Genomic DNA, 72,089 nt, shown 5'->3' with positions numbered 1-72,089 from the left:
ACTGTAACCAGTAGAAAGAGACAATAAAGATGGCAAACACAACTAAGTTTGATTAGGATGCACTTATACTAAGCGTTACTGAAGCACCATTGGAGTCATGGATCATAGACTCTGGAGCGTCATTTCACTCAACTTCACAACAAGAGCTCATGGTGAATTACCGACGTGGTAATTTTGGCAAAGTGTTTCTTGCTGATGGTGGAGCCTTGGAGATTGTGGGAAGGGGTGATGTGAATATTTCACTGACAAATGGTGGAACATGGACCTTGACCAATGTTAGACACATACCGCAGTTGAAGAGGAATTTGATCTCTGTGGGTCAGTTGGATGATGAAGGATGTCACACTACCTTTGATCAGAAAGGTACGTGGAAGATGTGTAAAGGAGCTATGGTGTTAGCTCGTGGAATCAAGATAGGGACACTTTATACGACCTTGAATATTGTTGCTATTGTTGAGAACAATGAAGGCACTACAATCATTGAGAAAAATGAAGATGCATACTTATGGCATCGTAGACTTGGGCACATTAGTGAGAAAGGTATGGGCGTACTTCAGTCGAAGGGTAAACTACATGGTGTGTACTCTGTGAAGATTGGGCTTTGTGAAGACTGCATATTTGGGAAGCAAAAGGTTGTTAGTTTCTTAAAGGGTGGCAAGGCACCAAAAGATACAAAACTAGAGTTGGTTCATATTGACGTGTGGGGACCTACACCAGAGCTTTCGTTAGGTGGCTTAAAGTACTGTGTGACTTATATTGATGACTCCATAAGGAAAGTATGGGTTTATTTCTTGAAAAATAAATGGGAAGTATTTGGTACTTTCAAGAAATGGAAGGCGATCGTAGAGAATGAGACCGGGTTGAAGATCAAATGTCTGAGGTCGGATAATGGAGGTGAATACTGTGGTAATTATTTCAAAGAGTATTGTGCAGAGAATGGGATTAGGATGGAGAAGACAATTCCCGGAACTCCACAGCAGAATGGAGTAGCTGAATGCATGAATAGGACTCTGAATGAGCGCGCAAGGAGTATGAGGATACACGCAGGATTGCCAGACATGTTTTGGGCTGATGCGGTTAATATTGCTGCTTATTTAATTAACCTTGGATCATCAGTACCATTGAATCATCTCCTACCTGAGGAAAAATGGAGTGGAAAAGAGATAGGCCTATCACATTTAAGAGTGTTTGGTTGTGTGGCATATGTTCACATTGAGTCCGGTGCGAGAAGCAAGTTGGATCCCAAGTCTCAAAAATGCATATTCATAGGCTATGGCGGTGACGAGCTTGGCTATAGGTTTTAGGATATGCAGAATAAGAAAGTTGTAAGGCGCAGGAATGTCATCTTTAATGAAGAGGTGATGTACAAGAATAGGCAAGCAGCACAGCCTAAAATTCCTGTAAGAAAAGATCGACAGTTTGCAAGGTTGGAAGAATTGTCCAATGAAGATGTGCCTAAGGGAAATCATGGGGAGGAACGACAACAACAAGAAGCTCCTGAGATCGCACAACCTGAAGAACAAGTTCCTAGTGATGAGCCAGTGACACCTCCTTTAGTGCCAAGAGTATCGTCAAGAAGTACTAAAGGAATACCAGCTGATAAATACTCACCTTGTGCTAACTATTTGCTGTTAACTGACTGTGGTGAACCCGTGAGTTATGATAAGGCAATGCAACATAAAGATTCTGCTAAGTGGAAGGGTGCCATGCAAGATGAGATGGGCTCTCTCATATCCAACAATACTTGGGAGTTAGCTAAGTTACCAACAGGCAAGAAAGCATTGCATAACAAATGGATTTACAAGATTAAGTAAGAAGTTGATGGGAGCAAATGTTACAAGGCAAGGTTGGTTATGAAAGGTTTTCAGCAAAGGGAGGGAATTGATTTTGATGAGATCTTTTCGCCGGTTGTGAAACATAGCACAATCCGGGTGGTGCTTGGTTTAGTGGAAACTGAAGGTCTGTATTTAGAGCAGCTAGACATCAAGACTGCTTTTCTTCATAGTGATTTGAAGGAGGTCATATACATGAAGCAACCACAAGGTTTTATAGCACTTGGTAAGGAGGACTTGGTATGCAAACTGCAAAAGAGCCTTTATGGCTTGAAACAAGCCCCAAGACAGTGGTATAAGAAGTTTGATGCTTTCATGTATGGGAGTGGCTACACAAAATGTCAATCCGATCACCGTTGTTACTTCAAGAGGTTTGACAAATCTTATATCATTCTTTTACTGTATGTGGATGACATGTTGATAGCTGGGGAAGACTTCAATGAGATTGAGAAGTTGAAGAGAGAGATGTCAAACCAGTTCGCGATGAAGGATTTGGGTGAGGCGAAGAAAATCTTAGGTATAAAAATTATCCGTGATAAAGTGGCTGGTACTCTGAAGCTTTCACAAGCGGAGTATGTTGAGAAGGTGCTTAAGCAATTCAATATGGATGAATCGAAGGCTGTAGGAACACCGTTGGCGGCTCACTTTAAATTGTCCAAGGAACAATCACCCAAGAGTGAAAAAGAGAAAGAATATATGAAGAATGTACCTTATGCATCGGTAGTTGGATGCTTAATGTACGCTATGGTGTGTACTAGACCCGATATTGCTCATGCAGTTGGAGTTGTGAGTAGGTACACGAGTAATCCAGGAAAGCAACATTGGGAGGCTTTGAAGTGGATCATGAGGTATCTTCGGGGTACTACTGATATGTCTCTTTGTTTCAAGAGAGGTAGTGCTGAACTACAAGGATATGTTGATGCAGACTTGGCAGGAGATCATGATACTTGTCAGAGTACTACTGGTTATGTGTATACTGTGGGTGGTGCTGCCGTATCTTGGGTCTCAAATTTGCAAGGGCAAGTGGCCCTGTCTACAATGGAGTCCGAGTATGTAGTAGTCTCAGAGGCTGGTAAGGAGATAGTGTGGCTAAAGGGTCTGTTGGAGGAATTGGGTAAAAAGCAAGAGAATTGTGCATTGCACAATGATAGTCAAAGTGCAATTCACTTGGCAAAGAACCCTGCTTTTCATTCAAGCACTAAACACATTCTTATGAAGTATCACTACATATGAGAACTCGCGGAGAATGAAGTGCTGCAATTGTTGAAGATTCAAGGAAGTGAGAATCCTGCTGATATGTTGACTAAGTCTGTGTCAATAAGTAAACTGAAGCTGTGCTTGGCCTCAGTTGGTCTCCAAGTTCGAAGAAGGAGATGTTGGCTGTGAAAATGGGTTTTGTGTTGGCTATGATTGAAGAGTATTGAAGAATGTTAGCTACTGGTGTAATCGGCTCCAAGTGGAAGATTGTTGGGTAAGGATTTGTTAATCCTTGATCAAAAAGGAGTTTTGATTGTTTCCTACCTGCTTAAATAATCCTACTTGGTAATGGTTTCTATGTCTATTGGGAATAGGTTTCCAATGTCTTATAGGGTCTAGTTAGATATCTATAAATAAGGGCATAGGTTGTAGTAGTAGATAAAGTCTTTGAAGCATTAAATAGAGAGAGCAAGTAGGTCTTGAGAGTTGGTGAGAACTTCTTGTGAGAGACCCTTGTATTCTTGTTCATGTATTCTTCTTCTTCTATAGTGAAACCCAAGCAACCCGGGGATGTAGGCAAAGTTCTTTGTTGAACCTCGTTAACAAGTCGTGTTTGTTTTCTCGATCGTTTATCTATAGTGTTTTGCACTTGTCTGCTTCCGCAAGAGGAATTCTAGGTTGAATTCCTAACAGACCGGTGTTAAGGATTGCTAGGGTCCATTTCTAGCAGATTAGGTAAAAAGCATGTAATAAGGCAAGAAACTTGATATAAAATTTCAGACAAATCTCAACAGCCTTTGACAATCATAATATAAATTGAAGCATACTAGAATATACAAGATTAATTCAACGCCATTGAACAAGAGTACAAATGGCTTTTCCTTCTATTAATTTAATTGGTAATTTTGTTGTACGTGGTGGAAGATTAAACTTCTACACTACTTTCAAGTTACTTGTACATCTTTGTTGACTACGTTATAACGTGCATTTACTTACTGATTGTCCAGAAAAGTTATTACCCTACATGAATAATATAATTGTTCCATTGTTTTAGGGAAACGAGAATTGAGAGAAAATTGCTGTGTATTCTCATTGACAATAAGGGCCTCTTTATATAGAGGATTACAATGCATAGAGTCTGAATCATACAAGGAAAGGTAATCTCTAGATTCTTCTAATTAAACCTTATTACCACTAGGTCAAGTAACCTAGAGTTTAGGCCAGACACATAAATAAAGATTTACTTGAACACTCCCCCTTGTGTCGCCCAAATGTGGTGCTTCTCTCGTTGCCTCCCTAAAAACCTTGCCGAGTAACAAAAACCCAGTGGGACAAAAATAACCTCGGTCGAAGGGGGAAAAGAGCACAACACACCCTTCACGTTTCGAGACCATACATGTAGACATCTCCCCCTGATGTCTGCATCTCCCCCTGATGACTACGGTCATGGGAGTTTGGACAACTTCCGTAAACGATGCTACCAACACGTTTCTCGAAATTGAAATTTAGGCAATGACTTAGTGAGCAAGTCTGCCATACTGTCCTCAGATTGAACCTAGTTCACTTTGATCTTGAGGAGTGTTTGTTGTTGCTGATTATACTTGGTGTTATCGCTTTTGATGTAGCCTTGCTTCCTTCGTTCAAAACAAGTAGCATTATCCTAAATGCTTGTAGGCTCATCTGTGGTAGACATCAAACCACAATTGTTCGAACATGCGTAACTATGGATCCAATCCATAAACATTCACGAACCATTTCGTGAAGAGCAATAATCTATGCATGATTCGAAGATATAGCGACTAAGGTCTGTTCTGTAGACCTCCAAGATATCACGGTCTTTACCCATGGTGAACACTTAACCATTTTGGGAATGACCTTTGTGTGGGTCAGAGAGTTACCCAACATCAGCAAAACCTTCCAAAACACTTATGTCATTTTGGGGTGAGGATAGAGAATGCAGGCCAGCGTTGGAGGTGTTTTTGGTATGTGACGGGTCCAAATCCATCATCTCTCTGCAGGGATAGAACAAGCCCATATCAATCGTACATCTCAAGTACCGAAAGATATCTTTTACATAAATCCAATGGCATCGCGTTGGCGCAAATCTATACCTTAGCTAACAAGCTCACTGCAAATGAGATGTCCGGTCTTGTGCATTGAGCTAAGTACAATAATACGCCTATTGTACTCAAGTAAGGCACTCCAGCCTCTAGCAAATCTTCGTCATCATCCTTTGGACGAAGAGGATCCTTTTCAGGATCAAGACTATAAACGATCATAGGGGTGCTTGAAGGCTTGACCTTGTCAAAATGCCTAAGCATCTATCAACACGGTGCTCAAGTTCCAAACCGAGGCATAATCGTGTTCTCCCAAAATCCTTCATCTCAAACTCAGATTTCAAGTGTTCAGCGGTTTCCCTTAACTCCTTAAGGGCTTCCAATGAAGATCATGTCCAACATGAACCGCGATATAATCTGAAACTTGTTATGGAAACGCGTGGGCATATTCCTTCCCAATCAAGTAGTCATCTTAGTGAGCGTTTCAACCTTATTGCAAACGCACTCCGTGGTCTGTAGCCACTTGACTTGGGTAAATGAAGTTCACCATGAACCTTCATGTACATTCCGTATCTAGATCTTCATATAGATACGTAGTGACCACATTTGTAAGCTGCATAATCAGTTATTCGGAAACTACCAAACTGACAGGGTAGTGGAGGGCAGTGACATCCATTACGAGAGAATATGTCTCATCGTAGTCGATTCCAGGGCGTTTTGTGAGAAGCCTTGCGCCATAAGGCGATATTGCCATCTCTTTTTCTCATCATGCTTTCTAACGAAGACCCATTAGACAATAGGTTTTATGTTAGGAGGTGTTGGCATCACTGGCTCAAAAACCTTCCTCTTCGTTAGAGAATCTATCTTAACATAGATCATATCTTTCCATTTAGGCCAAATTTCTCTATGTTGGCATTCATTCATCAATGGAGCGTGGTTCGATATCATCAGACTTAACAAACTCATGCACAACGAAATGCGCAACTACATCATCAATTGTGATGGAGTTTCTATCCCACGTCTCATGTACACTAGTGTAATTTTCATAGAGCTCTATATTCTCAAGAATAGGTTCTGACGTTGAGGCGTCCCCCAACGATAACCATAAGCTATAAGATTCTCATGAGACAGATTTTGAGTGTCGATGATCCAAGGATTGGGTTGTGCCAAAGCATTCTTCAAACCCACAGGCCTCCCATGCATCCTGGCTGGGGCCATGGCCTGTAACGCCAGAGTGCCACTCTCTTTGGCGTTGGCGCTATGCCTACCTCCGTGTAGGGTGGCGCTACATTCTCACGTAGGGACGTCCTTCCTTGCAGGCATATTTGCAGTAAATGTGTGATCTCGACACTTTAACAGGGATCGAGATGAGACATAGTGGGGACAAGCCACAACAATTCTTGTCGTTCCTGCTGAACATCCGTGTTCTTATCTCCCCCTAACGAGGGGAAGACGGTCTCATCAAAGTGACAACCCGCAAATCTAGCGGTAAGGAGATCGCCTTGCAAGGGTATTAAGTGGCGGACGATTGTTGGAGTCTCAACTCCAACGTAGTTGCCTATTCGTCTGTAAGGACCCATCATAGAGCGCTTGTGGCGACGCAATTGGCACATAAATGGCTCACTCTAATGTGCGTAAGTACAAAATACTTGTATCCAGTCACTAGTTGTAACGAAAATGTAGATTAATTGGCGAAGGGTCGTAGACGAATTAGCATAGCTGCATGCGATATTGCATCACCCCAAGTGGATATAAGGAGATTGGTGCGCATTAACAATGTCTTGACTACCATCGTAGTCATATTCGCCAGACCATTTGGGTGTGTTCATGACAATATGATGTCCAACATCAGTCCCATTGCAATATTCATCGAAAGTCTTCGATGTAAACTCTTTAGCATCATCAAGTCCAATTGAAGGAATAGGATGATTCGGGGAGTGAGCCCGTTGTCATATGATATTTGCTAAGAGTGTAGCATAAGTAGCATTACAAGTGGACAATGGCACAACACGTGACTAGTGTGTTTGCATGTCAACCAATAATCATGATATATTTAAACGTCTGCAAGTTGGTCGAATCAGTCCACAAAATCCCCATGGATTCTATATAGGAACAGAATAAGTATTTTCATATATTTTGCATAGGACGGTCTCAGTCCAAATTTCCCTAAGGAACGAGCTTTGTAAAACGAGCAAAAGGCTTTAGAAGCAATCAATGAGGATTTTGGTTGGGCCTAAGCGTCTGAAACGCTATTTGAAGCAAGTTGGTGATTGCAGCATCACCTGGGGCGCGATCACCATAATTGATGCCATCCATGGTGTCATGGATAGGGATTATGCCAGCCCTAGGCTGGTGGTAGACGGAGGAGGTGCCCTAGGCAGCAGCGGCGGTCACACTTAGTCCAAGAATCAACCTTTGATTCATGCTTCATTTCGCTCGACAGAATAGATGTCCGTGTGAAGTCTTTTATAGACGGATCATCATATCATGACTAGGATGATCTATCATGTAGTGACAAAGCCAATATGTGTCTAAATCCAAGAGATCTTCTCTTATAACTTTATTGAATTTTATAGCTCGAATAGTGACATAGAGTCCACTAGAGAGACACATAAACTTCTCTAAGATGCGCCTTTATTCGCAATCATTAGAGGTTTTGCAAAGGAACTCATTTCCGTTCTCTACATGCGTTTGCAAATGAAATCCGTTGGCTACTCATAGGTGCGATTTGCCCTAGGAGCGTAGAGAGTTTTTGCGACAGTAATCAAGGTGCCTTTTGGAAAGGAGAACTTGGGCTATTCCATGTCCTTGAATTAATATTGATGGCCCAGTCATCGTAGTCACAAAGTCATATGCTCATAATCAAAATGGAGTCATAATGAAAAGAACTCGAAATTTTATTCATAAGCCAACGGAGTTACATCATTGTCTCTTTGACGAAAGAACATAATCCAAAATGCTAGCTAATGCAAAACAATGGTAGTCATCTAACTTCTTTCGGTAATTCCAAAATAAATGTAATCAGGTGAGTAGAGAGATGTCGGTGGAGCAAGGCTCGCTTAAGTACCACTAATCTCAGAACCTTCCTAGACATCACACTTACTTTGGGTGAGCCTACTTTGAAGAAAGACCAAACCATTGGCATTTACTACAAAAATATATGGCATTTGCCTATTACATCTCTTGGAAAAATAAAGACTTAAACAAAATTGGCGATCTATTGATCCCAGCCAGATTTGTAGTCTTCAACCCTTCACTCTAGATCATCTTCTTGATCTTCTTGTTCCACATTGTGAGCTTCTCTTGCTTCACAATATGCTTTGTAGGCAGTGACAATTTCTTCACGAGCTCTATAAATGTGTGCCCAATGATCAGACACTCCACATCGAGAACATACATTTCTTTGCTCAAACTCCATTGATTGAGGCGCTTTGAAAGCATCATTTAGATGGCTCTTAGTGTTGGTGGCGCCACCAACATGGCCAGAGGCGTTGTCTCCCTCTCTCTTTCCACGTTGACCTCTTTGGTTCCGTGTTCTCCTATATTGGCGGTTACCTTCCCAAGCAGAGCAATTATATGGACCAGAACGTCCAGAAGTATCCCTAAGGTTAGGATTTAGCTCTTGGCGCCTTCTCTTAGGGGCGCGACTATAATTGGATTCCGGAATATGATCTATTTCCACGGATCTCGAATTATAGTTCTTCACAAGGATGTTGTCATGCTTTTCAGCGACATCCATGGCTCCAATAAGCTCATGAAACCTTGTGATCCATCCTACAGTAACATCGATTCAATAGTTCTTAGCAACCATCATTGCAGAGACGGGGAAGGTAGAGAGAGTCTTCTCAATCAACATTGCATGTGTGATCTCTTTACCACAGAATTCCATTAAGGATTTAATACGAAGTGCTTCCGAGTTGTAGTCAAGAACTGACTTGAAATCACAGAAGCAGAGGCTATGTCATCTCACTTCTAGGTCAGGAAGCAGGGAGTCATGGACGTTGCCAAATCTTTCTTCGAGTGAGACCCACAGCCTTCTGGGGTCTTCTTCATTCATACACTCGTACTGGAGGGAATCATCCATATGACGAGTTATTAGGATGATGGCTTTCGCCTTATTTGCCTCTAAGGCAGCTCTATTTGCTTCCAAAGCTTGAGCTTGCTCAACAGTTATCACGTCCTGACTAGGCTCGAGAATTGTATATGGGATTCCATCGGCCTTGAGATGCTGGCGGACATCACGAATCCACATGTGATATTCAGAGCTAGTTGTTCCCAATGGAGCAAAGTCCAATTTGTTCAGGTTACTCATCCTGAAAGAGAACAAGAGAAAGGGTAGTTTTGGAGCAGAAAAAGCTACCATGAAAACATATAAGATTTATGAACGTAGTCGCTTTCAAAAAATTAGGAATTTCTAAGCGTAATCACTTCCAAGAAATTCTATTCCAAGAGGTATTGGATTAGATCGAAACAATGACGTAAGTGGTCGATCATTTCATCTCAAAAAACTCTAAGTTTGGAGGACTCTACAAGCTCCAAGCTTGGAGTTAGCACGAACCCCCATAGTTCGGCTTAATTTGGTCTCGCCTATGATAAAGAAATGGGGGTAGAAGAAGGGAGGTTGCAAGTCCCCAAGAAAAGAAATAAAAACTTCAAAAGCGGGAACTTTTAGTAAAAATTACCTCGAAATTGGTCGCCGGAAAATTTGACAGGAAAAAATCGCTGAAAAAGTGGTTGGAAAAGTTGCAGGAAAACTGCCCGACGGTCGTTGACCGTTGACAATTGTTGATTGTTGACCAGCGTTGACCGAACTGACGTGGCAGTGGGGTCTAGTGCTGACGTGGCAGATGATGACGTGTCAGTGGGTCCCTCAGATGCTGTCATGGCGGCTGACTGTTTTCTGACTTGGCTGTGGGCCCAATGCTGACGTGGCTGTGGGGTCTGTGTTCCTGCTTCAGTAGGCTTGGGCTTCTTTTCCTCTCCCTTTTTTTTCTTTTTCTTTTCTTCTCTTTTCTGCCGGTTTTCTGCAGAAGGTTTAGTCATCCAGTTCACCAACTTTTAGGCCGGTTTTTGTTCTTTTTTCTTCCTGTTCCTGAATCTTCAGATTGAGAAGTATCGGCTGACAAAGTTTGGTTGAAATTGGATGCCCGGAAGATGGTGAACCGGTGGAATGTTTGCAGCGGGTTGTATGGAGCTTCCGGTGGCCGGTTCGGTAGGTTTCCAGCAGGTTCTTCAGGTGGCGCCGCCGATTCTGGACTCCTGGGATCAAGTGCTTTAAGGTGTGAGGTGGAGGAAGAAAAGGCTTCAAGGTTGTGTATTCGGATTCAAGGTTTTTAGCCTCTTGAATCAAGGTTTGACTATTTGTTTCAGGGTTAGGGCTTCGTACTGATAACTTGTTTTAGGGAAACGAGAATTGAGAGAAAATTGCTGTGTATTCTCATTAATAATAAGGGCCTCTTTATATAGAGGATTACAATGCATAGAGTCTGAATCATATAAGGAAAGATAATCTCTAGATTCTTCTAATTAAACCCTATTACCACTAGGTTAAGTAGATCATTCATGGTGCGCGTGGCTTCAGTGGTCTGGTTATTGGATTGCTGTAGTGGCGTGGATATGGATGATCTGGTCGGATTGTGATGGCCGGCGTGGTTTTGTTGGTTTTGGGCTATTTCGTGGGTGGTTGTAGCGGCGGGGTTTCTGAAGGGTGGGGGTCGGCGCTACATTGTAGCTGTGCACATATTTTGGGTTGGAGATGGTGTTTGGGCTAGGCTTAGGGCACCCTTCTCTGCTGGGCCGTGAGCTGGACTTCCTCTCTTGGAGTTGTCCTTTTGGGCTGGGGTGTTTACCCTGGCCCATTGCTATGTTTTTAGTTTATCTAACTACAATAATTTCCTGTTTAGGAACCTATGCACTTATGTGCACCCTATGTACCTCTAGCACCTCTGGAGTAGTACCGAAAGAGGACTCTCGCTATGTCTACGTACTTAATTGTCTAATGAGTGGGTCTATAGCTACGTATCATTATGGATACTACCACTGGCTTCTTGTATTCAGCAGAAATGTATGTACCAGCCTATTCTGGCTTGTGATGCAATATATTAGCACCCGATTTTTTTTTGTAACCTAGAGTTTGGGGTAGACACATAAATAAGGATTTACTTGAACATCCATGTCTTTCTTAATTTTTTTTAGGACCATTTTATTATGAGAAATTTTAAATACACATCCCTAATCACTTAATACACATCCCTATTATTTTATATTTCAAATTAGATTTTGTAGGTAGGTTGAATGACCAAAACGTACATCTATGCATTAGAAAGAAAGAAAAAAATAGTCATATTTTCCTTATATAGAATAATTTATGTATTAATAGTTAAATAAACACAACAAATCTCCATACATGGCCTCCTAATTTAGTACAAGAATAAAGTTAGAAACTATCTAATTTATTTTTTCTTAAATAAACTGTAATTAAATGAGGTTAGAAGCCATAATATTTAGAATTGCAAAATCAATGGTATTAAATGTTTTTAAAACGGATCATATTACTCCCTTTTTTGGTTAATTTCATTTGCTTTCTTTTTTCTAAGAGATACGATTAATCCATTTATTTTCTAATATAAAACATCACGGGTGAAAAACTTTGTAATTGTTAATTTGTTTGGCCCCTCTAATGACAACTTTGTAGTTCCACCATTGGAGAGAAACTAGTGATATAGTTTTGGTTAAATGTTCAACTCATAATTTTATACTTGATCAACATGGTGTTTGGTGGATGAGAATTCAAATAATATAAAACCTATTTATATGCATCTATTTAAAGGGAACAATAATAAATCTTTATGGATTTCTGAATAAGTAACACAAGTAATCAATATGGTCATTTAAAAACATCAATATACTAGAATATACTAATCATATTAAATAGTAGCCTTAATATAGTCAAATAATAAGATATTTCATGATTTTTGAGATTAAGGATATTTTAGGTACTTTGGGTTGTGTATTTAGTAGAATATTAGAATAAGAAATTAAATCGGTGGTGTATTAAGTATGGAGTGTGTATTAAGTAATTAGGAGTGTGTATTTAAAACTTCTCTTTTATTATTTAACCAAATAAGAATATACATTTTTTTTAACAAAGAAAATATGGTGGTTCTAGTCAGACCTCCTCATTTGCTCTTTGGACATCTCTTAATTTTTTGTAAAAATTTGATCTCCATTTTATCCCTCTAGCAAAAGAAAAAAATAAATAAAGATTATAACAGAAGAGGCACACTGCAACAATCTTCTCTCCCTCTCCCCATTCTCTGACTGAAGCTTAAATTGTCATTGGAAGGTGAAAGTTTATCGGTTGCTGAATGCAATTTTTTCTAGAATTTCAAACTACATGGATAGTTTTTATTATTTTCTCGATGTTGAAAACTTCAACTTGTTTATAAAATATACAGTTGTAGGCTTTTGGCCTTCTGGGGCTTAATTGATCTTGGCTAATCACGACATATCTAATAGGGAAAGCTTGACATATCCTAGGGGAACTCTCTATTATGAAAGGAGCTTCAGCTTGAGTCTTGAGGAAATGGCTTTCTCATGTGGATTAATATTTTCTTTTGCAGGATAACAGATCGACTCCTCCATCTATTAATCAACGATCCTTGCTGAACACAATATTTGATCATTTTGCTCGTACACAATATTTGATCATTTTGCTCGTACCGTATCAAATTGAGAAATTAATATATAAGGATGGTGGCTGGTGAATCATGTGGAGGTTGATAGTGTTAAGATCGAAAAGGTAAAATAAACACAAGGGTAAAATAAGAGAAGTCTAATTGTAAAAATTAAGATGGGAGGTCCAAAAAACAATTGAGAGGTATGAATAGAATCACTCATTTTAGAATGCACATTTTTAATACACAGAACTCTCTCTCTCTCTCTCTCTCTCTCTCTCTCTCTCTCTCTCTCTCTCTCTCTCTCTCTCTCTGTGGCAATCAAACCTTATAAGTTATAACTGATGGACTGTAAATATTTGACAAAGCCACGGAGTAATTAAAGATGACTAGCTGAATGTATTTTAAAACAAATTCAAAACAAAATCAAATAGAGAATGATGAGATTAAACAAAAATACAGTATGGAGACCTCTTCTGTTTCTTCTTCAATTTTTTTGTTCTTTTTCGATTTATCCTTTTTGTTTTTGGAACTTCAGATTCTAAGTCTTCTTTTTTTAGGGAAATGAAAGACTAATTCATTGATGGGGAATCATGACAATCAGAGATTACAATAGTCTCCACAGTGGGAGGAATATTGGTAAAGAAGTTCACCCTAAACTGGCCATCTTTGGCCTCCTGCGCTAGAGTTTGCGCCACCAAATTTTCATCTTCATTTGTTTCTTCTTTTTTCTATTTTTTGTTTTTCCGTGTTGTTGTGTGTTCAAGTCTTTCCCTCCTACATATGAAAATTTTGAAATTGTTAGTTACTGACGCTCAATAACACAACTAAATTTATTACGAACCTTCAATAAAACAATCAAATTCATTACTAACCATTAATAGAACAACCAAAAGTTTTATTGACGCTCAGTAAACAACCAAATGTTCAAATTTCTGGAATTGCTTGCTTTCTTGAGCTTAAATATTGAAGTAGTTTACCAATAATGTCTATCTATGTTACCAATATTACAACTCTTTTTTACAATAGACGACATCTTTTTATCAAGAAAACCAAGGACACCTTCTTTTGGAATTTAATCAAGACGTGTGTGTACGTTTCACGACCCCTTGAAAAGAAGCCAATAACCTATGGCGATGGAGTGTGGTAGTCTTTATGCTCCTTGATCGGTCTACCTGTTACTAATATCAATTAAAAAGTAAAATTTACTCAAAAACATATTATAATTGCAACAAACACCACTGACCTTGCTAGACAGCCGATCTGAATATACTTTCATATATCTGTCTCCTACAAATGAATTTGGGTCTGGTTCTTCCTCGTATTCGCTTCCATGCTCTGCCGCCAAGAGCTCTTTCACAAATATTGTATTCTTTTTCTATTGGGTCAATTTTTAAAGTCATTAATTAGGTTCTGTGTGAATTTAAAAACACACACAAAAAAAAAAAATTAGAAAAAAATTGCCGTACAAGGCCAACCACGTGACAAGGTCGCTTCTGATTGGGTATTTTTCTTTCTTGTCTGAATTCTAATTGGGGGATATGAGGAGGACTGGGCACTGAGACAGACAGCTAGCTGGCACGCTTCTATTGGTCCCTCACTCACGTTATTGTACGATGTAGTTTATTAGATGTTTCATTGAACATTTAAATTTGGAAAAGCGAAAAAGAAAGATCTAAAAAAATCTTTCTTCTCTCAAGTTTCGGCAATTCTTCCAAGTTCAAGCATTGAAGCCGTGAACACCATTCTCTTCTATAGCCGTGATCATCCTCCATTCCATGCATCCTTGCCATCTATCTCCACCACCTTTGAAGCTTCTTGCGTTCTTAAAGATTTAAAAGTGTAACCATGAACACCTTTATTTTGTTTTCGGTTTTCAATGTTTGTAATTCAAAATATATTTTTGTTATGATAATTTGGTTGTTAATTTCGATTACTTGTGAGATTGAAAGCATGCTTTGATGTTTAATTTTCAAATACCATGAAGCCTGTTAACATTTTAGGGTTCTTTGATAATTTGAAAATTTGCGATTTCATTATATCATAACTTGTTTGTTGATTTTGTATTTCACTCCCATCGTTTACTTGTTGATTAATCTTTGGACGCATATTTTGATTGATGAGCATGTAATTGAATCCATATTAAGATTTGCTAGCATTCTAGGTCTTAATAATTCAAGTGGAAAACTTATAATTTTTTAGGTAAATCAATAATGAGCTTTGCATGATTTTTAGGTAATTTACAAATCCACTCCGATATTTATGTTGTTTTGTTTCCTTCATCAATTCACAACAAGGGTTGTAGAAAACTTATCAAAATGTATTTCTTGTTATGATCGAAGTCTAATAAAAAAGTTGCACAAGTTTTTTTCTTTTTGGTAAAATTTTTATATTAGTCTCGACCCCCACCCAATAACAACAAACACACACACACACACACAAGTTAAGATTCTTGGTTCCCGCCACTGGAGATCATTAAGAACTTCTACAAATGTGTTGACAAGGTGAAGAAGGTGTTGCTCCAAACTCTGAGATAAAAATATCAAAAGGAGTCGGAATCAATTTTTGAATGATGAAGAAGATTCCAACAAAGATAAGACCATGTTCTGTCACGTTTTTAAAAAACGATTTTCTCTTCTAGCTAAAACTTTACTATATTCTTGAGGCTTCTAGTGGTATACTTTACAAGAGTATGATCTGAAAAGAGGCCAGAATGAATCATCCAATGTCATCCAACCGTTCAATACGGAAGATATTGATTTTTTTGAATAAAATGAGCATCTTGAACCGCAATAGAAGGGCTTTTATACATTGTCAGCTCAGAGGATAATGAGATGTATTAGACTATTCTATATCTATATAAAAGACGTGATGTCGATCCGGTGAGATGTAAATCAATAAATGAGAAACTTAAGAGAGAATCAAACCATTTTATTTTATCTTTCCAAAGCATTTGTGAGGCCCTCCATATTCTGGTAGCAAAAAGAATGAGGAATTGACTTTACAAGCCAACTTTTAATAGCAAATATAAGCATAACACAAAAAGCAATTCTCATTGGTATGAACCAAAGTCTTAATAAGGAATGTATCACTGACCATGAAGTTGGCTACTAAGTTCTACCATTTGGTTCTTTTGGAAAGCAAGTTCAGCGGATAACTCATGCATCTGCAGACCAACAAATATCAAATCCTTGATAAGACAATGAGCAGATAATATAGAAAATTAGATAACCCCCAAGAGTGAAACAATACACATTTGTTAAACGCATATGACTAGAACAAATTCATTGTAATTAAGCATGCACATATTTGAGATTGAAAAAAGACACTTATTGATGTCAGTCTCCTCAGTGGTAGCAGCCCCCTCACGCTGTACCGGCGGAGGTGGGGAAAGAATTCCCAAGTGTGAGGTAGACATCGAAGAGGTGGCGGTCGGAAGTTCATTAGCAAGTTGAACTCCGACAACACCAAACCTTCTCCCTCCCATGATATAGCTCTTCAAAATATGAATTCTCCCCCTGAAGAGCTGTAGCGGAAGATGAGAAATAACTCATGTCTTCAAAGAAAGTAACATCCATAGTGACATAATACTTTCTAGTTGGTGGATGATAGCACTTGTACCCCTTCTGAGAACCTTCGTAGCCAACAAACACACACTTAAGGGCCCGGGCATCCAACTTAGACATCTGATTTTTTGGTACATGGACAAAAGCAACACAACCAAAAACACGAGCGGGAAGATTATGAAATGAGGGTAAGGAGACATGAGAGGAAAGAACCTCAAAAGGAATTCTGCCCTGAAGGACACTGGATGGAAGACGATTGATAAGATGAAAGGAAGCATGTATGGCATCGCCCCAAAGATACTTAGGCATATGAGCACTAAAAAGAAGAGCACGAGCCATATCAAGTAAATGACGGTTTTTCCTTTCAGACACTCCATTCTGTTCTGGTGTTTGTGGACACGTGGTTTGGTGAACAATCCCATGGGTTTTAAAAAACTCTTGAAACACATGGTTAACATACTCCCCCCCCCCCCCCCCCCCCCCCCATTGTCAGAATGAAGGACTTTAATGGTGATATGATATTGTGTTTGAACAAGAGTACGAAATGTTTGAAAAGCAGGAAAGATTTCATCTTTGGTTTTAAGAAGAGCAACCCATAACAATCTCGTACAATCATCAAAAACAAGGGTATCTGTATATGCCTATGGCCAATCTGCACCAGTTTGCCATTCTTATATAACTCGCCGAGGGGATCAAGGCAGGGTATTGACATTTTAATGTGCATCCCCAACCAATACTTTAATACTACTGATTTGAACCCAAAATTGGAGCCTTCAACTAGAAGACCAAATGCATCATTGGACTTCTGGAGCTTTTTCACGGCTGCACCAACCTCCTTCACACAGTTGAGAACTGCTGCAGTCGCCTTCGGATATGTAATTGGAGAGTGGCCATAACTTTCTCCGTTTCTTGTAAATTCTTATTTCGTTTAAGGTTAAGATGTTGGTAGGGCAAGTTTGTTAAGTTGATGGTGTATAGATAAATGGAAGATTCTCTAATATATTGTACAATTAAAATTTCTCTGGCATCTGGTTGGGAGTTGGGACTGTATTCAATTTCTAATAAGTAAAGTTATAACGTAGTCAACAAAGATGTACAAGTAACTCGAAGGTAGTCTACAAGGACGTCCGATATAAAACAAGGCTTAAGGCGATGTCTTCCTAATATAATTTGAGAGTATATATGATGTATGAAGAGTTCTCAGAGGATGATTTTATTAACATTTGTTCATTGAATTTTAAATAGAACAAAAATTAAATATTACCCATTTGAGAGACGGAAAGTAGAGAGGTAAAGACTAAAACAACATAGATGAAAAATATGCAGCATATGTTTGCAAACATTAGGTTCATACTGTCATGTTCTTTTTCATCAGCTTGCTTCCCTATTTATTTATTTAAGTTTTTTTTTTTTTTTGGGTTTAACTATATATTTATATGCTGAATTAGAAAAATACAAGGCCTCCGGGAACTTTAGGCCTCCGGGACGACCCTAGTGGAGAAACAACAAACTCTGTTTAAACAATTTTCTATTATTATTGAAATCGAATCATATACTCTTGGGGGTTGATCAAGCGGCAAGCGCTAACAGGGTAGAGAAGATAGCGTTGCAGCTGTTGGGCACCTTATTGAGAATTTGAAGGCTACTTCATAGTTTCATAGCTTGTATGGAGTGTTCCACAATATATGACTCATTTAGTTACGAGTTCGTCTGGCGTTAACATGGCGGAGAAAGTGAGGCTCCATAGTGGCTCTTACCTCATCTCCACCGAATGTATATCATACCGATATTGTAACTCCATCGTAATTGTATTTCTCTTAGGTAACATATGACACTATTTCCCATTCTGTTCGGATTTTCTTTCACAATTTTTCCCAAAATTTTGATGAGGCCACATTATGCCCTTCATTGAACATTTGCTCATCTTACTATGAAGTAACAATAGAAAAGGATAAGACCTTCAATTCGGTGCCTATATAACTTCATCGAAAGCCCAAAGACAATACAAGCACAAGGATTGACCCGAAAACGGCCCAATAAGAAACCAATTGCATCCTTCCAAACAACAGAAACCAATTGCATTTACCGCCAAAATTTAAACCTGAGTGGAACTTTTTGAAAAACCGTACGAATATGTTCCAGACTTCCAGCCTTTTTATGGCTTGTCAATCTTGTCACTGGTACGTCCCATCTTATTCCTGCCCTAATAATAACCAGGTTGCGGTTGTTTTTTGGCACTAGTCCAAACTGTACTGGTTCATCAACGTTGAACTATCCATCATGAGAATCGAAAATCCAAGATCATTTTTCTTTGATAATTACTGTGGTATTGAGGGAACAGGGACAGTTCAATCTCTATACCTTGGAGGTATGTAAGTGCTCTTACCGCTAGAGCTACAGACTGCACAAGTTAAAGATCGTTGTCATCATTAGCGGCTACAATTTATCATCATTTTGTATGTCAATCAATAGAAGATTTAACATTTTGATTATACCATTTAAGCATGTAAATCTTGGACTTCAGTTCCAGAAAAAAATATCGCTTGATGACTAATTAGGAGCGGGAAGACATTGTGATTGTTCTTTTTTTTTTTTTGTTAGATTGCATTTTTGTTCATGAGTTTTGAATTTAACAGTTGGTTTGTTGATTTGTGTTCGAGAATACTGAAATTAACATCATTACCAGCAATGCGACCTTATAAAGGAAGCGTTGGGGCTACAGAGGTGTTGTTCTAGTTGCATTTTGTCCCAATTTAAACATACCAAGCTCATGACAACAGCGGTCGATTATAGCGGCTAACCTATAGAATTAATAAGGGATCCGGCTCCTCTAAAGTGAGGAGGTTGTGAATTTACGTCAATTTCATAAAATCTTGACCCTCTGTCTAATCTAAGGGTCCTGACAATTGACACATCACTATTTCACCAATTTTTTGTTTTTCATCTTAATCCTAGTTAACTTTCCGTTAACTCCAAAAAAAAAAAAAGGGAATTTCTCGTCAAATTCGATCCTTCTTCGTTCTTCCTTACCCATTTCTCTTTACTTCCATGGCTGCGTACTAACCATGGAATGACTTCTTGCACTTGTGTTAATTAATAAATTCATCAAGCTAGAATCAATCATATGTTATTCATTCTATTTTCATAATTACAAATCAAATTATCAAATTGTTTATGTTTGGGTACTAGAGAACTCGGATGACCAGAGTCAATTTTCATAATCCTATGCTCATCTTTGATGGACCTGAGAGTTAGAAAATTGTTTATCAGCTTGATCATGCATCATCAATATTAATGAACTCATCTTCAGCATTGCAATTGAGAATCTGCTATGTGAGTTCAAAAAATTAATAGTGGAATCGAGTTCAAGAGTTCTTAAAATTCATCAAGATGCAATACTAAATTGGGATATATTAACTCCATCGGAAAAAAAAAATTATTTTCCCTTCTCTTCCAACACAAAAAAAAAACAACAAAAGCAAGTTCAGTGTGTATTTTGGTCTTCGATCATGGTTTAGGTATCTTCAGATGTCTGTATTAATGGAATTCCACTTCAAATCAACATTTTCAAAAGTCCTAATCCTCTGTACAGTGTACAACATCAGATTTTTGATTATGAAAACAGAATAAATAGCATAGGTTTATTTCTTTATGAATTTATTAATTAACAGAACTGCAAGAACAGGCATTCCATGGTTAATGCACAACCATGGTAGCCAAAGAGAAATAGAAAAGGAAGCACAAAGAAGAACTTGACGCAGAGAGAAATGTTGACTAGAAATTCCTCTTTTTTTTTTTAGGGAGTTAACGGAAAGTTAATTAGGATTTAGATGAAAAATTAAAAATGGGTGGAATAGTGATGTGTCAATTGTCAGGACTCTTAGATTAGACAGAGAGTCAAGATTTTATGAAATTAACGTAAATTCACAACTTTATCACTTTAGAGGAGCCAGGTCCATTAATAAGTATTCGAGATTCGAAATTCATACGATTTGAGGTTGATTGTAAGTTTCATTCAATCTCTGTACCTTGTACATTGGCACTACTTCAAGCTTGGTTTCGTGGGATTTGGCTCTACCATCCCTTTTCCCCGCCTTCCCTGTATTATTACTCCTTATATGATTCAAACACTAAACCTTCTCCGTACCCGTTATATGATTCAAGCACTCCTATTGCTGAAGTCGACAATCGAAAAACTTCTTACTCGAAAGTCATATTCAATCTTAAAAGTCTAGACACGAAAAATGGACCGAATAGACCATATGCGTGGGAAGTACGCTCCTTTTACACAGACCAAAAATTGCGGAATGCAAAACAGATCACCAAAACTCTAAATGTGAGTGAAACTTGACCAAACATAGTTTGGTCCATTTTTCTTAAATGATACAAACAAGATAAGCCCCAAGTCAGCATCCACTTGTAAAGCTTTCTGTTGAAATAATTCACAAGTGCCTCATGGGGCAGAACAACAGTACTGTTACACAGCTATCCCTCCATTATTAGACAGCAACACTGCATGACCTACGTCACCTACCCAACAGCACCAAAAAGGACCTCACAGAACAGACCACATCAGATAAAAAGGAAAGGCCCCCCCTCTCATTTGTGTTTGGCACTATTTACACTCAGAATTGAAATTTTACATGGGCAGAATTCCACCAACGTGGCCCGACCGCGGCCTTCCGATGCTGCTCCAGGAGACCATTAATTTCTAAAATAGGGATAGGATCTAAGTCACTTATTTCCGTGCGTCTACATCTCAGAATTGACTCGTGCATGTTTGTGTTGGAACGGTGCGCACAAACAGCTCAGGTAGCTCTGAGACCACAATAGCTAGTTTGGTCCTCATCAATCAAGTAGTGTTGGGACACATGTTAAATCTAAAAATCCTAAAGACATCGTATTTCTTCTCACCACATTCGCTAATCACATGACGTGGTAATTGATGCGTACGTCCTCATCATGTTAATTCACTGTGCTTGTGAATCGGGGGACCATAAGGGCAGCCGGTTCACGTCAACGGGAGGTAGAGCCGTTGATCCGAGGAGGGATGTTGCAGATGCCTTGCCTTGAGAGTTCAGCTAGTACACCTTCAGTGGAAGGAAGCTTAAGGCCTAAAGGAAGGGGCAGCCATGGCTTGCTCATTGCCTCCTTCACAACTTTGTCAATGATTTCTTCTGCCTGCATAAGATAAAACCCCCGGAACCAAAAAGATCAGATTTGCTGAGCATTTTTAACGTTTGGTTTATGTCAATACCCCACCACTTATATTCTGCATGTGCATTATTTGAAAGCAAGTTATAACACTCATGAGTTGTCTGATTCAAGTAGGTACATCAAATCTACAACCGACATGATAAGCATACATATCAGTACATTATTTTGTCCAATACAATGCCACTCAATCCGACATTGTTCTCTCTTTACATTTTGTTTTGCCACTAGTACCATAGATTCCATTTCATATTGCTTCTATTGCTGGGTGTGGTTTATTAACTTCGCTACAACTCAAGGATCAGATTGCAATGATGGTTTGACTACATAATAGAAATGGAATGCAATGACCAAATTTTTTAGCAATATGCATACGTTAAGGGTGTGTGGTATTACCGGATAAAGTTCAGAAGAATCATGTGGCATGCTGCAGCCATTATCTACTACATTTGTGTTGTTCAACCCTGATGCAATCTGCATTAGAGAAACAATGAGTATGAAACAATAGGATAAATGATTGTTCAAGTCAAGGAGCGATTTGCAATATTGGTTACAAGGTATATATTTGTAGCTTAATTGCACATCAGAAATGGAATGCAGTGTCCAGATTTTGAGCAATGTGCATAAACTAAGGCTGTGTGGTAGTACCGGATGATGTTTCGAAGAGTTATGTGGCATGCTGCAGCCATTGTCTACTACATTTGTATTGTTAACCCCTGATGCAATCTGCATTATATATAGAAACGTAGTATGAAATCAGATTTGGGTAAATAATTGACAAAACAGAGTTGATGACTTGTGCAAAAACAGAGTGTAGACTTGTCATCGGCATACTCACTTGAGGATAAGAGGAATAACCACCTTGCAGAGGTTGAGGCATTACAGGGCAACCCCAAGCATCAGCATGCAACTGTAATGTCGAAATGATGCAATTATCAAAGGATCTCCAAATGAATAACATACTTTATGAAAGAGAATAACTGTACTTAAAATGACCAACATTATTACCCCTGGATAAGAAGGATTCCAATGCCAACTTTCTGACACCTGCCATGGAGGATAGCTAGGTGATCCCCACATTTGGATATTGGCCGGGTGGCTGGCAGGTTGGCCCCACATAGGATAGACCGGTGGCATTGATACAGCACTGTTATAATGATATGGGGGAAAAGCCATGATGGGTTTATGAGGATAATAACTCATTTGATTTGGATCTCTAGGATGTAACAGTCTGCGGTCTTCATCCTTGGGCAAGATGTGTCTCTTGTGCATCCGATACTTCTGCATCACAACAATAGTCAATAGTCAATTATTTCATTAGGTTGAATAGAGGGGTGGGGGGTTAGAGTTATCTCATTTGAGTTGAATACCAATTCCAATGAAGTATGGTTATTCCAAAAGAGGACTCAATGACTGACGACCCTTACTTCAAACAATAACAACAACATGCGAGGTAGAAAAAGAGTTGGGGACACATATTTAGCTGATCTATGGGAATTCTATGGAAATCAAGACAACTTCCACTGAACTTTTTCTACTTTTATGTCTCATTAATCAACACCTAAATTAGTACAATTATAGTTGGTTTACATAGGCTTCTCATTACACAATCTAAAGAGAAAATCTAAACAGGTTTCGAACAATGGCTCCCATCACAGATGAGTAATTTCTACTGAAACAAAACTTGATTGGTTATTAAAGAGCTAGTATAATACCAACCTGGAGATGGCTTGCTACATTATGCCTTGTCAAACCTTCAGTTTTCATAAGCTCTAGTATTCGAGAAGGAATGGCTTGATCTACACCCAATTGTTCCACCGCATGGACAAATTTCTTGTGCAGTTCTGGTGTCCAGTCTACCTGAAACCAAACATAAACACAAATGTACTTAGGTTGTCAAGGTCCCCGACTGAAATCATGATCATCGAAACTAGTAGATTAAATATTTTTTTCATACAGAAGTACAGGTGTACAAGATTACCTTCATCTTCTTCCTACCAGATTTGTATGAATGATTGAGACCTGATGCTTTACTCAGATTTTCAGTAGCACGACCAGTATCATTGGTACCATCTATAATATGAGGCTGAGACAAATTAATATCACTCTTAGAAACATCAGCAGAGTCCTTTTCCTGTTTGACCACTATCTTCTCAGGCATCTGAGGTTCACTTATTTGAAGAGTATCGTTAGCATTGCCACATGTAGTTTCGACAGATTTAGATTCACCATCGTGCTCCCCACTCTCTTTCTCTGATAAGCAGTTAGTTTGATCTTGGCAATCCCCATCATCCATTAAACGAGATCCCTGTTTTATTTGTGGCGTTGAAGGAGCTGGGTACTTATCACTTCCAGTGGATTGTTCATGGTCATGTTCAAGAACCCTTGAAGCGTTTTCTGTTACTACTGAGATTTTGCATTTCGGTGGTTCATTTTCCAGTTTGGGCTGCAACATGGGTACTACAGATTCTTTGACAGGCTTGACTGATTCAGAGACGGTTTTCCCTCCTGCATTGAATGCCTGCTCAGAACTTACAAAATCAGAAACTTTCTAATTGCAGAATGTTCATCATACTTTGTAGTAACTCTTGACACAATATTACCATACTATAACGGACCTTATGAACAACATGCTGCCAAATATTCCGAAGTTTGTCCTCACAAAGAGGTTTCCGCAGAAACTCAACTGCACCAAGCTGGAAGTAAATTGTCAAATACATGCATGAAACGAAGTATGATAGACTGGAAATGCAGTATAGAACCTTTCATTTTTTATTTGAGCAACAATAGGATAGGCCTAAGTTGAAGAATCAAACATTAAAACTCATTAATTATTTGAAATTTCAAAGAAGAGATTTCACTGTGCTGGGCAATACTTATTCAATAGGACTCTAGGCAGTAAAAGAAAAAAAGAAAAAAGAAGAAGATCTAAACAGAGTAGTGCGTGTGGTCTGGAGATCGATTGGTCACTTAAGTGGTCAGAGAAAATATCTCACCGCTATACACTTCATCATGGTGTTCAGGCAATGAATGTTTGAAGTCACTGCAAGAAAGATTTAGTAAATTACAATTAAAAACTATGTAATAAGTTGTTAGATGATTAAAAGACAATCTGTTTGAACAAAAGTAGAATCAGAGAAACACATATAATGAATAAGAAATCAACAAGAGAATTTTATGGGTAACTTAGAATAGTAGGTTTTCTTGTAAACTTACTAATGATCGGCAAGTCCTTGGCATTTTCAAGAAATTGGAAACCCCAATCACCTTTGCTTGTATTTACCTGGGACCATGTTTAATTTAGAATAATATGGCTATAGGAATGACACAACAAGAAATTCAAGAGAATTGATAAACGTTCACAATGCTCATATAACTGAATAAGCTGCAACAGGCTGAGCTAAATACATTTTCTGGAAAGTGACTCCACAAAAGAACAGACTGGATCTTTTGGTCCTAATATCTCAAATCAGCAAATAAAAACCAATACTTTACAGATGCAAGCTAAACTTTTCTCTAAATCATTAAATTGAGTTCTAGTTTCATATTTAGTTCATTACCTCAACAATTGAAACATGGAAACTTTCAGGGTTGCTTGAAAATGCTGACAATGCTTCGGTTTCATTGCAGAATGTAGTAACTGCAACAGACACGGTGATGTTAAACAAAATGTGTAGATGGCTAGACGTGAACACAAAAGAGACAAGTGCACAAGCATGTAGAATATAAGACAGAGGAACCTTGAAGTAAATCAACACTACATCTAAACAACAGGATTTTGATTTCTCCCCTTCATCAAGTATATTCTAATTTTGGCAGAAGTCCCCATAAAGAAATTAAAGCCAATTACTTCACCAAGTAGATCCAAAGAGATTATATGTGATCATTATTTTAATTCTTTAGTGAGGAAAAAAAAAATACTGAGGTGTTGAGAATTGCAAGAAATTGATTCTTCTTCCCTGTTCAGGTTCATTTCTAACCTCCATATGACTAAAATCCAAAACCACATAAAACCAAAGCCAGAATCTAACCATATAAAGAAGCATTATGAGATGCTTTAGAGAAGAAAGAAAAGGGGACCAGTATACTGGTGGAAAACTAAACAGAACTGGAAAAGAGTGAAATTAATATTTCTAATTGAGGAACTCTTCCGATAAAAACCAGAACTAAGCAGAACATGAGTGATTAAAAGATCTCTAACCAATATAATCCATGGCCTCAAGCTTTGATCTTATCTCGGCAGAAGAACTGGTGTCTTCATCAAGGAGAAGAACTCTAAGGCCCTTTGGGAAATCTTTCCACCCTTCCAAATCACTGGCAGTGCAAACCATAGCTGATTTGGCATCGTTTCTCAGGCCGTCCTAGAACAATGTAGCAGATAACAGCTCATAAGCCTTCAATGAATTCTGCGAGATCCAAAAGAATCACACATCAGAGCCAATGTTTGCTTGATCTAAGCGTCTTACAAGAACTAAAAATCAGAATGAACTGGGATATTGATTTTAACTTCGAAAGATTGCCAATACTAAATCACACATACTGCAAACACCCAGTTGCAAATTGAATGTGTTTTTGTAATAACAAGTCATTAAACACTATAACAGAGACTGATCTTTGATGATTCAATCCGACCCAAGTTCTATCAGACACTGGAGCTTCTGCCGGGAACAAGTTCTGCTTTTGCATACCAAGTGTTGGATCTTATTCCCAAACCCAGATGAAGTTAAGCAAATAAAACAAGATGATCAAACTTCTTAGTTGGTATATCTGGCTTGTATGGGAACAAGAAAGAGAGAGATTTTACTGGAGTGAAAGATCTTATCCACTAGTGCTAATTTTGCAGAACAACAACTAGACAAAAATCCATGTAAGATCTCTGCCAAAAGAGCGGAACTAACAAAGACAAAGATACCTTTCATACATATGGAAAATGAAGAAGAGAAAAATCAAATGCCCAGTAACCAGTCAGAAGCAAAGAAACTGGGAAATCCTTCAAAGGGAAACTAAGAAGACAAGAGCTTAATCCCAACGCATGCATGCACATAATAAGCACAAGGGCACTGAAAAACCGACTTTATATCTCCAACAGTGAGCTCTACGTCTGCTGAAGCTTGGAAATAAACATCCACCACTATGATCGATGACTCGGAGAAAATGCAGTGTTAAAGATTTACCAAGCGGGAAAAGAAGAGAGGAAAAGGTGTTTTTTACAACCTGTAGGCTGTGGATAGTAAAGAAGAGGTTTTTCTCTCCCACATTCAGGTCCTCTTTGGCTGCATACGGAAAGCCTGAGAGGTTTAAAGTGGCGCTTTCTGTATGCCCGATACCTCTGTACAGTTACCATCGGTTGTTTGCGGACCACAGAATATACAAAAACTCAAAAAAGTTAAAGTCCTCCCCCCGCTCTCTCTCTCTCTCTCTCTCTCTCTCTCTAAATTGTTAGTATAACTTATTACATCGACGACTAAAAATTACGACAATTTGTCGAACTCCTGCTTAAAAATTTCCCTCATGTTATCTCTGCTACTCATACGGAGGCAGAAGCTTGTAAGGCTGAAGTTCTTCTGGCAATTCATCAATATTGGGATGCCTTCGACCTTGAGAGTGATTGCTCACTCGTGGTGGTTGCGTTACAATAAAATGTAGAAGATCGATCTGACATAGGGCGTATTATTGATGATTGTAAGTCATATTTGACATATTTTCACTCTATTCAAATTAAGCATATTTTCTATTAAGCAAATGATGTAGCCTATAGATTAGTGCATCTTGCTAGTCTTAATTATCTAGATGATATTTGGTTAAAAGAGCCCCCTGTGATTATCTAGGATGTACTCTATGAGGATTTATATACTAATGCTAGAGGTCAATGTGCCCCCTCTTTGCAAAATTCTAATTTTAATATAACAAGTCAAGTGTAGGGATGAGCCTCTCAACTAGGCTGGATTCCAAACCCCTTAAAAAAAAACTTGTAAAATGATGTTAGGTATAGTTTTTTGTTTTTACACCTACTTTTTGGTGAATATTCCAAAACCAATCATTTCACTTTTCAGACTTTTTAAACTCGTGTTTACCTAAATTACTATTTGGGTTCAAAGCAAGCAAAAAGGTGTGTTTTGCCTCTTTGACCCTTTTAGGGTTTCACATAACAAAGCATAGATGGCGACCTTGTATAGGGTTTCAACGCTAACTCTAGTTCCTCCCTTTCATTCTTGTTGATCTTGGTCTTGGAATTCCCTAGGAGATTGTTCTGATTTGGTGATGCGGTGCTCGGTCTTTTTTTTTTTTTTTTTTTTTTAAAAAAAAAGGAGGTACTGGGAAGGACCACAAGGAGGCACGCAATGACCTTTTTTACCCGAAGTCCAACACAGTGCCGCGCCAAAGACGCAGCGACACCCCCCCTCCGGGCATCGAGTACACCAAATAGGTGGGCTTGCCCTCCCCGCATAGTCTTTTCCATACACAAGGCTCGAACTTGAGACCTCTGCCTCAAGTCCCTCAACTTGCTTAAGGAGCACAGTCAACTTGCCAACTGAACTGGACCATGTGGGTCTTTTGAAGACCTATTTGAGGCATGTCTTTGATCTTTTCAAATCCCTCCTCTATGCTTTCATTTATTCCTCCTCTTATTGTTACTTGGTTAGTCGGGGAGGTCACAACGAGGTTGTTGGGTTTCCGACTGGCTTTACTTCTATGTCAATAATTATTCTCATTTATCTAAACAATTTTTATTTTTTCGATTGGTGTTTTTATTTAGGATACTACATATGGGACAAAAATGAATTTTTTTTTTTCAAAGTGTAGTTTAACTATCAGATAGTAATTTTTTTATACTATGATTTATTCATAACTATTTTGTTTTTTATTTAGATCATATTATGAGTTGATCAAGGACTTTGTATTTGAAAGTACCGAAAATCTATAATATATTATTGCAGTGTAAACTTATATATAGTCCGACTCTAAATTGACTTATGATGTGACAATGAAAAAATAACAATAAATAAAAATCTAATATTTACTATTAGACTGTAAACTTATTAAACAATGGAAAAAAAAAATTCAATCTGGCCCAAATAAATTGATCAAGTGAAAGAATAGTTTGTCATCTAAATAAAAAAGAAATAACAATTTTAAAACACGTAAATCCGGCCCGTATAAATTGATCGAGTGGAAAAGTAGTTTGTCATTATATTTATTTTAAAAAAAATAATTCTAAAACACACACCAACTCTTTACGAGCGCGTAAATGACAAAGCTAACAATCATTGTTGGGAACTAATTTTATAGAAACATCATTCGCCAAATCATACAAAAATAAGGATGATTGAATGCATGTAAATCCAAGGGATAATATGAAGAGTAAAAACTCAGGTAACTCAAGTTGAAACTGCGCATCCAAACTCTTCTCTTTATTTTATATTAGCATTGTAGTTGCATTATTCAAATCTCTCATTTTTATATATCATTCTTTAAAGATGATCACCATAAAAAAGTAACAAAAACGAAAATTATTTATTCATATAAATGCATCAAACAAATAAATTGTTGGTCATGAAAATGTTAGCTTTCACCAAAATTGTCCAATTGATTGATATTGTTGGATGAGTTAGGAATCTCCTATTTAAATAATTTGTTGCAATGATAATCCATAGAATTTGATTTTAAAACATACAGTTCTGATTGTAAAATTATATTGTTAAATGTATACAAATAAGAGAGAATCTGAACCTAAATTTGTCATCTGACCTAGTCTTAATACATTTCCTTACCCTTTTTCACGACTTGGACAATTGGGGTAAACCCAACGGTGTGGCTATTTGGATATTAATTCCTCTTCCGACTTTTTCATAATCAAGTGAAAATTTGTGAGTTGCTTAAGATACATGATTAGACACTCAACCAAATATTGCAATTGAAAATCTTTTAGTCACTTGATATCATAAGACAGCTTTCAATAGAAATCGATTAAGTTGTCTGTCCCATGATTTTGCTTTGCCTTTATTTGGACTTTTGAGCTTTTGTTTCCACCAACTCAAATTTGGCTAACAATTGAATCATGATGAATGCTTTTTAATTGCAAATGGGATACAAAAAACTGTACCACATATCTATTGGACAAATAACATCCTTCTTCCTCACATGTGAAGTCTACATGCTTTTTACATAAAAGCCTCTGTTAGTTCTGTAGCAATCTACTGTGTAGGCAACTGCCTCAACTCCCATGACCTAACAATGGAATTTAAGTATTTTACAAGAAACATGTGAGTTTCTTTTCTTTGTCTGAAGGCATCACATTATTATTTTTTCTTTCATAAATTGAAATTTATGCAGTAGTATTATTTGCATGTAAATTATGCTCCATTAATTTAGTTTGAGGGTCAATTAGATTGTACGTTCGCAAAGCTTGTAAGAAATATATTTGAATTTTCTTAGAGCTTTTTTATCCAAAACATTTATAGCGTTCACAAGTTATAAACTCTACCATAAACAACATGTATAATTTGCTAACCGAGGTTAATCTATAAACTGGGTTCTTTGACCATTATCATAGGAAAATAGGGAAACCTACGTTTTAAGGCACTTATCTTTCATTCCATTTATGAAATTGTGACTTTTCTTGATGTGTAATGAAAGTCTATGAATCTGATGCTTTTAAAGTTAATCAACCACATCTTCTTCTAAATTAAGTAAAGTTAAGAAGTAAAACATGCTTTTCTCTCTGACTCTCTCACGAGAGGTTTCTCGCTCGCGGCTAACCAACCCTAGCGGCGGCGTTGTACCTACGATCGAACAGGCGGGGCTTGTCCTCTTCTCTGGTCGTCCCTTGAGTGGTGGTGCTCGATTGCCCTGTGACTCTTTTTCCTTTGCTTCTGGTTTTCTGGTGGTGAAGACTGATTTTGATGGTGGATCCTCTGGCTCCATTGATGGAGGCTCTAATCTCACTTTACCATTTTATGGTGGCAGTGGTGGTAGGCTTGATACTGATGGCGGTGGGTTGATTTCCGGATCGGCTATCCAGGTGGGTGTTGGTGAATTCAATATTGAAGGTTGGGACTTGGATCGTCGTGTTTTGTGGCGATTTTTGGAGGGTGGCCGATCTACTATGGTCGGGACTTGCGGTGGCGGTCATGTTGCTGGTTGTCCTGATAGAAACCTGGCTGGCATCGACGACGGAGGTAAGGTCGGTGGCGGCGGTTCTACGGGGGTTGAAGACGTGATGCTTGGTAGGGTTCTCACGGGTTGGAGAGTTTGGGCTTTGGGCCGCAACCTGTGGTTTTGGGCCTTTTTCGTCTTTGGTTTTTTATTTTTTATTTTAGGTTTGGGCCTGCATTCTTTTTCACCAAATGATATTAGGTCTGTAGTCTTTTTCTGAGTGGGAAAGATCGACAAGATCCTAGTAGCCTCTTGTTAATTTTATTTGTTTCTTGGGGTTATTTAGTTTCTTGTTTTTGCGTTTAACCAAAAAAGGTGGTGTGCTAGAGGTGTGCTGCGTAGTATGCTTGTGTGAGGGGTGTGCTAGTATAGTGTGCTCTATGTAATGACTTTTTCTCACAGCCCTAACGGGCACAGTGTTACCTAGATCGCGGGTCGCTAAGGTACGGGAACGCGGTACGGGTACGCGGTACGCTAGCACTTATAATACGCGGTACGATAATTATATACATATATTATTTATAAACTTGAACTTACCAATAAATTTATGAATTATTTAATATATTTATATAATGATTATTGTAAATAAATAATAATTAAAAAAGACAGAATAGGGAAACTATATCTTCCCAGTTCCCACAATACCAAAACTTCTATTTGTACATAATTACAACTTCTCTCGCATATTTTTCTTTCTTTCATACTATCCCAACCTTTCTCCAGGAGTCTGACCCTTAAGCCGCAAAAAGTAAAAGGCTATTGATGAGTCTTCCACTAAGGGCAATTCAGTTTCCTTTCTAACCTTGTTTAATTGAGATATTGAGAAGTGAAGGAGAATAATCGAAACTGTACGATTGAATCATTATATTGGGAACGCTTCTACCAACGATCTGGATCGCGACCGTATTGCGTTCTGGGTCGTGCGATCCGGATCGCGGTACGGAAGCAAAACTAGCGAACCCGGTAACTCTGAACGGGCAAGTCATCATTGTACTTTTTACTGAATTGCATAATGGATGACCTTTTCAACTCAAAAAAAAAACATACTTCTTCTATATTTTGTTTTCATGGAATGAGTTCTCTGAAGGAAATGAAGAAATTGGGGCATTTTCGATCAGATTTTCAAATATTGTGTGGAAGCTGACCAGTACAATTTCATATCGATCAATAGTTGTTGTTTTTTTTTCTTTTGCTCCAATTAAAGTCTTAAGGGAATTTTTATTTTTTGTAACAAAAGAAAATAAAGATTTATGGGGATGAGAGTACGTCAAAATTGACACATCATAAAATCAGTACCTTTTTGCAGTAGAAGACGACATATTTCATTATATGAAGTTGTAGACTAAGAAGAGCACCAAGCGAAAATTGTACCTTTACATTACAATCCCGACATGTAATAAGTGAACAAGTACGGCGATTAGAATGGCATTGAATGGTCACAACACGTAAGTCGACCACAAAAACCGATCACTCGACCTATTGAAGCAGATCCATTTCCCCCCCCCCCCCCCACACACACACACACAAGAACAACAAGATTTGGCAACATGCATGCATGAGCTCAACACAATAGGAAGGCAACAATTAATCCAGAGGCAAATTGACCCCAATTCTAAACCCTGAGCCAGAATCCCATATCTAGAACTTAAAGCGACCAAAATCAAACCGGGCAATAGAACCACCTTGAAGTAGTGTCGATATCGATGATCGCACAAAAATGAGTCAAGGACCAACCACCATTGAGAGCAAACTAAATTTAGGGTTGAAAATGTGTATAAATATAACTCCTACATTAGAAAAATATAACTTTGCTTATGAATTCATAAGGATTTGGGTCACTCCATCCATTGTCAATTAGTTTTCGATGTAAACCTCAGATTACTTTATCATGGTATTAGAGCGGGTTATCCACGTATTTGGTTTCAACGATGGTTACACATGCTCACCGTCACCGGATATAACTTGTCCACGTGTGGGGGCATGTTGAGAATGTGTATAAATATCACTCCCAGATTAGAAAAATATAACTTTGTTTATGAGTTTATAAGGGTTATTCATTGCCAATTAGTTCTTAAAAGAACATTTTTAGCAAACTCTCTATCTTAACTCTATAGCAATTATGGAGAGCATGTTTAACTTTTTATTAATTTTAGTAGCTGTACCATACTCCTAAGAGCATGTTTAGCAGACTATCTATTTTGGCTCATTAGCTATTTTAGAGAGAATGTTAAACATTTTATATATTTTAGCAGCTGCACCAGACTCTGAAGTGACTCTCTATTATAACTTTTAACTATCTCGCTCCTAAATATAGAGAGCGAGATGAGGCTCTCTATAATTCAAAATATTCATTGTGAGTTATTTTATGTAATTTATATATACATTTAAACTATTTAGTATTCATTTAAAAAATAATGTAAATTATGTGTCAACGGGTGGGTATGTAATGACCTTCTTGGCATGCGTTATTATTAATGGAATTACCATTATTTCAAAAAATATATATATAAATTCAAAACAAGTTAAAATATAGAGCATTGATGCATACTTATTTCTAAAGTGGCTAGTCAAAATGACTTTTTAGCTATTTTGATTAAAATTTGACTCAAATATGACTAGTATTGCTAAAGATGCTCTTATCTATTTTAATTTTTGGCTATCTCACTTTTAAATATAGTAATATATATAGCAAAATGAAGCTCTCTATTTTTTTTTTTTTTGAATAAAGGGCTGGTGCGGCTGCCCTCAAGCCTTGATTAATGAAACTGTCGAATACAAGGGGGGGACATTGAGCCTAAACCCCTGATTACAATAAGCATCTAGAGTATTTTCTAAAATAATATCAGAAATCTCTACAGAAGGCTTGTATTCTAACAAGCACCAACTAGCAAAGAGTGCACAAATAGCTACTCCATTTGCTTTAACATAGCAGTGACATAGCGGAAAGATACCTCGATATGTACCCCGAGTACAACATAGCATAAATACCTGCTTTAGCACAGCTTTCCTCCTATGTTGTCGCCGAAAAGTAAATCCGACGACACTTAGTCTCACCCTGCCACTAGGTGATAGCGCCCATTTGACGAAGCAAATAAGTTGTCGCCGACCTAGAGCAGACAAGGCACACTGAGTGCGCATACCAGGACCAAGCCCACGTCGCCCTACCAAATAGTAGTAGGGACTTATTTCTGGCATAAAGCCACATTTTACTAAACAGAAAAAATAAGAAAACAAAACAGTAAAATAAAGACAATATGGGCCTAGAGCCAAGGCCCGGACCCAAAAGTCACCCAGCCCAATTCGAAGTGGAAGATGGCCGAGTCCACCACGCCTCCAGCCCGCCTGCAACTCCCTACCCGTCCCACCTGCAACATCACCGTCGTCTCTCCGCCGGCTGATCGCAGTGTATCCCACAAATCCGCCATGAATCTCTACATGCCGGCTCACCATTCCCATCCCCATCCTCGGATCGGATCTCAGAAACCCAAACCCGATCGGAGACTTCAGATCAGATCTGAGCACCATCGATCCCAATCTCGCAGCCAAACGTACGTCACCGCCAGGCGGCCTCTCCCCGACAGAGCTTCCAAGCATTCTGGCCAGCGAAACCACCCCCACACCTCCATTACTTCGATCGGGCTTACTCCATAACAAACTACCAATGGGCACAAGGCCCCCTCTAGCCCGTCCGACGACGACGCCACGAGGGCGTGCCGTCGGACCGGGCATAAATTTTGACGGGAAGACAACTGCTGCCTAGGGTTTTGAGAGAACTCATGAAGCTCTCTATTATTATTACAGAGTTTCTATTGGGACCTCCAAATTTGCTCACTTGACCTCACTCTATTATGAATTATTAAATGACATATATAACCTACTATAAAATGACTATTAAGGACAATAATTATACTAAAAAATATTATATTTATTTTATGTAGACTTTCCAATTCAATAATATTAGATTGTATTTCTTATTATTTTCCTTATCTATTTTCATTTTCCAATTTCACTACATACTCATTAAAGCATTCATATATATTTAATAAGAATTAAAAATATGATTAAGATCATATGACATAAAAATGTATGATATATATGTTGAACGCATATTGGTGAGTTTATGATTTATGACCTAAATCTAAGTCAACCAATTATATTTGCAAAAAAATAAAATAAAATAAATAAATAATTAATCATGTGGTACAAAAAATAGAGGAAAAAAAATTAAAAACAAATGATTTTTTTTTTAGAATAAAAAAAAATGATTTCTTCATTTTTTTTTTCACAGCTAAAATAGAAATTTAAAAAAAAAAAAAAAAACAGAATAGTTCATGGCATTTTCTTATTGATGAGACATTAATTTTTGAAACCCAAGTTTGATTAAGAAATGTATATTTAGTTAAGATTTATAGAGTGATTAAATTATTGAAATGACTAACTTTTTTATTTTAAAGATAACAATTTGTTTGCAAATTATATGATTGAGGTTATTTGAGGAAGTTTAGTGTGGTTTGGTGAGTAAATTTAGTATTTGAAAATTTGATAGGAGGTGTAAAAAGCATAGAGGTCAAGTGAGCAAATTTGGAGGTTCCAATAGAAAAACTCTTATTATTATTGTTTTTTGAGTCAAACTCACAACCACCCACTTATGAATGAGAGACTATGCCACTAAACCAAATGGTACTGGGCGCTTTCTATTATTTTTGTTGATTTAAAACATTCATTTTAAGTCATCTATGTAATTTAGAATGAAATTTATAAATACATTTAAACTATATTTTCTTCATTTAATAAATAATATAAATTCAAATCTAGTTAAAATAGAGAGAACTGATGCAGATATATTTCCAGATATCTCCAACAGACTACTTATTTCAAAATAAATTCGAAACTTAACTAATTTTAGACTAAAGTTTTGCTTCAGCAGAATACCTAAACAAAAAGTTAAATTTAACTTTTGCTAAATTCTCTAACTATATTTAGTTAGAGAGGGCAATTCTTAATGGGTAGTGTTTACAACTGGTTTTGCTATCTCTATGTGAGCTCCAAAAAACTCTGCCAGCTTGGGTCCAGGGTTTGCGACTTACTCCTCGTCCGGCGGCGCTCATGGTCTGCGTTGGTCCGCCTCGTCGGTAATGGGTTGCTGCTGGATGGGTGTTTGAACACTATATGCCTGAAAGTCTTGTGGGATGTGGTTTGGCTAGATGGTCTGACGATGAGCACTGGACAAAATCTAGAGCGTGGTGGGCGGCGGTGCAACGCGGGTCGGCTTCGTTGAGGCTCCTCCACACCGAGGATCGGTGACATGATGGTGGGGTGCTGGATCGGCTGGGTTTGAAGCGGCGTGGCTCAGTCGGGCTTGGACATGGGCGCGGTGGTGAGGTTCAGAGTGGGATTGCGGCGGCGAGGTCTGGTGTTGGATCGGTGGTGCGAGGTCTGACGTTGGATTGCAGGGGCGAAGTCTGGAGCTGGATTGCGGCGGTCGACGACCAGTGTGGCTGGAATTTGACTCTGGGCTCGGGTTAGGCCATTCTTGTTGGGCCTGGGTTAGGGCTGCTCTTGGGGCTGTTGGGATGCTAGTTTTGGGATGGGGTTTTGACCTAGGCCCTATTTTTAGTTTAGCCTTTTTGATTAAAATAATTCCTTACTTTGTTAGGGAGCTATGCTTCTAGTTTTTTTTTAGTGAGCGTCATCGAGTCTAGTTTACTTGGCCTATTTACTATGTAGTAGTTAATAATCTATAGGCTCTCTTTATGGACATTGAACCGTCAAATGATTGGACCTAATCTATGTATCACTGTGCTACTACCACAAACTCTTTATCTACCCCTTGATGGTAGAGGGAGGATATGTAATGACCATTTCTGATTTTCAATGAATGATAGTCGCCCTATTTGGGTTAGTTAAAAAAAAAAAAAAATTAGAGAGGAGAGAGAATTTAACTAAAACTTAAATTTAACTTGGAATTTATATATTTTATTGGAGCATAACTCAATAGTTAACTAGTTATATTTCACTATGAGCTACTTTTAACTAAGAATATAACTATTACTGTTGGAGATGTTTAAAGTGGTCAGCGAAAATGGTCCTTTATCTATTTTAGCTAAAATTTAACTTAAAAAATAATCATCATTGCTTAAGATGCTCTAATCAAACCACCTGTCTTCAATCATACAAAAATTGTCTCCCCTTTCTCTTATCTGGTCGGTCCCCTCATGCCTCAGTTACGGTACTTCTTGAAAGTATTGATTGAACACTTGACATCTCGTTATGACTAGCTAAGCCAAAATGGGTACAATATGGTGCAGTGGCCATTGATCTCTTCAGTCTTCAACCGAAACTTCAAGGCCTATACAGCTTTAGCAATAGGACACACTTCATTTTCAAAATGCATGGTTGCAAAAGCTTATACGTAACAATCTACGAACACCCTTTCTAGGAAGACGGGCAAACATTTATTTCGTTTGCGATCTGTTTCCTACGTACATTAATAAGAAGATTTCAATTTGAACTCTTCGATTTTGACCTCCATCCAAGTTTGTTTTCTGCAGTAGGTTTGAACCAATTTATACTGCATCCTCATAGCTAGGAAAAATTGGCAATCTAAGAGCTCCAATCATTAATGCGTTTCAATGATCAGAATCCATTCACCATTCATAGTCGACTAATAGAACATAATTACTAGTTAATCACACTATCTATATGGGTCCATGTTTGTTGGTGCATTTCAATTAGACAAAAACAAAATCCAACTACAAAAGTATGATAATGTGACAACGAAGTCAAGTGGAATAGGGTAAAACTGTTTGAGAAAAGATGTAGGTAGCCGGACAAGGATCTAGAGGATGATCATGTGGGGTTTCCACTACAGCTAAGGAAAAAAAAGTGGCATCAAAGCTAGCTTCCTTTTTATCATGGACTATGTAGGTGGGGAGCTACTAAAACTGCAGAGTAGAGTCTCAATTTCTCTTCAAATCAAACGAGTCTTATTTTATCTGCAATCATATACTACTTAACATGATGTTATTATGTAAAAGGGTAAAATTTAAAACTTTAAATAGGTAGGCATCCCCACATGGAGTATGGACGGATGAAAATTCAAGAACGACCATTCGAAAGGGCACAAATCCTACATTTAAAAAGGTCAGATTGTCCAAAAATTAAATTAAAGACCATGTTTTATGCTGACTCTGTGATGTGAGCATATTATAATCGTCTATGTTTTATCCGTTTTAAGAATCATTCATGCAAACCATCATTATAAGATAAAAGAGTTTTTGTCCATTTACCATGAACACGATTTTTCAAATGAACATAAAACTACTAATACTAGTACTAATAATCCAGTGCTAAACGATCTTATATTCGGACATGATCGGACTTGCGCACATGAACACACGAAACAGACAAGAACCGTTCGAAGTGCGGAAGTTCAAAATTTATGATGCTAGGATGTCCATTCTTTAAGAAAATAAAAGACCAAATTGTTGGTCGATGATCTTGTAAATAATATTGCATTATACTTTTCTGGTTTTTATCCTTTTTCAGAATCATTCGTGCAAACATATTGTCGTAAAATTAAACATATAGATGAACACAACAATTTTTCAAGTGGTGACTTCTGAAATAGTCAAGATCGAGTAACTTCTAATTTATGAGCTGGAAGTCTATCCAGAAATACATATATATGCTCTCCCGCATGCTACCTGTGACTAGGGGTTGTGTGGTTGTGATTTGATAGCAAGTTTCTGAGATATGTATCATTTCTCTATCAGTCCACAATATTTGTTTCAAAGTGCACCTTAGGATTCAACAAAATATTTCATTTTCTGTTGCTCAGACTTTTTGGAGTATAAACCTGCCATGTGCAGGATAGATTGAAGTCCCATCACTTGCTGATATCTGTGTGCCCCAGCCACAAAGAGGCTTGCCATCGATGTTCTATGGTTTTTGCTCGTTAGCAAGAAACATCTCTTTCAATGCTCGAAAATGTAGATTTAACGACAATGATTAAAGTAAAAGATAATATTTAAATTAAATGACTAAAGTAATGTTTCTGAAAGTTTAGTTACCAAAATGTTGATATAGTAATAATTTATAATTTTCTATATTTTATTTAGACACTTATATATGTAGAGATGCGTGAACCACTTTTTCTCTTATTTTGATATTTGTCTATTATGCAATCTGCATTCCAAAACGATGTTTGTTAACTGTTTACTTGCCGAGAAGAAAATTCATAATTTCATTCATATTACTTCTCTAGTTCATGGAAAGTTGTAGAAGAAATTTGGACGAGAGAAAGTAGTACCACACACTCCCTGAAGGTGCTGGCCGAAGCTGGCTCGCGGGATCGTTTTAAATTTGAATGCCAACCATGGCTGGTGGCTGCTGCTTATAGTCTTCACTGCCACAGCTTGGTACCTGATCTCCAACTCTTAATGTAAAATTTGGGTTGCCACGTTGGTAAGGGGACCAACATATATGGCTTGATGCATTTTAATTTGACGTTGACCCAATGAATTGAACCTCAATGCTGATTGTTGAACCTAATTGAATGTGGTGTCTTGTCACTGATTGTCATTTTTCTTTTTAATTCAAGTAACTAAGTCCAATCTATGTACGTGTATATTTTTGATTTCATCGTATGGTGGCACGAAAGCTACCTTACTGTGACCTGATCGGAATATTGTTGTGTTTACCAGTGTTTTTTGAAGTCTTTTTGTTTTTTGTCCTTTTGGGAATTGAGTTCAAACACTATCTTGTTGGAAATCAGCACACACCCGTCCGGCAGTATCCACCTCATCCTCCATGGCCAGCGGCCTGTGCAAGCATAGAGATGCCGTCGGACGAGCACCCTTAAAAACCCTAGTCGTACCAAGTTTTCCTCGCGAGTTGCGGAGCCTTTTAATTGAGTGAAAATAATGTTGAAACTATTTAAACGAGGTGTCAAAATGAGGGCAACATATATATTGCACGATGCGAGTGAAACCCTACAGATGAAGTGACCTAATGTATGTTGAAACCATCTGAATGTTGTGTCAAGTCATATTGGTTCGGGTTTTGGGTAGTTGTGAATTCCACAGGCGGTAGATGAATGTAGGGTCCAAGAAAACAAACCTGGGGCGGGCAAGCATTGGATTAGAGACTTGGTACAATTAATGTGCTAACTGGTTTCATCCCAATAATGCAATCAACCTTTTATTTCCGGTGAGTTTATATACATTGTCTCCATCCCACTGATTTATTTTTGCCAAAGCAGGTTTTCAGGAGAGTACGTACTCGAAATGATTCGAATCTCACTGACCGTAGGTTGAAGTTTGGTGCCTGCAATGATGTAAGGTCAAAAATGAAACAGACAAATAGTTATTGCCAATTTGTACGTACATGAAGACATGTAGATAGTGAGATATAGGTAAGAGTTCCTTAAGGTCAAACATGAAAGGCGCAGTTATTTTCATTTAAGAGACTTGCAGACGAATGATCAAATCCGTTCATGTTTCAAGCCATTATTCATGACTCATACTTGCTAAGAGAAAATAAAAGAAGTCAAAATGGAGATCATTTAAGCTATTTGATCATGGTCAGCATTTCAGTTTTGTTTGATGGAATGCATTTGTCAATTTGTAATTTTTCTTTTCTTTAAAAAAGAAAAAAAGAAAAACAAAAAAGGAAGTGAAACAGCTTGAAGCCCTCGATCAGAGGGTTGGGTGAGGCCAATGCGGCAATTGGATCCAACACCTTCTTTTCTCTTAGGGCGATAACATTTTTTTTTTTGTTGCTATAACATTGAGCAGGTTCATTGTCATAGTTCCCGTCGGGTCTTTGAATCTGTAGCCTACATACATGGTGAATAAAAATAAAAGTTTAAGGATATGATGACTGGGAAATTGAACAGCTAGCTATAATCTGAACTTTAATCTGGTAAATGCAATTTATATATCACAACGAAAGAGTTCAAAAATCCAAAATTGCGATGCATGAGTGTAACTAAAGAGTTGTTCAAGGTAAATCTTTTGATAATTTGGTCTTCATGCTGGAAATTTGCTAAGGTCATGGGGAAAATTCTCCAATTAAGCAGCCCGAATGACAAACCCTTTCCTAACTTGTTCCGAGTTTTCTTTATCCTGGTAGGCAGAAGGTTGTAGTCCTCGTACGACTACAGATCATTCCATTCGATCAGTTGTTCAAGCAATCATGTTGTTTGACGTTTGAGAAGTATTTATTTGAGAGTATAGTGCGGCACACAAGCGAACCGAACCAAAGAGAGGGCGAGGACTCAGTTCAAATCGAAATAAAGGTATACACTAAAATCGTACTAAACTTATTGATTGATTGGCACAATCACTTACGATGAACCATTGCTCTCAGATAATGGATCCATCATTCATAATCTCTCTCGTCGAAAGCTATTACCCAACAGGAGTGAGTATACATGGATAATGGTCGAGTGTTGTAGGAGAATAGAATTGTGTCTTATCATTGATAATAGGAGTCCTTTAAATAGGAAGTTACAAGGTACCCAAAAAGGTAATAGAATCTGATTACAATTGAATACTTAGAACACATTCCTATTACAACTCTAAACCCTAGTTTGTAGAGGCACACATTATGTCGATATCCTTCAACACTCCCCCTTGTGCCGCTCAAACTTGGTGATGACGCTTTGATTGTTGTCTCGTTAAAAACCTTGCCAGGTAACAAAAACCCTGTGGGACAAAAATAACCCTGGTCGAAGGACAAAAAGAGCACAACACGTCCTTCACTCTTCGAGATCGAACATGTAGACATCATGCCTCCCCCTGATGTCAATATCTCCACCTGATTGCTACAATCATGGGAGTTCGGATAACTTTCTCAATCCGATGCTCTTCACATGTTTCTCGAAGGTGGATTTTGGTAACGACTTAGTAAATAAGTCCGCTACATTATCCTCTGATCGGATTTGGTTCACTTCAGTATTTAGAAGTGCATGTTGTCATTTTGATAGAGGGGAGGAGGAGCACGGAAGGTGGCATTTGCCTTGTGGGGTCCGATCCCATACTTCCGTCATTTCTTTTCTCTGTAGGGATAGAACAAACCCATATCAATCGTACCTCTCAACTATCGAAAGATTGTCTTTATACCAATCTAATGGCATTGCGTTGGCGCGGGGCTATATCTAGCCAACAAGTTCATAATAATTGAGGTATCCGGTCTTGTATTGTGCTAAGTACAATAATGCGCCTATTGTACATAAGTAAGCACTTCTGCTATTAACACGTCTTCGTCATCATCCCTAGGACGAAACGGATCCCTTTTAGGGCCAAGACTACGGACGACCATGGTGCATCTTTGACTTTATCAAAAATGTCTATTGACACGGTATACAAGTTCTGAATCTAGACAGAACCGTGTTCTCCCAATGTCCTTCCTCTCAAACTCGGATTTCAGGTGTTCAGCGGTTTCCCTTAACTCTCAAAGGTTCCAATTATGTTTGTCAACATAAACCGCGACCATTGCAAATCCGGAACTTGTCATGGAAACGCGTGGGCATAGTTCATCATATCCTTTCCCAATCAAGTAGTCATTTTAGTGAGAATTTCAACCTCGTTGCAAATGCGCTCCGTGGTCTAGAGCCACTTGACTTGGGTAAATGAAGTCCACAAGAACCTTCATTATATTCCGTATCTAGATCCCCATAGAGATACGTAGTGACCACATTCGTAAGCTGCATGTTCAGTTATTTGGAAACTACCAAACTGACAAAGTAGTGGAGTGCAATGACATCCATTACGAGAGAATATGTCTTCTCGTAGTCGATTCCAGGGCGTTGTGAGGAACCTTGCGCCATAAGGTGAGATTGCCATCTCTTTTTCTCATCACGCTATCTAACGAAGACCTATTAATGTCAATAGTTTTTATGTTAGGAGGTGTTGGCATCTCAGGCCCGAAATCATTCCTCTTCGTTAGTGAATCCAATTCAACCTGGATCGCATCTTTCTATTTAGGCCAATTTTCTCTACTTTGTTATTCTTCAACGGAGTAAGGTTCGATGTCATTGATCTCAATAATTCCACGTCCTCATGTACACTAGTGTAGTTCGTAGAGATCTCTATATTCTCAGGAATTGGTTCTAACATTGAGGCGTTCCCCAACGATGTCTCTTGGACATAACCACAATCCAAAATATTCTCATGAGACGGATTATGAGTATCAATGATCAATGGATCAAGTTGTGCCAAACTCGCTCTCTTCTTAGGGCGAGAATCCATCGAACCTATGGGTCTCCTACTCTCTCTAGCGGAACCCATGGCCTATGACGCCATTATGACACCTTTGTGGCGTCACCATACTACCATCCATGGTAGTGGTACAGTACCAATCTTCTCTAGATGGCACCATGTCCTCTTGTGGGAACATCAATACTTGCAGGCATGTTTGCAGCAGGTATATGTGATCTCGTCACTTTTAGGGGATCAAGATGAGACATAGTGGGGACAGACCACGACAATTCCTGTCGTTTCTGTTGAACTTTGACGTTCTAATCTCCCCCTAACGACGGGAAGACTGTCTCATTAAAGTGACAATTCGCAAATCCAACGAAATAGAGATCGCCTGTCAAGGGTTCTACATAGCGGATTTATAGTTAGAGACTAATGTCCAACAAATATATATATATATATATATATATATGCATTCGTTGCAATGACTCATGTTGATGCGCTGTGGCGGCGCAATTGGCACATGAACCGCACACTAAAATATGCATAAATACGAGATATTTATACTCGAACCCAGTCACTAGCTGTAACGCAAATAAAAGTTGAGTGGCTGCTATGAGTCGTAGACGAGTTAGCATAGCTGCATGCGATATTGCATAACCCAAGCGGAAATATTGGTGCGCATTACCAATGTCCAGGCTACCATTGTAGTCGTTTAATGGTGGCTTTTCCGCGAGACCAATTGGGTGTGTACATGGGAATATGATACTTGATATCAATACCCAATGATATGCAATAGTCATCGAAAATTGCCGATGTAAACTCTCTAGCATTATCAAGTCAAATTGACTGAATGGGATGATCTGGGTAGTGAGCCCGTAGCCATATGTTATGTGCTAGGAGTGTAATATAAGCAGCATTACGAGTGGATAATGGCACAACACGTGACCAGCGTGTTTGCGTATCAACCAACACTATAAAACATCTATATGGTCCGCAAGTTGGTTGATCAAGTCCATAGAATTCCCTTGGATTCTTTGTAAGAATGGAATTATTTCCTCAATCTCCTTTGCATAGGATGGTCTCAATCCTAAATAACAGGCTTTACAAAACAAAACATGGGCTTTATAATCAACCAATGAAGGTGTTGGTTAAGTCATAATGTCATAATAGACTTGAGAAGTAGAGAGAGGAGTTTATGGCATCAATGCCATGTATTTGCCGCAGGGGGTAGGCGGCACTGGCCATGTGTGGCCTGTCTTTGCACAATGATGGCACCATGAGGCGCATGTGCAGCTCCTCGAACCAATTCTTGGTTCTTACTTTTCTTCGTTCTGAAAATGGATGTCCGTGTAAAGTCTTTAATACACGGATCATCATGTCAAAGCCTATATGTGCCAAAATCCCATAAGTCGTCTCTCATGACATAGTTGGATTCAATAACTCAAATAGTGGTTGCATACAACCCACTAGAGTGACACATAAGTTTCTCTAATACTCGTTTATGTCCGTAGTCATTAGAGGTGATGCAAAGGAACTCTGTCAATTCTCATAATGTGTTTCCACATGAAAAACATTGGCTCTTATATAATAAAGTTCGAATTAAGGTATGTCCAAGACATTAAGTAAAAGAATTGACACTTTATTAATAGCCAATGATTACATCAAAGTTTCCAAAGTCTAATCCAAAATAAAATCAAAGTAAGACACATTGTAGTCACTCTATCCGTTTGGTAACTCCAATCAAATATGACCAGGGAAGTAGAGAGAGATGTTGGTGGAGCGAGGCTCTCTTAAGTACCAATAATCTCAATGACTTTCCTAGACATCACATTTTATTGGGTCCGCCACATAAGAAAGAATTAATACAATTGTCATTTATTGACTAAGGCAAATTGCCATTACAAAAGTTCTTGGAAAAATAAAAAGGACTAATCTAATCAAAGTCTGTTGCATCCATGTGCACTTCATCTTTAGCTTTGAAGTCCTCTATGGTGAGATTGACATCTCCACCATCTTCTTCTTCTTCTGCAAGGTACACTTCTTGCTCTCTCAGGTCCCTATATGCCCTGTATCTTGCAGCTAGTTCCTCACTTGCCTTGCATTGCTTGAACCAATGCTCAGTTGATCCACATCGATGACACTCATCATTGCGGTTGCCTCCCTCTAATTGAGATGCACGTTGTGCACGTTGCGGGCGTTCCCTAGGAGGGTTGGTGCCACCACCACGACTCATTAAGCCACCATTACGGCTAGGGATACCACGACCCCCTCTCCCACGTGTGGCATTACCACCACGTGTATCCACACCAAACTTGCGGTTTCCTTCCTGGTTAGGGCAGTTATATGGGCTCATACGTCCCTCATGTCCCCCACTCTTAGGGTACCGCTCCTTGCGCCCTCCTTTGGGTGCATTATAATTCGCCTCATGAACGCTCTTAGTTCCAATGAGCCTTGAATTATAATTCCTCACAAGTATGTTATCATGTTTCTCAGCTACAGATATAATATTGATAAGCTGATGGAACCTCGTGATCCGTCCAGCATTGACTTCAGTACGGTATTGCTTTGATACCACAATGGCTGAAACGGGGAAGGTGGAGAGAGTCTTCTCAATTAGCTCTTGCTCTGTGACAGGTTGTCCACAGAATCTCAACATGGATTGTAAGCGAAGAGCCTCTGAATTATATTCAGCAACAGACTTGAAGTCAGCAAAGCGCAGATTGTTCCATTGAACCTTCAAGTCAGGGAGGAGGGAATCTTGGACATTGCCAAAGCGCTCTTCTAGCGCTACCCATAGCTCTCTTGCATCCTTGATCGACATATACTCCAATCTGAGTGCCTTGTCCATATGGCATCTCATCAAGATAACTGCTTGAGCATGCTTTGTAGATGTTCGGTTGAACACAAGATCCGGGTTAGGTGCCTGGATTATGGGTAATATTCCCTTGGAAGTGAGATGATTCTCAACATTGGTTACCCAACTGTGATAATCCGAGCCTGTTGAGTCAAGCATGGGAAAGTCGAGTCTAGGTTCATTCGACATCCTGAAAATAAGAAGAGAAGATATATTAGTTTCGGAGCTAAACTTCCACGAAAACTAAAATAATAAGATTTCCGAGCTATGCTACCAAGAAATCAATTTCCAAGAATCTCTTTTGGATTAGACCAAACAATAATGTTTAATATGGTCACAATTTGATGCTTGCGGACGCTCTTAGTCCAAGCATTGTGAACGCTCTTAGTTCGTTTAATTATGAACACTCTTAGTTCATACGAACACTCTTAGTTCGTTAAGCGTGAATCCCCACAATTCCGCTTTGTTAAACATCAAAATCATTTGGCAACATATATTCCAATATTTGCAGGAAATAAAAGGAATTTAAATACAAGAAAGCAGGAACTTTAATCGTAAAAACTTACTTGATAATTTAAAGCTTTGCTTCACGATTGTTTATACACGCGCGTGTTGATGCAGGCGTGCAGCTAAATTAGGATTGTTGGAATCTGGTCGGAAATTGGCAATTGGTGGCTGCCCTTCTCTCTTCCCTTTTTTTCTTTTTTTTTTCTTCTTTCCGGGCCCAGCCCTTCTCCTTTTTTTTTTTTCTTCTTCCTCCCTTTTTTTTTCTTTCCGGGCCCAGCCCTTCTCCTTCCTTTTTTTTCTTCTTCCTCCTCCTTTTTTTTTTCTTTCCGGGCCCAGGCCTACCTTTTTTTTTTTTTTTCTTTCTTCTTTTCTTTTTTCTTCTTTTCCTTCGCGTCTTCTTCTTCTTTCTTTCTGTTTTCTGGGCTGCGGTGGCTTCAGGCTACAGATGGGTGTGCACGGGCTCAGGCAGCAGCAGTGCAGGAAGGTAGGCTGCGGAGGCTTTGGCGCTGGTCGGGAGTAGTGCAGCAGTCGGCAGTAGCAGCAGGTTCTGGTAGGTGTGCAGGCGGACTGCAGGAGGCTGTAGGTTGCAGGTTCTTGCGTTGCGGCAGGGAGGCTGCAGGCGAAGGTGTGCAGGCAGCAGCACGGGCTGCGTAGGTGTGCAGGGCGAGCTGCCGGGGGGGGGGCTGAGGCAGCAGGGGCTGCAGGAAGTGTGCGGCTGGAGGCGGACTTGCTGCAGGGGGAAGTAGGGGCTGCAGTGGTCTGCTGGCCGAGCTAGGGTTTAGGGAGGAGAGGTCTGCGGCAGATTTTGTGAGAGATAGTTCTAGGGGTTTTTTTTTTTCGGCTAGGGTTAGAACTCGTGCTGATAACGTGTTGTAGGAGAATAGAATTGTGTCTTATCATTGATAATAGGAGCCCTTTAGATAGGGAGTTACAAGGTACCCAAAAAGGTAATAGAATCTGATTACAATTGAATACCTAGAACACATTCCTATTACAACTCTAAACCCTAGTTTGTAGAAGCACACATTATGTCGATATCCTTCAACATCGAGTTGTTTTTTTTCCGGCTAGTTTGACAAGGAGCCAGTCCCCGATGATGTAAGACGATCAAGTATTAAAGACGTATTCCGGGTGGCCGACGAAGATCTAGTAGCCTTACCCTCTAGCTCATTTTCTGTTATTCATTTATTCATGTGTGTTTAAGCATGAGAGATTTGAGAGAGATTGATGAGAGAATTGTGTATATCATTATTGAGAATAGGAGCCCTATATATAGGGATTACAAAGTACATGTTCTAATGTTATAAAGAAAACTATTCCGAATAGGACTAGGAATTCAATAACATTCTCTCCGGTTACAATCATGAAACTAATCCTAGTTTGATTAGGCACACATAAGTCGATTTCCTTCAACACTCCTCCTTGTGTCGCTCAAACTTGGTGGTAACGCTTCATCCGTTGTCTTGTTAAAAACCTTGCTCGAATGAAAAAACCTTGTGGGACAAAAACAAGCTCGAGGAGGAGAAAAAGAGTACAACACGTCATTCACTCTTCGAGATCGAACATGTAGACATCATAACTCCCCCTGATATCAATATCTCCCCCTGATTGCTACACTCGTGGGAGTTCGGATAACTTTCTCAATCCGATGCTCTTCACACGTTTCTCGAAGGTGGATTTAGGTAACGATTTAGTGAATAAGTCCGCTACATTATCCTCTGATTAGATTTGATTGACTCCAATCTTTAAAAGTGATTGTTGTTGCTGATTATAAAAGAATTTAGGCACATATGCTTAGTGTTGTCGCCCTTGATGAAACCTAACTTCATCTGCTCAATACAAGCTGCATTATCCTCATACATGCATGTAGGTTCATCCGTGGTAGACTTCAAACCACAACTTCCTTGAATATGTCTAATTACATACCTTAGCCATATACATTCACGCACAGCTTCATGTAGAGCAATAATCTCTGTGTGATTCGAGGAAGTAGCAACAAGGGTTTGTTTTGTAGACCTCCAAGATATCGTAGTGCTCCCCATAGTAAAGACATAACCCGTTTAGGAGCGACCTTTGTAAGGGTCAGAGAGATACCCTGCATCAACAAAACTCATCAAAACATCACCATCATTTTGATGTAAGAGAGGTGGGTGATGCCAGCTACCCTTGGTGGCGGCGGCGCGCGCTGGCGGCAATATGGCCGACCATAGCGTTATGGTGGACGGCGGCGCCATGCCTAATGGGGTCCGATCTCATTCTTCCGTCATTCCTCTTATCTCTGTAGGGATAAAATAAGCTCATATCTATCGTACCTCTTAGGTATCGAAAAATTATCTTTACACCAATCCAATGGCAGCTTGTTGGCGCAGAACTATGTCGAGCTAACAAGTTCACTATGAATGAGATGTTCGGTCTTGTGCATTGATCTAAGTACAATAATGCGCCTATTGCACTTAGATAGGGCACTTCGGCCTCTAATAATTCTTCGTCCTCATCCTTTTGGCGAAACGGATCTTTTCCAAGCTCAAGACTACGACCGATCATGGGAGTACTCACAGGCTTTGCTTTATCTTATTAAAGTGCCTTAGAATTTTCTGAGTATATGTAGACTGATGGATCAAAATCCCATCACTATGGTGTTCGAGTTCTAAACCAAGACAAAACCGTGTTTTCCCAAGATCTTTCATCTCAAATTCGGATTTTAAATATTTAGCAGTTTTCTTTAACTCATCTAGAGTTCCAATTTGGTTAATGTCATCGACATAAACTGCTACGATTGCAAATCCGAAACTTGTTCTTTTAATGAACACGCATGAGCACATTTCATTGTTAATATATCTCTTCCCAATCAAGTAGTCACTTAAACAGTTATACCACATCCGTTCGGATTGTTTTAATCCATATAGTGAGCATTTTAATCTAATTGAAAATGCACTCCGTTGTTTAGAGCCACTTGATTTGGGTAATTGAAGTCCATCTAGAACCTTCATATATATATCTCTGAATCTAGATCCCCATAGAGATATGCTGTAACCACATCCATAAGCTGCATGTCAAGTTTTTCAGAAACTACCAAACTGACAAGGTAGCGGAACGTTATAACGTCCATTACGGGAGAGTAAATATCCTCGTAGTCGATTCCAAGGCGTAGAGAGAATCCTTGCGCCACGAGGCGGGCTTTATATCTAACCACCTCATTTTTCTCATTACGCTTTCTAACAAAGACCCATTTATGGCCAACAGGCTTTACATCTGGGGGTGTCTGCGTTATAGGCCTAAATACCTGTCCCTTTGCTAGTGAATCTAATTCAGCCTGGATCGCATATTTCCATTTAGACCAATCCGCTCTTCGTTGATATTCTTCGACAGAGCGAGGTTCGATATCATCATATTCAATAATTCCTTTTGCAACATGATATGTAAATGCATCATCAATAGCAATAGAATTTCTATCCATCATCTCATGTACACTAGCGTAATTTATGGAGATCTCTCTATTCTCTGGAATTGGTTCTAATATTGGAGCATCCCCCAATGATGTCTCTTGGACATAACCATAATCCGGAATATCCTCATGAGATGGATTATTTACATCGATGATTAATGGATTATTTAATGCCAAACTCGCATTCTTCTTGGGCAAGAATCCATCGAACCTATGGGCCTCCTGCACTTCCTGGCAGGAGCTGTGGTCCTGGCCACTTCGTCACCCATAAAGGGGACGTTGGCGCCATGCTCAGGTACTCTTGAGATGGTGTCATGTCCTCTAATTTTAGGGACATCAATCCTTGCAGGCACGTTTGCAGTAGGTATGTGTGATCTCGTCACTTTAGCGATATCAGAAAACGCATTAGGCATCGATTCTTCTACATTCTGAAGATCGAGAATTCTCCCCACTTCAATTTCGGACTGTACGGTTTAGGGATCAAGATGAGACAGAGTGGGGACAGACCACGACAATTCCTGTCGTTCTTGTTGAACATTCATGTTCTTATCTCCCCCTAACGACGGGAAGACTGTCTCATCAAAGTGACAATCCACAAATCTAGCGGTAAAGAGATCACCTGTCAAGGGTTCTAAGTAGCGGACAATAGTTGGAGAGTCATATCCAACATAAATACCTAATCGTCGTTGAGGACCTATTTTAGTGCACTGTGGCGGCGCAATTGGCACATAAACTGCATACGCAAATATGCGTAAGTGTGAGACATCAGACTCATACCCAGTTACCATCTGGGATGCAGAAAAGGGTTGAGTGGCAGTGGGCCTCAAACGAATAAGCACAGTTGCATGAAATATTGCATAGCCCCAAGCAGAAATAGGGAGATTGGTGCGCATTACCAATGCTCTAGCAACCATTTGTAGTCGTTTAATGGCGGCTTCTGCGAGACCATTTTGAGTGTGAACATGAGGAATAGTATGTTCAACTTCAATCCCAATGGACATGCAATATTCATCAAAAGTTTTTGATGTAAACTTCTCAGCATTGTCTAGTCTTATAGACTTAATATGATGATCTGGGTGGTGAGCCTTTAACTTAATAATTTGCGCTAGGAGTTTAGCAAAGCAGCGTTCCTAGTGGACAAAAGCATGACATGTGACCAGCGTGTCGATCCATCAACCAACACCATAAAATATCTAAATGCTCTGCAAGGTGATTGAATAGATCCACAAATATCACCTTGGATTCTTTGCAAGAATGGTATATTTTCTTTAGTGTCCTTTGCATAGGATAGTCTCGATCCTAATTTTGCTAAAGAGCAGGCTTTGCAGAATGAATAATGGGCTTTAGAAATAACCAATGAGGATTTTGGTTGAGCCATGAAGTCACAATTGACTTTAGAAGTAGAAAGAGGAGTCAAATAGGAATCCATGGTGTCAAAGCCATGTGGGGGCCGTAGGGGGTAGACGGCGCCGGCCCTAAGTGGCTGGTCTTGCACAATCTTGACGCCATGAGTCTCATATGCTTCTCCTCGAACCAATATTTGGTTCTTACTTCTCTTCGTCCTGAAGAATGGATGTCCGTGTGAAGTTTTTAATATACAGATCATCATGTCACAGCCTGGGTGTCCCAAACGGTCATGCCAAAACCTATATATGTCGGAATCCCATAAATCATCTCTCATAACATGATTGGATTCAATGATTCGAATAGTGGTTGCATACAACCCACTAGATCGACACATAAGTTTCTCTAAGACTCTTTTATGTTCGTAGTCATTAAAGGTGATGCAAATGAACTCTTGTCCATTCTCACAATGTGTTTCCATATGAAAACTATTGGCTCTTATATCTTCGAAGCTCAAAAGGGTTCTTTCGGCCCTAGGAGCGTAGAAAGCTTCAGTGACATTAATGATTGTGCCATGTAGCAATAAGAATTGAGCTGGTTCTCGACCATGAATCAATTTAGATGACCCTACAATTGTAGTCACTGAAGATCGAGTAGCATCATCTCAAGAAATAACTGCCTATTTCGAAGTATGGTGTGCGTAGTAGCACTATCCATGAGGCATTCTAGCTCTTTGGGAAACATACTTGAATGAATAAAGTTCAAACCAAAATTGATACTTTACTTCAATGAAAGCCAATGATTATGTCAAAGTTTCTAGATCAAAATTTTAATCCAAAACAAGCTTTAGACAAGTAGTAATTACTCAATCGTTTCGGTAACTCCAATTAAGCATGACCAGGAAAGTAAGAGGAGATGTTGGTGGAGCAAAGCTCGCTTAAGTACCACTTATCTCAACTATTTTCCTAGACATCACGCTTAATTTGGGTGAGTCTTGTTGTGAAAGAGTTATAACCAATGTCTTTGTTGACAATAGTTTCCAAAGTTTGGATTTAGATCGAAACAATGACGTTTAAATGGTCAAATTTTGATGCTTACGAACGCTCTTAGTTCAGTAATATTTCGATGCTCACGAACGCTCTTAGTCAGTGTTTTACGAACACTCTTAGTTTGTATATAGCGTGAACTCTCTACGGTTCCGCTTTGAGAATCGAACCTACGTTACAAGAAAGGTGGGATGTAGAAGAAGGGAGGTTGCAAGTCCCCAAGAAAAGAAGAAGAAAGTAAATTTCAAAAGCAGAAACTTTAATCTTAAAAACTTACTTGTTGAAATTCGGAGTAGATTTGCTTCTAAACAGCTCCCACTTCAATTGTGTATAGGTCTCAAAAAGACTCCAATAGGGCTGAAATTTGGAAGTCAGATAGAAGAGACAGAGTCGAACAACTTTGATGAAGGAAGAATTTTGATCAGAGGTTCCGAACTGGATGTTTCGGGGCTTGCAAATAGACTGATATGCACAGGAATGAGAGGAGAAAGTGGGAGGAGAATGATGCAATGGGCGTGCGGCGGTGCTGCAGGGGCAGCAGGCGTGTGGTGATGCTGTAGGAGGGCAACGACGGTGAGTTTCAACAGTGGTGGAGCGGCTAGCGTGGGATAGGTGCAAGGAATTTTCTTGTGGTTTTTGGTTTTTGGTTTTTGATTTCAGGGTTAGGGCTCGTGCTGATAACGTGTTTAAGAATGAGAGATTTGAGAGAGATTGATGAGAGAATTGTGGATATCATTATTGAGAGTAGGAGCCCTATATATAGGGATTACAAAGTACATGTTCTAATGTTACAAGGAAAACTATTACGAATAGGACTAGGAATTCTAGAACATTCTTTCCTATTACAATCATGGAACTAATTAATCCTAGTTTGGATTAGTCACACATAAGTCGATTTCCTTCAACAATGTGGAGATATTGGAAGTGAATGATCATCATTTTTGTTCTGCTGCCGCTGCCTCTGCCTATCTAGAATCTAGACGATGCGATATCGTCGATGGAAGGTTTGGAGAAAGTGAGAGTTGATAGCTGATTGAGGGACGTCGTCTTGGTTATTTGCATGAAGGACCTAAATGATGGAGGAGGAGACTAGAAACAAGTCAAACAACCCACGAGGAGGAGCAAGAGGCTGCTTAATTGGACTGGAAAGCCGCTGCACCATCACCAAGAAGCCACTGCGAGCAAGAGATCGAAGCGCCCCCGCCTTCGAGGGTTGTTACTCGCTTGCCTGCTCACACCATTTCCATGGAGATTGCATTGTCAAGTGGCTCAAGAACAATCATGTCTGTCCACTGTGCCCATACCAAGTGGGTGGTCAGCCATCAAAACCCTAAGCCTGGCTTAAGCTTAAACCTTTTTTTGAACAAGATGCCATGTCTCTCATTTGTCCAGATTTGTATCCTGATTAATTTTTTTTTTTTTTTTGTAGTATATCTTACGTCAGTGCGCGCGCGCTTAATAGTGCAAATTTGTCAGTCTTATAGAAGATTCTCAGAAGCAGTAATCACTATATATATGTTGAGTTGCTGTTGTCAAACTCTAAATTCACGAGTCATCCTTCCTGCTCACACCATAATGAGGAACTTCACTTTGAGTCCATTTCTTTTAAGCAAACTACATCTATAAAGAACCTAATGGAGTAGCGGATGCCATGGGAATCATAGGGCACGAGATCACAGAAGATAGGATTTGGTTTAGTATTCTGCGGCTTCTGCCTACCACAGCAAATAATGCTTTCTGCTTTGACAAACTTGATGTGGATTACAGCAGGGGTTCTCCATGTAATTTCCTTTGTTTCTCCAGCCAAAACAAAAATATGTAATATTGAGATAAGAAAGCTAGGAAGAGAACAAACTTTTCAATTAGCCAATTAAGAACAAAACATTTATATGAATTGTGTTCTATTTTGCTTCAAATAATCTGTAGACATTCTTGAACTAATTATTCAACATCCCTGCATCCTTTTCCCTGTCAAACCAGGAGAAATAGCTAGGGAAATAAATGCGCTCTATTCTCAATCATTCATCAGTAATACAAAGTTACAAATTACAGTACACATTCATCTTTAAGGATCAGAACTCTTTAGTCCCCAGCTATCCTTCCGTGGTGTATGTCCTATTTCACTCGCAACCAAATGATAGTATGGTTAGTCATCACTGGATGTGCTGTTTCCGCTGTTTTCAACCCAGTACTGTTTAACAACAACCAGTATCTTCTCAGGTACAAGAGGTCCATCCTCATGGTCCATCATTTTGGTATCCCATCTCATACCCCCAGCAATCTTCTTCACCTTGTTCAGGACATCGACCTCATCCCTTAAGATGACTGTCCCTTCAGGCCGCAAGATGCGATCCATCTCCAACAGGATGTCTTCCGCTTCACACCTGCTTGATAGATTACATATAATCATAAATCATGTATCAATTAGGACATTGGGATATGCCTCATATAACAACGTTCTAGCTTTAAAGCAAACTCTATCTAATCAAAATTATTTATTCTATTAAGAATTAGATGATTTACCTTATTAAGTTTGCCAAAAAAAAAAAACAAAGAAACAAACAAACTACTTATCATAAGAAGATATTAAATCCCATGTTATAATTGCTATATCATTAGAAAATATCACGTTGCAATCACGCTGGAAGAAGTGATGATACTTACTCATTCCTGTACAAGCTGAACACCCCACTGGCATGAATAAGGTCATATGTCCTTGGATATGTAGAGAAGCCTTCACACCTGAAATTGAGAATTTTGTCTTCGTATAAGTTGGAATTAGAAACTAGCAAGCAGATATGTCCTTCGTTATAGGGGAATAATTGCTTGAGGTTAAACTGGCAATGCTTGCATGAATCAAGGCTCTTTAACGCTATACTTTCTCTTTTGGAAAAAAAAAAAAAAAAAATCAATTCCAATGTTGTTGATGGAAAAGCCAAATTAACATTAGCATCAATATTATGGGTCATCAAAGACCCAAGGTTAATAGGTTCTGATGGAGACTATATATATATATATATATATATATATACAGATCCTATCCAGAGCGGAGCTCCGCTTTGAAAATTAACGTGTGAAGTTTGAGTTTTGAGTCACTTTTCAGTTGCACATCCACATCTCGACCATTCAGTTTTTAGGTACTAGTGTATAGATCGTCTCTGCAAATTTTCAGCCAAAATGATGATCGTTAAGGCATTGATAATTGGCTTAAAGCTAGTACGGTTCAGGTTGATAGATTCAGTCCGTCCATTGGTTTAAGCGAGTTAGATACCTTAACGATCATCAATTTGGCTGAAAATTTGCAGAGATGATCTATACACTAGTACCTAAAAACTGAAAGGTCAAGATGTGGATATATAATATAATATATATATATATATTATTATTATTTTTATTTTTATTTTTTTTTTGAGTTGAGAGAGACCATGCACTTATAAGTTGGAACAAAAATATGACAGAAAGGGAGCAGGGATTAACATTACCAGTCATGGTATATGCCGATTAGACCTCTCTCATAAACAACACCTAAAGTGTTCTTTGCTATTGAGGGTACAACATTCATAACCCAAGACTTCCGTGATTCAAGGGCTGCTGCAAATCCTCCCAGGCCAGCATTCATATCCATCACATTCCTATATCTTGTAGTGCCAATTAATTTGTTGATTCTTTTGTACGAATTTACTTGCTTTTTCCAAAGTTTAATGTCTTCTTGATAAGATTCAGTTGTCACCCCTGCAACTAATCCATTAGCTATTCGAGGAGGGACTGCATAAAGCCTTGCAGGAAACTTCACCTGCCCCACAGGTACTTCATTTGCACTGGGAGGGGTTACGCATGTGTCCATTTTCTTGTACCTGAAAAAAGACGACACCAAGCTAAGAATTAGGAAGGCAGTGTGAGAACTTTAGATTAAGAGATTTAAGAAGGGAAAAAATAAAAATAAAAAACAGCAAACAAAGTTTATCTTTGATAACTGAAGTAGATTTTTTCAAATATGCTTGAAATGAATTGAATAGGACACAGAAAAAATGTACAGTACACCCCTAGTAGAAAAAATTACAATAAAGAAGCAATGCCAATGAAGAGGATTGAAAATTGCAAATGATGCATTGTATGATTGTACCAGCAGACTTAAAGTTCAGGAACAACCAGACTTATCCATGAAAACTACCTGATTAAAAAGTTACAAGAACACAAACAAGGCTCATTCAATGGATTATGATAATAGAGAAGTAATCAAGAGAAACCACAACAAAGAAGGCCCCTTCAATGGATATTAGAGAGGTAATTAAGAGACACCACAGTGCATGGTGACTTACCAGACATCATCAGCATCCTTTGTTCGGCATATATTGACAGACTCTCTTTTGCAGGATTTCGTATTAGCTTTCTTCTTCCAGATGGCAATATCTCCTTTCTCGTACTTTTTCTCCCAACACAGACTTTCAGCTAGTTCTTCAATCTTCCTTTGCTCTCCCTGGACATCCTCCTTAGACCTCTTCCACGTTTTGTAGTAAGTCTTCCAATTAATTGGAGGTCCAGACAAGATCCAATATCCCCCAGGTCTAAGGACCCGGTCAACTTCTTTTAGGTACATCCCATCTGAACACAAACATTAATGTATAAATAATAAACTTCCACCACTTTCAGAGACATTTGTTAGAGAAACAATTTGCAGACGCAAATCCAATCATGCATATAAATACATGAATCAATGTTATCTCAGTCTGGTATACCTATACTAAGAATAAAATAAGAAACGCAGGAAAAGATGGTTAAAAACCCAACTACAATCAAAAGCCCACTAAGTCAACAGGGAATGATTGATTGAGGAATTCAATCAACCAAAAGAAATCTTTTCTTTTTATTGGTATTTAACCAAAAATAAACTTGGAAAAATGGAAATTTTAAAGGGTTTCCTAACTAGGCCAACAGTCATCTGTGTAAGATGCCACCAAATAATCAGTGTCAAAACTTAACAACATTTAATTTAAAACCTTGGGAAAAACATTAAGTTACGTTGCAAAATACACTTTGAAATGAAACTTTGCATATCAGTTAACGTTGATACAAATAGAATGCAAGTGTACATGTGTACCAAGCAACTCCAAAGTTATCTCAGTGGTTAATTTTGAGAGCTCAGACAAGTTCACAACAATTCATGTGACCGTATCATTTTGAGCATGGAAATAGATATGCATACGCTTTTCTATTTCCAGGGGTCTTAAAGTCTTAAATAATAGAGAAACTAAAGAATCAAGATGTGTGAGCTCAATCTTATTGTTGGTTGCTCCAATATCTTACCATTAGCAGCCCATGGAATCAGACATCGAGAGCACTGAGACATATCAAAGGCCCTAGATGGGTATGGAAGACGTATTGATCCAAGAACACCAATAACTGCAGGCACACCTCGCTCCAATGCAAACTGAACTTGTGCTTCATGATTGTCCTTTGGTGCAAATGACATAGCTAATATATTTCTCTTCAGCAAGTATGCACCCCAGCTTGCAACCTGTGTCACAGTCGGTCTCATTAGGACAACCATGACTAAACAAAAGAACTTGCTGTGTGTGAACAACTACATAGAGAGCTCAGATACAAAATCTAGTTACATATGCATTATCTAATTACATATGCATTATCTAATTACATATGCATTATATCCACCGAGACATCAAACCACCTCACAAAATGAAAGTGCATTTGTGTTTGTAGATATGTGTAAGCAATATTACATCTACCTAACTATTGTGTTTTTGAAAGGAGCAGGGTCTTAAATAATATATGGAGGAGACTGAAGGAAGTTGAGGAACAACTAAACATAGATGACCAAATGCCCAAATGAAGGAATGAAACATGCACATGCAAAAAATAGTAGAACCTATTTAGTTTAGAAAACCAACATACCCCACATCCAGTATCCAATGCTGTTCTCACAGAGCCATCTGCAATTGGAATAACTGATGCAAGTTCATCAATATATGCATCAGCACCGTGAGGGAACATTGTTCCTCCACCTGGGAATTTAAAAACATTACCCTGAAACTCTACCCAGTTCTGAACAGCTTTCTCAACTGCCAGGTGTTTATAAGGGACATTAGCATAGTGGGCATAGTCACGGCTTTTAGGCCAGGGAAATGGAGTAATATACCCTTTGGGTGCTGGAATAAGACAGTGCAATTTTTCCTCTTCTGGGGGACAATGTCTTTCCCTGTATACCATATTTTCCCTTGGGAACTTCATTGCTCGGTCTTGCTCTTGGCAAGGAGTATAATCCCTGTACTGAGGATCACAAGGCTTGAACTCCTTGGCCTTTGGTTCAGAGCGTTCGATTATCTCCACGTCATTGTGATGCGTTTCAAAGTTCAAATTAGTACTAAAGACATTGCACTCAGTCTGCTTGGGTACTTCGAATGCTATCTTATCTGCTTTGCCCAAACCACTCTTTTGCCATGCTCCAAGAAGGTAGAAGAAACAGCACAGAGCAATCACAACAAATATAGACAATGTGCGTCTTGTTCTGTTTCCTGGAGGATTCTGCTTAGACCCCATAATATTGTTGAGAAAATTCCCTCAAACCTACACCAATAACAAGTAACTTAGAGGGATTATTTGAAGTATATCAGGTCTAATATAGTAGTTATTTAGCTACCCAAGAGTCTGATATAAATATTAAAAAGAAAAAAGAAAAAAAGAGACAAATTGTCAGTCACTTCAGTAATGGTTACCAAGTATGGTGTCCAGTCAAGTTGCAGTCTTTATCCTCAGACTTTTAATCCTAAATATCTTTTTCTTTCTTTTTTGATCAAATAAACAACTTAAATGCTACAACTAGTATTTCGTGAGTCGAACTCGCAAGGTCCACTTATGAAGATGAGACTATGCCACTAGACCAAACTCACCAAAGGGTACTGGGCAATCCTAAATATCTTAGCATAAAAACTAGTCTCTATGAAAATCTCAATGGTTGTCAAATATTCACAAGCAATTCTATCGGACAAAAAAAAAATTTGAGGAGTTGGGAATTGGGATGAACAGTCAAAACCATTGTAGAAAATGAAAGCTTCAAAATAACACATGAGAAGCAAAATATAGGTTTCCAGAACATTTTTTTTATAAATATACACTGGGTCCCTTTCATCTTCCTGACAACAATCACATAAGCTTCCTTCTCTCTAAACCTTGGCATACAAAAGAAAGTCAAAGTTTAGACCTGAAAAACGATGGAGAAGCATAACTAAAGGAACAAAAAAAGCAGATAGCCCTCCAGAGTGCAAAGCTCATAGAGCAAGACTTCCACATGCACTTATAGCTCAGGACTTGAAAGCAGTAACTAGATTCACTTACAGAGAAGTCTGAACTCATAACATGATTGGATGAAGTGATGTAAGGAATAGGATGAAATCCAAATCAGTAATCTAGCTTGTAGATTTGCTGGCCAGTTGGCTGATTGGATCAAATCAAGGATTAATCTTTCCAATGGATTATTATTTTCTTTTTCAATTTGGGACCAACAATTACAACCTCAAGGCCAAAAATAGAAAGATCAATGATCACCCATTGCCTTAAATCTTGGATCATTAATGTCAAGTCCTTTCTCACCTAAAAAGGAAAACTCTTGACATGAACCAAGATGTACACACAAAGAAATCCATGCCTAAATTGAAAACCTTTGAGCCCAGAAATACAAGAACAAATGAAACAAAGATCACTCTTTCCCACAAAACCCAAAAAGAAAAGCAATGCAAGCACGGATCTTGAGACACAGAACCCAATGGGAAAACAGAACACGGTATTTAAAGACAACATGGAAAGAACATAACATATAGATGCATCAAGTTTTCAAACCTGAGATGGGTCAGAGAGCTCTTTGATGGGTGTGAGAGAGATGAGAGCCCAAGTGGGTCTAATGGAATTTGAAGCTCCCTACTATTTCACTCTACATCCCCCACAAGGCTAGTAGTGGCTAAGTGAGAGAGAGAGAGAGAGAGAGGGAGAGAGAGAATGAGGGGAGTGTGAGACAGGTAGTGTTTGAGTAGGAGAGAATTTTGGGTTTATACACGTAGAGAGAGATATAGGGGAGAAGAATTTCAAGTTTTCAACCGTGGTCTGTGGGTGGACAGTGGACTTGCTTGCTTGGTTGAAAAAATCCGCCGACAGAGCAGTGACGCACTACACACCGGAGCATGCAATGACCCGTTGCCTTCCAGGATTAAAGTGTTAAAAAGTAAATAATTAATAAAGGACAGATCTAAAACTCTAAAAGGGAGAAAAATAATAATATGAAGAAGAACAAAGGTGAACGAGAAAGGTGTCAATGAATTCGTTACCGCGTTCATGTTGATTGACGTATAATTTGAACAAGAATCTCCAATTCAATATCTTGTTAAGGTGTCAAACTCATGGAGTTATGGTCAATCTTAATTGGCTGATTTGGATAAAAAAAAATATAAAAAAAAGTGTCTTGTCCTCTTCAAAAGAATTAGATTCAAATTAAATTAAATGAAGAGTTTGATTTTCTTTTCAATGTAACAAAAAAAAAGACCCTGCCCATTGATTTACCAATTGTGATAGTTGAATTATTATGTTTTTCGACTTCGTTTTTTTTTTTTGTTGTATATCAGATACTACATAAGGTGAAATGCAAGTAGTACTAAAAAAGATAGTTCATCTAGTATTATTAGTCAATTTAACGATAAAATATTACACATTACGACACATTTTATTGAAAATACAATAATAAAAATGTACACAATCTACAACGTAGAAATTAAATTGTAAGCCTTACTTTAAAAAAAGTGTGCCTCGAAGAAGGCATAGCAACAAGTTCTTTGTTTGGAGTTTAGAGTGAATACTATTGACCAAATGTGTGTCACTCAAGCAAAAAATGTCTTAACGAGCAACTCTGGTAAGTATATCGGCTGAGGTGGAAGCATCCACCATGACCTGCGCAACGATCTCGCCAGTTTCCAGGACACAGCCCGCCTAACTCCGAATGTGGATGAGAAACCGATATCATCTCCATAAATTTGCACATAGCCTTTATGAATAGACTAGTTCAGTACTTAAAATCACTTGCGTCCTTTCTCAAAATTTAGAAAATCACCTTATTTAAGCTGTTAATTACAATTATGAGTAAAATTTCTCATTGGAGAGCATGAGGAGAGATCTCACTCATTCATCGTCAGATGCCGGTAGATAAAACCAACCGACATGTACTTGAAAACATGTGGCCACATGACCTCCATAATCCCATACATGAGATCTAACCCACCTCTGCGTAGAGTAATTGTCCATGTAATGTAATTAAGGTAGGACGAAGATATGACACCCGCCCTTCCTCTTTAATAGTTTAAAGGATCCTAATTTGAAATGGATATGAAATTAATGTAGCTGTTTAGGGTCATGGTCATGCCATGAAATCATCCCATACAAATCCAAAGAAATAATAAATACTAGCACGTTGGCAGTTGGATCCAATGCCCTTCACTGTCACCAAACCAGTACCGACACATTTGATACTAGTTTTCAGGTCTCTTTGGACCTAGGGTCGGGCAGCGTTTGCCGGTGGCCTTCTTTCTTAGTCTCCGATGCGGAAGACCGGGGCGTCGAACCAGTTTAGGAGATAGGCTGGTCACCGAATGGTGAAGACACAAGAGTTATAACAGGTTTGGTTTCAATTGGCAGAATGTACACGCGAAATAACTTCATATACTGATTTTGCTATGATATGGTTTTGCTTTTGAGAAAATCTTTTACCAACTGGCTCTGGTTTACTGGTGTCTATTCTATTATTGAACATTTGAATGTCGCAAGTTCAAATCCAGCTCCGTATAAAAATAACAAACTAGGAGGAAAAAAAAAAACAAAACCTATCCTTTTCTTTCAATTGATTGAAAGAAAAGATGATAGTGACAAACGAAGTTGTGATAAGCATAGGTTAAATGTTGCATCACATTTACAGTACATGAAAAGTACAGCAGAAGAATAAACTTTTCATTTCAGTGTATTGCTGCCAGCCCTCAGCCATTGGTATGCTCTATCTGATTAACACTCATGGATAAACAAACGGAAAGTAAACCTGATATGAATACATTCAACTATTTGGATCTGAATGATGGAAAAAGACTAGCGGGACTTGCCACTGTATTCTTACATCAAACAGTTAATCATATCTAATCAGACATCTTGATCTATATCCCGTTACAAATTTACAGTTTGTCATACATCTCCTAATGAATTACCTTACAGAGACAAAAGATCACCTTGCCTGATAGAATAATAGTCACTGCCTCAACATCGTTGTATCAAAATTCAATTGCCTTTGGTCTGTATGAAAAGTGGGGTCCAAAAGACATCAATTATAGTTATAGTAGATTGAGACAAACAACTAATTTTGAAACAAAATGATCATACCAGGTGCAAGCTGGGAGTGAGAATTAATTAGTTGATGGAAACAGGTAAACAATTTTGAATCAAAAATAGAAACTTGTTCGAGACTTACCAGCCTTGAGTGAATGGAGATGTTGATCAGGACTTCTTTCTGTACCTTTGCTGGACTTCAATTTGCTAGCCTCACCCTTTCTACTTTTCCTCGAAGAGCTCAAAGATCCTTCAACTGCACAAAATGAGAGTCAGCAAGAGAGAGTTGATTGCACAGAACTGATGGTCTCAGAAGAATTCACAACTTCCTTTGTTTCAAGAAAAGCTCACAATTTCACAAATTAAGACTTTGTTTCTCTAAATGTTAACAGAAAGGGAAATTCTAGGACACCCTATTCACATGAATAGACGACATCATTTCCACCTTCGTACCTTGCCATTCCCATACTACTTTTGATTCACCTTTCACCAACTTTGGATAACGATCCACACGGGAATCTTCCTGAATCAACTCTTCTACCTGCCCATAACACAGATGAAGCATACTCAACTATATTGTCACTATTATTTTCCATAGGTAATAATTAAACCAATTAACTAACTTATGCTCTGCAAACTGAACTTAATTCATGTTTTCAATATCATATTTCTTACTATGGACAATGATACTTCATAGCTTGATTACAACTTGTTAACGCAAGTAAACACAAGTATTATTTTACATATTAATATGGACGAATGGCACAAATGAATTGCATATTTACACCAAGTATATTGTAGGGCTTTACCTTGTAGAACTAGTAAGAACTGATTGTAACACATGCACAAAATATATACATAAAGTTATCATCATTGGTCCAAGTGACCCAGCCGAACCTACCAAACCAAAACCCAGGACAAGCCAAAGGTCAATCCAATTGGACCTCAGCCAGGCCTGGTATTTTGTCTTTTCTACCTTTGGTTTTTGTTTTTGGGAATGTTTTTTTTTTTTTTTTTTTTCCTTTTCAAAAAGCAAAATGAAAGTTGTAAACATTAAAAGCTTTATTTCTTTTAGGAGAAAATAGTAAAGACATTATCAATCAAAGGTCAAAACCTTTCAAATAAGTCTTATGCTTAAATGTCAATTGGAGTGAAATTGAGAGCAATGAGATCAACTTCTCAAGCCATGAAAGTAAGCTGATACACAAGCCCAGAACGTAGCTGGAACAAACAACAATGACGTAGTTAAATACACTCATACTACTTTTTCGGGTTGGTTTGGTAAAAGAATACTGCTTCAAATACAGATAGTTCATAAATGAAATATTATGCATTGGTACATGATCAGTTGGACAAGGAAGTAACGATTGAAGTGATAAATCATAAATCAGAGCCAAACAGAGATTAAAATACCTTTTTCCACAATACAGGGTTCTTCCTCTCTTTCAGGGAAAGAAGAGAATCACGCAATGCAGAGGCAACAACCCATGGTTCACATTTATCATTCGCTCTATTCATCAAGGCTTTCTCCTCGAGCTCTTCACAGATCTATGATGTAAATACAAGATACTGAAATGTCAACTCCAGTGTAACATTGATTTTAACACAACAATTTACAAGCACGTGTAACTGTTTATTTAGTTAAAATAGCAAAGATCTATGTTCTGCATCATTGAGCATCACTCTAGTCTAATATAGATGTAAGGTAATAATTTACATGAATGTGCATCGGTGTGTTGAATTAATGTCACGTAGGTTACATTGTAAAATTTTCAAATTTAAGCAGAGTCAGCTTCTGATGTTTGTGGAAGTTCTAATATTTCTCCAACGTTCACACGCAAGCAAACGTATAAATGTATAAGTATTATAAGTGTGCAAAAGGAGATACACCTCAGGATGTCTGACTACCTAAATATGAAAACCTTGTCTGCAGAAGTCCCTTATAATTAAAGGAAAGAGGGAAATGTATACCTCTTGGTAAAGCTCGTCAACTCTAGTCGATAGATACTGCCTTTGGTGGAATTTCCGAAGTAACAACGTCAATCCCAGAAGCTGGAGATCTTAATACGGTCAACAAGCTTCAATATGGTGATACTAAAACATAAGCATTAAAGGTTGCCTTTTAGAATGGAATACCGCTGCGCAAACTGGAAAAATAAGTAATGCATGCTCAGAGGTCCATTGACGGATGCGACAGGAAGATGGTTTGTAGCGTTCTGCTAGCATGTCAGGACACTTCAACTCTTTGACCCTACACACACAGAGAAAGTAAGCATAAAATAAGATAACCACAGCACATTCAGGAACTGGACAAGCTTCCCTCTTAATGGAATGACATACCCCAGAGAATTTGTCCTTCTGTCCAACATTTTATTAATCATCTCCATTGCCCTTTGTTTTGCATACATATAAATTGCATTGTCTGAGCCAACATGTTCCGCCAGCTCATTCTTATCTAAGTCATTCCATATGTCATTCTGTTCAACCTGTCAGCGCCACACAAACAAAAATTCAACGTCAATCAAAACTATCCATACGGACATAATCTGATCAATTTTGCAAGATTTGAAAAGTAACTCACCCAAATTGTTCCAGTCCCATAGCACAAAAATTCAGCATACGCTTTACAAAGACGAAATTCTACCCTTTCCACCTGCATTACACAAATTGCAAATAAGAAACATATACATGCGTACATGAGCCTACGGATATATAACACACTACACTCCTAAATAGCTTATTCAAAATTTTGTCCGAAATACTAAAACACTAGGATGATATTTTCAGGACCCACAAGTTTCGTAGCCGTGTCCTGAATAACTCCATCTTCTACGCATAACTTCCCATGCTTTTTATATCCTTGATCACATTCCAACTGGCCTTCATGGCATCGTCCATGACTCGGACACGGCTCACAATAATCTGTAAACAATCGGTTCGAAAGTATTATCAGTATAACCAAACGCATCACACCGAAAACTATTGCTCAAAACTAGCATTGCAACACAATGCTGATGCAGCAGCCACAGTTCAAACTACAGCAACTAGAAAATGAACAAAAACCAGAGTTTTAGGGCATTGAACCAGGCCAGAGATGCATTACGGAATGAAAATTGAGGTGGAAACTGAGAAGAGAAGTAAAATTACCGGAGATGAAGTCGAGGGAGTCGTCGGGGCCATCGCAGAAGGGCTTGGAGTAGGGGTTGAAGAGAGCGGAGTAGAAGAAATTGAAGGTGAAAGCGACGGAGGTAGCGATGGCGAGGACTGCTATGAGCCTGAGAAACTCGTCCTTGGTGGGGAAGAGACTCGGAGGAGGTTCGAGGAGTAATGGAATCGAAGAAGGAGAAGAGTGAGGCCTGGGTTTGGGTTTAGGGCGCTTCTTTGGAGTCGAAGACATTTTGTTTCAGGTGTGTCTGTGTGTTACTGTAAATAAATCGGGAAAAGATAAAAACGAGAGGGTGAAGGAGTTAAATGGATCGGGTGAACAATCCCGATTTCGCCCGTTAGAAACCGAACCGAATCCACGCTTGCGGTGCAGTTTTCAGTTAATGTTTATGATAAATCAATAAGATCAAAATCGAATCGATATAAAATAATTTATTTGTATTATAGGAAATTAATTTTATTATTTCAGTAGCTACTTTTAATATTTTTTATTATTATTAATATCTTTGAGTTGTAAATTAATTAAAATAATGACTCACCGTTGATATTTGATTAATTTTTTGGGGCTGTGACCACTTACCCGATTTCAGCTTAAAAATTGTCCACTTACTCCACTAAAAGTTTTTTAATCTCATTTACTCAATCTAACATCTATGGACAGTTTTGCCTCTATTAATTAAATTGAAACTCATCGGTCTCTCTCTCTCTCTCTCTCTCTCTCTCTCTCTCTCTCTCTCTCTCTCTCTCTCTCTCTCTCTCTCTCTCTCTCTCACAAATCTGCCTCCTCACCCAAACTACCGTCGTCGATCTGGCAACAGCTTCCTTGGCGGCTTCTCGGCCATCACGGCCGACTACTCCATCGTAGGAGACGACGAGCTACTCAGATTCAAGTTCTCCCTCAAACCCTCTCACTTCAGACACCTCTCGATCAAATCGACTCTCATCGCCGTCGGCGAAGACAGCAATACCAAACCCATCGACATCATTGGTCACAGCCGTGCGGTTCCATCATCTTCACCGCCGCCTAGTTCAAGTAGTTGATCTCCGGAGGTCCTCCCGGGTTGCCTCACCCATCCGACATCATGAAACAAAGTTTCGATTTTGATTACAAAGTTTCGACTTCGATAAGGTGATGAGGGAAAATGACGCCGTAGTGAGTGCGAAGGAGGAGACGGGTTGTTTGTGTGAGGGGGAGGAGGCGAGCGGCGGTGGGGGAGAAGCAGTCTATTAATACCACCAATTCGGCTTCAAAACCCAAAGCAACAGGTTACTGACCTTTTACATTAATCAATCTCAAATGGAATTGCATTTATTCAATTTGGATAAATCAAATGATGAAATTGGATTAATCAATCTCACAGCGGTTGTAAAAACAAGCCGATCTCACACTCCAGTGGGTGCCCAGAGCATTTTCTGGGTGGCCCAATTTTTTTTTCTTCTTGGAAACTGTGAGCTCCAAGAATGGGGAAAGGAAAAAAAAAGTGAACATGTAGAATTGAACATATAAATTGATCAATTGTGCCTGTAGTGTATTCATTTTGGTTTTGGGAGTTTATGCAATTCAATAGAGGGCAATAATATGATTATTGGATATTATTAGGGGGCAATAAAATCAGGGGTTAATTACATATAAGTGCATCTTTAAATGTTTTTTTAGCCATAAGGCCACCAACTAGTTTTTTTTTCCCTCATAAAGCCACTAGATTAAAAATTGTGTTATATTTTGGATATTAAAAACCAACATATTTACATAAATGCCACTAGAGTACAAAGTCAACAATCATTCTCTCTCTTCTCCGGCGAGGTCTCCGGCCAACCTTCGGCGAGTCTCCGGCCAACTTTCGGCGAACTCCGGCGACCACAAAAGTTACTGTCACTAACACCAAAAGCTACTGTGGTTAGCAACAAAAGCTACTCTAATGAGATTTCCGGCAACCTCCGGCGAGGCCACAAAAGCTACTATCACCAGCAACAAAAGCTACTGTCACCAGCAACAAAAGTTACTCTGATGAAATTTCCGGCAATCTTATGTGAGGTCACAAAAGCTACTGTTACCAACACTAAAAACTACTCTCACCAACAACAAATATTATTGTCACCAGCAACAAAATCTACTCTGATGAGTTCTCCGAGGAGGTCACAACAACTACTGTCATAAAAAACAAAAGTTACTGTCACCAGCAACAAGCAACAAAAACTATTGTCACCAGAAACAAAAGCTACTGTCACCAACAACAAAAACTACTCTCACAAATATCAAAAAATGTACCACCAACACCAAAAACTACTTTAACCATCACTAAAAGCTACACACAGCAACACCAAAAACTACTACCACGCAAAACAAAATCTATTCGCAAGATTGTACTACCAGAGACTAACAAAGCTACTATCACCGACTGAGAAAGCTATTACCAACCAACACAAAAACTACTATGAAACATTAAAACAACTATAAATTTACAATGTTGAAGGCTTGTAATGCTCAACCTTGCTTGTATTGCACATATCATAATCCATCAACATAACTTGTATCCATGAGCATCATTCACTAGAGTAAGCCATAAAATCGATAGGAATTACCAAAATCAAACCAAAGCTATCAAATTCAATGACAAATATCAACAAATGAGTTTCTACCTAATCCAAAACTGTATCCATGAGCCTTCTCTTGCTCTATGCATGACTTGCAGAACTCCAGAACCCTCTTCTGCTCCACGTCGTGGCACACAACACTAGAGGGAACCGTAGACAAGTGCAATGCCTCCTTCACTATCCTCATCTGCTCCTTATCTACAAATTCAACACAATTTGCTAATTTAAAAACAAAACAAACACATTTTCTCCCAAAACTTAGTCTGACTTTGCTTGAACAAGGCTTGCCTCTGGGATTCCAGTTCGGCTTAACAACAACCGGTGGTTTGCAATAGGCTTGAGGCTTTTTCTGACTGAAATAATTCTCAATTCCCTGCAAAACCAAACACAACTAAGCACTCTTGATTTGCCCAATCATTTCTTGAATTCAATTCATACTATCCAATCAAAATCTCACATTTGCAGGAGTATTGATGCAAGCACTGAGGTTCCGGCGAGCCAATTTACACTTCATCGGCGATGAGACCGGTCTCGGCTTCATCGGCGACGACGAATCCGACCTCAACTTCCGCTTCTGAGGAGTATTAGTGCAGCCGCCATTCATTTTAGATCGGAACGATGATCGGAGCTTTGGGGCCGTTTCAGCTGCAGTTAGAGTCGTCAAAAGATTCCAACCAGAACGCCGGCATCTATCGGAGGAGGTTGATTTCAAGTCTCCATTTTGGAATTGAACTCTGTGTATGTGAGGCGAGAGAGAGAGAGAGAGAGAGGTCGACTTATGTACATACCTCCAACAATATGGAGTATTTACTACATCACCAAGCATAAGTAACACCTACTTTGGGACATCCACAAGACATGGCAAGGCCCAACCGAGACATGCATCGTGTAGCCCTATGTTCAGGCTACGCGGCGGTATCCGGAAGTCACAAATCCGCCACCGGGAAGCCACCTTTCCGCCCTTGCCAAGATGCCCCCATAACATAGCTTTCTACATGTTAAATAGACTAGAATAGTAGCTTTGCTTGTCCCACATCGAAGAACAAGTAAATGAGAGGCATTCCTTCATCTATAAAAGGAATGCCTCCTCCCACAATTCAACACATTCATTACATCTCTTGTAATCTTGTTAGGCCGCAAGGCTCGACACACTAGTATAGCTTTCAAGTGGACGTAGTCTCCCGCTCATGCGGAGGCGAACCACTATACATCTTGTGTCAATCTCTCTCTCTCTCTCTCTATCTCTTACTTATCGTTAATTAGATCCCCAACGGATCCAAACGTTAACATTGGCGCCGTCTGTGGGAAGCCAACACAAAGGCTTCGTCACCTACCACGAACTTTGACCCGAAAATGTCGAGTCGACGCTCATTTAACATCAAATGGGGGCCGGTCAACGCCCGGCGGAGTCGGTCAACGCCCGGCGGGGCCAGTCAACGCCCAACATGGACGGTCAACGCCCGGCGGGGCCAGTCAACGCCCAACATGGACGGTCAACGCCCGGCGAAGCTGGTCAACGCCCGGCGGAGTCGGTCAACGCCCGTAGGCAAAGTCAACGCCCATAAGGCTTGATCAACTTTTGGTCAACGCCCAACTCAAAAAATCCCCGCTGACCTACAAAAAAAAAAAAAAAAAAAAACATTTGGCAAGTCTTCTCTGGACACCCAGAGATTTGCTCTGGACACCCAGCCGCTTCAGCCTTAGAACTCCTCCTCCGCTGGGAACCATCTCCGCCAGCCCCGCATTGCTTCCGCTAGCAGCCAGCCCGCTCAACAGCTCCAAAACCTCCGCTGAGCACCAAGTCAGCTAGCTACAACACCGCTAGGGGACACCGGCGGTAAAAGCTCCGCCAGCCACTTAGCCACCTCCGCCGGCAGGCCTCCGCTAGGCTACACCGCCAAACAAGCTCCGCCAAACAAGCTCCGCCGAGCATCACCGCTGGCCACGTCCGCTGGACTTCATCGCTGCACAGCCTCCGAAACCCCCGAGCTGAGCCTCACTGCTAGCTAGAACTCCGCTAGCTCGATTCCGCCGGATAACTAGCTAGCCATCACCGCTGAACTCGGAGCCTCCACCAGGCTCCAGGTCCGTCGAACTTCATCAGCGGGAAACAAGCTCTGCCAGCCACGTTTCCGCCGAGCTCCGTCAGCGACAACCCAGTCCACCAACGGGCCTTCCGCTAGCTATCCTCAGCGGCGGCGCACCGCTGCACCCCAGTTCAGCCGGCCAACCTCCGCCACGATCCTCCGCCGAGCTACAGGCCACCAACCATCACCTCTCGCACAGCTCCGCTCCGCCGAGTTTCCTCCGCTAGCCAGCTCGGCCGGCAAAGCTCCGCTGCACTCCAGCTCCATTGCACGCCAGCTCCGTTGAGCTCCAAGAACCGCCGAGCTCGGAGCCTCCGCTGGGCATGGCTCCGCTGAGTTCCGAGTCCACCAAACTCCGGAGTCTCCACCACCGCTGACCATCATCACCGCTAGCATAGCCCAGCTTCACCTACTCACCTACTCTCAGTCGGCGGCAACGGCGGAAAGCCAGTCAGCGGCACTTTCTTCCGCTGACCTCCATCAGCTGCAACCCACCTCCGCTGACTAAGCTTTGCCGGAGCAAAATCTCCGCTGGGCAACCTCGTCCGAGCTCCTCCGCTGAGATTTACCGCTTGGGATGGACACCGCTGAGCTTCAACTCCGGACAACCTCCGCTGAGATTCTCCTCCAGGCAACCCCCGCCAAGCCTCACCACTGAGCTTTCCCGCTGTGCTCTGTTCGCTGCACTGAGCTCATCTGCACTTTTGCAGCAGACCCAACTCTCATAAGTCTTTCTTATCCCTTTATTTGACTATTCACGTGCCTATGCCTTCACACAATTTGCAGAAGCATGATTAAGCGATTCAAGGCCACACATTATTCTTGCTTCTTTACACATGCTACCGAGCTACTTTAAACATATTCTTCACATATGACCCACTACCCAACCAAAGCATATGGCCAATATTCATTATCATGCATCAAAAGTACTATATGGCAGTACACTATAGCAAGTCAAGACGTCAGTGTCAATTCAAGATAGACACATGCATGAGTATTTAATAGATTACTTGTTGCCATGCAACGTTTGTAATCATTTTTTATCTCATGCATCTATGCCATGACGAATTTAATTCATACCATACTTTAATGCTTTGTATGTGCACATGCTATACATATGTCGATACCGTGTCCATGCGCATTCATGGTAACTTCTATTGGCTGCTTGCATGTATAATCACAAGTATAGCAAAAGCCTATCACTTGTCAAGGCACGTTAGTTCCATGAAACCATGACAAATGCATATCCAATTGTGAATGGGTATATGCCTACATGCTCATAGTAATCAAAAGTCTGCAAGATCACATGCTACACCAAGTTTCTTGTCTCAAATATGCTTCTGTCATCCATTAATATATACTAGGCATTAGCACACTTTTTGACTAATACTTGGTCATGCGGCAGTACCTTTGGAATTCTAGCATTCTAGAAATATGCATACCTCAATTGGACCACCTAGCTACGTTAGCTAATCACATGTCCATATATTGCTCACTGCACATTTCCATGTACATGTTTGGTAGGGCATTAGCTCTATTGGCCTTTGACATTTAGTATTGCCATGCCTTTACTTTTCGGCAAACTAAAGTCTGTTTCACAAACAAATTAGACCAATCAATATCGGCTACTATGCCAATCAAAGTATATTAATTTACCATTACTGTAAATTACATTGCACCATTAGCGTCTAGATGACATTGGTATCCGGTAAATACATTTTACAAGCACTTAACATTATTACAAAATTATCTTGTTAAGTAGGCAATCAAACATGAT

General features: G+C 39.2%; 3 protein-coding genes across 8 annotated transcripts; all 3 read right to left on the bottom strand.

The window, feature by feature from the left end:
• Positions 1–20,645: 20,645 nt before the first annotated feature.
• LOC112176864 (two-component response regulator-like APRR2) lies at positions 20,646–26,896 on the bottom strand. Of its 5 annotated transcripts, none has more exons than XM_024314969.2 (13): positions 26,757–26,896; positions 25,744–25,948; positions 25,103–25,182; positions 24,759–24,825; positions 24,539–24,585; positions 24,161–24,238; positions 23,524–24,063; positions 23,262–23,402; positions 22,551–22,823; positions 22,381–22,452; positions 22,191–22,268; positions 21,939–22,016; positions 20,646–21,509 (listed from the first exon to the last, which is right to left on the bottom strand). In XM_024314969.2, the coding sequence occupies exons 2-13, from the start codon at positions 25,871–25,873 to the stop codon at positions 21,345–21,347; spliced, it is 1,749 nt and encodes a 582-aa protein (XP_024170737.1). In that variant the 5' UTR covers positions 25,874–25,948; positions 26,757–26,896; the 3' UTR covers positions 20,646–21,344. The 5 variants fall into 5 exon arrangements, with proteins under 5 accessions (XP_024170737.1, XP_024170733.1, XP_024170736.1 ...); XM_024314965.2 differs by lacking the exon at positions 26,757–26,896 and adding an exon at positions 26,455–26,750; XM_024314968.2 differs by lacking the exon at positions 26,757–26,896 and adding an exon at positions 26,464–26,750.
• Positions 26,897–53,947: 27,051 nt separating this feature from the next.
• LOC112176648 (probable methyltransferase PMT14) lies at positions 53,948–60,172 on the bottom strand. Its single transcript, XM_024314684.2, has 7 exons — positions 59,952–60,172; positions 58,011–58,682; positions 57,405–57,615; positions 56,420–56,702; positions 55,583–55,954; positions 54,765–54,842; positions 53,948–54,484 (listed from the first exon to the last, which is right to left on the bottom strand). Exons 2-7 carry the CDS (start codon positions 58,653–58,655, stop codon positions 54,247–54,249), a joined length of 1,827 nt encoding a protein of 608 aa, XP_024170452.1. The 5' UTR covers positions 58,656–58,682; positions 59,952–60,172; the 3' UTR covers positions 53,948–54,246.
• A 1,843-nt stretch (positions 60,173–62,015) lies between these two features.
• On the bottom strand, positions 62,016–65,904 carry LOC112179047. Of its 2 annotated transcripts, none has more exons than XM_024317361.2 (10): positions 65,613–65,904; positions 65,260–65,387; positions 65,047–65,118; positions 64,806–64,951; positions 64,602–64,716; positions 64,437–64,517; positions 63,879–64,013; positions 62,919–63,006; positions 62,608–62,721; positions 62,016–62,432 (listed from the first exon to the last, which is right to left on the bottom strand). In XM_024317361.2, exons 1-10 carry the CDS (start codon positions 65,860–65,862, stop codon positions 62,389–62,391), a joined length of 1,173 nt encoding a protein of 390 aa, XP_024173129.1. In that variant the 5' UTR covers positions 65,863–65,904; the 3' UTR covers positions 62,016–62,388. The 2 variants fall into 2 exon arrangements, with proteins under 2 accessions (XP_024173129.1, XP_024173130.1); XM_024317362.2 differs by having other exon boundaries at positions 65,278–65,387.
• Between the last annotated feature and the right edge of the window lie 6,185 nt (positions 65,905–72,089).

Source organism: Rosa chinensis, chromosome 7, assembly GCF_002994745.2.
Source record: "Rosa chinensis cultivar Old Blush chromosome 7, RchiOBHm-V2, whole genome shotgun sequence".
NCBI classification, from domain to species: domain Eukaryota; kingdom Viridiplantae; phylum Streptophyta; class Magnoliopsida; order Rosales; family Rosaceae; genus Rosa; species Rosa chinensis.
Note: the sequence above shows the minus strand (reverse complement) of the source record. Positions and strands in the feature narration are given on the sequence as shown.

Bases quoted from the DNA above. Each gene is read 5' to 3' on its own strand.
- LOC112179047 (XM_024317361.2), bottom strand. From the start codon at position 65,862: ATGTCTTCGACTCCAAAGAAGCGCCCTAAACCCAAACCCAGGCCTCAC. The intron at 65,119-65,259 runs GTGGGTCCTGAA...TGTGTAATGCAG, and splicing joins AGGACACGGCTACGAAACTT to GTGGAAAGGGTAGAATTTCG. The intron at 64,014-64,436 runs GTATACATTTCC...TTTACATCATAG, and splicing joins TTGACGAGCTTTACCAAGAG to ATCTGTGAAGAGCTCGAGGA.
- LOC112176648 (XM_024314684.2), bottom strand. From the start codon at position 58,655: ATGGGGTCTAAGCAGAATCCTCCAGGAAACAGAACAAGACGCACATTG. The intron at 57,616-58,010 runs GTATGTTGGTTT...ACTGTGACACAG, and splicing joins CATTGGATACTGGATGTGGG to GTTGCAAGCTGGGGTGCATA. The intron at 54,843-55,582 runs GTAATGTTAATC...TCTCAATTTCAG, and splicing joins ATCGGCATATACCATGACTG to GTGTGAAGGCTTCTCTACAT.
- LOC112176864 (XM_024314969.2), bottom strand. From the start codon at position 25,873: ATGGTTTGCACTGCCAGTGATTTGGAAGGGTGGAAAGATTTCCCAAAG. The intron at 23,403-23,523 runs GTAATCTTGTAC...GTTTGGTTTCAG, and splicing joins CTGGTAGGAAGAAGATGAAG to GTAGACTGGACACCAGAACT. The intron at 21,510-21,938 runs GTAATACCACAC...TATCTTATGCAG, and splicing joins ATTCTTCTGAACTTTATCCG to GCAGAAGAAATCATTGACAA.